Source organism: Lissotriton vulgaris, chromosome 4_1 (assembly GCF_964263255.1).
Source record: "Lissotriton vulgaris chromosome 4_1, aLisVul1.2, whole genome shotgun sequence".
In the NCBI taxonomy this organism is placed as follows: domain Eukaryota; kingdom Metazoa; phylum Chordata; class Amphibia; order Caudata; family Salamandridae; genus Lissotriton; species Lissotriton vulgaris.
This window is the reverse complement of record NC_141691.1, coordinates 784,910,153-784,982,241: the sequence shown is the minus strand read 5'-3', so window position 1 is coordinate 784,982,241 and position 72,089 is coordinate 784,910,153.

Sequence of the window (72,089 nt, the reverse complement as noted above, 5' to 3'; positions counted from 1 at the left end):
TTGGAGATATTCGCACTTAGCGCGAATATCTCCAAAAGTTGGTAATAGGAGATAGCGATGTTAGCGACTGTTTCCAGTCACTAACATCTTGGCACGCCCACTTTGCATGTCATTAGTGATAAATTTCTCTGACATGCAAAGTGGGGCCCAAGATCGTCGCTATTTCCTACTAGCTGTCGCTAGCTGGTGTTAACGACAGCTAGGTAATAGGGAGATAATTTTATCTCCGCTTTCTTGGCTTTTAAAGCCAAAAAAGCAGAGATAAACCCCCTTGATAATATGCCCCTCAATTCCATATGCCATTAGTCAAAGGTTTCCATCTGCTGAGCCAGAGGAGAATTTACAAGCGAAAACATAACAGTTTGTTAGGCTCGTAATTGTGCAGTTTTTCCAATATTTTTGTGGACAGGGTGTTGACGCCGATTACCCTGTGTACATAACTCTAAATAAGGGTCACCGTTCATGATCAAAAGACCTTTGCTGCATCACAATACCCCAACCTACCTGACATAAAAACTGACCCAAACGGGTGGAAACAGATTTTCCAAAAGCACAAGCTCCTTACTACTTAAGTCACAAAAATTCAACAAAAAGAAAATCTACAAAGGATCCTTCTCCGGAATTACCACCAAAATCTGGAAATCTATCCCTCCTAAGATCAGGAACAACCCATCCACATCGCTCTTCAGGAAAGAAGTAAAAATTCTACTATCCAACAAATTCCTCTCACACTGAGAACATTTTCCTCTCGTCTGATGAGCGACTCTTTCCTGCCTGTTTGATTGTCATGCCTTCATCGGTACCCCCGAGATCAATGCTGTTTTTTCTTGTGTCTCTCAGCCATTTTCACACATTTCTGTCACCTATTGGACTTTGCTCAGTCTAGTTCTTATGTTTGACTATGTGTTCTTATCTCTCCTCTCACCCTTTGCTCATGTAAATATTGTTCTTCATGACATATACACCATTTTTTTTTTTTTTTTTTTAAATAATTTTTATTGTAGACACACCTGTACAGGCCAATACACATATTGCAGTAGCACCATAAATATCAGCAGATATATAGTACATTCCTTCAATCAGTACACAGCCGTCCGGCCCACAACCCGGGGGTCGGGCGGCGTCAAAGTCTCTGCCCGTCCATGCCCGACGTTTCATATAGAGGAGTGGTTAGTGTCCGGATTAAGTGTGTGCCTACTTTTACATTCCTACCAAACTACGCGCTAGTCCCCAACTCCCCTCCCCTGCGCTAAACCATGAACTCCCCCCCCCCATCCCACCCCGCACACCATCACCCGCCTGAGACCCTGCTGATACTATCATTGGGTTGCTAGCTTCATGCTCTCCCTGTTCCCGCCGTACCTGGGGCCTCAACTCGCTTCCTCCGTGCCCCCCACCCCGGGCATCTCCTCCTCTGCGTCAGCCTCGCTGTCCCTGAGTGCCTGCACCATTACTTCCCATGCGGTCGCAGTGTCAGCCGCTGTCTGGTTAGGGGTCCTGCGCGCAAGTTGGTATCTATGTGTGCTATCAGCCGTGGCCCATTTCAGAAACTCCAGCCGCCACCTCCGTGGAGTAGGCCCCGTCCTCGCCTTCCAATTCTTGGTGATTTCCCTCTTAGCTACCATCAGCCCCATGTCGATGAACTTACTCGTGAGCTTATTTTTGGGGGTATGGGGAAACCAGTGCAAAAGACATTCTGCCGGTCCGTACTCTATCGATCGTTCAGTCACCTCATTCAGTACCTCCCCCACTTCCTGCCAAAAGTCCCGTAGGGCCGGGCACGCCCATAGCATGTGTACTAACCCAGCCCCCTCCTCCGGGCACCGGGGGCAGGTTGCTGTGTCATCGCCGAAATACCGCCTGATCCTACCTGGGGTCATGTACGCCATGTGCAATACATAGTAGTGGATCAGCTGGAACCTGGCGTTCCTTGTGCTGTTGCGAGCCCTGCGGACGAGTTGTGCCCAGGTCGTGTCTGGAATGTCCCTATTCAGATCCGCCTCCCATTTGGTTTTCAGGGATGTGAGAGGAGGGATATTCTCCCTAATCATTCGACTGTACAAGCATGTGACTGCCTTAATCGTGCCCGCCGCCATCATGGTGTACTGGCACGCCGCTGCCGTCTCGGGTTCCCCAAGCCCCGTGCCCCAATGGGTGTGCATCGCCCTGGTAACCGCTGCGTGCAGCAGAAATCCCCCTCTCGGGATACCGAAGCGGTCCATCAACTCCTGGAACGGGAGCAGTACCCCACTTTCAAAGAGGTCCCCAACTACCTGCAACCCCGCTTCCTCCCATTCCTGCAGGCTCGACCAGTCGCCACCGTGTGGCAGTGCCGTCAGCATGGCCAGTGGTATCTCAGGCGCGTAAGGGCGTTGGGTACCCGCTCTCCTCTGGGTCCGGTTCCAGCATTGCCGGTACGTGCGCTGTTCCAGCGACAAGTCCCGATTGTCCAGCCGCTGCTGGAGGGTTATGTACGCCAGGACGTGCCTGGGCGTTCCCCGTGAACTTTCGTCCTCGGGGCCCCGAAATACCCTCGCTACCTCCTGCGTGAAGACCTGTAATTGGGCCGCTAGGTAATAGAGCTCAAAGTCTGGTACCGCTAAACCCCCCTCGTCTTTCGGGCGAGTAAGCGTGGCCAGCGCTACTCTGCATCGTCCAGCTCCCCAAATAAACGATGTGATCTGAGATTTAAGGAGCTTGAAGAAGGAGCCCGGTATCCAGATTGGGAGCGTCCTAAAATAGTACAGTAATCTCGGCAGGACTACCATCTTTAGCAGGGAAATCCGGCCCGCTACCGATATTGGTAGTGTGGACCAGAAGGACATACAGCCCTTCAGTCCGCGCACACATCGTCCTAGGTTGCCCTCAAGTAGGTCTTCCGGCTTATGGTAGATGTGGACCCCCAGGTATTTCATGCAGGTAGGGTTCCAAGTCGCCTCCGACTGGTGTTGCGGCTGGGCGGCGCCCTCCAGCAGCGGGAACAAGCTTGTCTTGGGCCAGTTGACCCTCAGGCCTGACATCTTTCCGAAGCCCTCAAGTAGAGCTTCCGCCCTCCGCAGGTCATCACCGCCGTCGCAGAGGAATAGTAACAGGTCATCTGCATATAGCGAGATGAAATGGTGTCCATCACGGGTCCGTACTCCGCGGGTGTGCCGTCCCGTTCGGGCCGCAGCCGCTAGCGGCTCAATAGCTAGCGCAAAAAGGAGTGGTGATAGGGAACAGCCCTGTCGAGTGCCCCGCTCCACCGGGTATCGGAGGGATACCGCCGGCCCTACTCTTACTCTCGCAATTGCTTCCGCGTAAAGGACCTTAGTCCAGTGGATATAGCCAGCTCCTAGGCCGAAACGCTCCATGACAGCGTAGAGGTAGTCCCACTCGAGGCTGTCGAAGGCCTTTTCGATATCGACCGATAAGACCAGCTCCGTTCCCGTCCCCTCGGTCAGCCCGTCCATAATACGGATAAGCCGTCTGATATTAGCCGTGGTGTTACGTTTCGGTATGAAACCGTTTTGGTCGTCATGCACAAGCCCCGCCATGTGAGGCAGGAGTCTCGCCGCTAGAATGGAACTCAGGATTTTATAGTCTGCGGTGAGCATAGAGAGCGGTCTATACGACGCAGGGTTGTCACTCTCTCTGCCGGGCTTCAGCAGCGGGACCACTAATGCCTCCCTCATCGACTGCGGTAGCCGACCCGTCGCCTTGGCCTCCTTATATACAGTCAGGAGTCGCGGAGCCAGTATGTCTAGATATCTGTTATAGAATTCTATGGGGAGTCCGTCTATCCCCGGTGATTTGTTCCTCGCCATGCGCCTAACCGCTGACCGTATCTCCCCCACGTCAATGTCTGCCCCCAAGTCCTTCGCCTGCTCATCCTCTATCCGGGCTAGGGGCAAATCAGCCAGGAAGGGGTCCACTAGGCCCGCCCTGTCTCCCGGGGCACTCTTATACAGGCCCTCGTAATATGTCTGGAAAACGTTGACTATGCCTAGTTGAGTTTGCTGTATCACGCCCATCATATCTCGCAGCTGGAGTATGGGAGCGCACCGCCTGGAGGGGTTCGAGAGCCACGCCAGGAGGGTGCCCACCTTATCGCCCTCGACGTGGGAACGTAACACATAGCGCTTATAATCAAAGGCCCGCAGCCTCTCCACCTCGATGGCCACCGCCTCTCTGGCCAAACAGAGAGATTCCTGCAGTTCCGGCCGGCCAGGCCGCCTCCTCTCCGCCTCCCTCAGTCCAGCATCCGCCTTCGCCAAATCGCTCAACAGTACCCTCCGCACTCCCACATAGTCTCTGATACAGATACCCCTCACCACTACCTTGAAGGCATCCCACTCCGTTGCCCTTGATGTTGCTGTCCCTACATTCTCCACGAAGTACGAGGTCACGCCTTCCGCTAGGGCCTCCCCGAAGAGGGGGTCCTCCAGTGTCTCAGGCCGCAGTTTCCAGAGCGGAACCCTGGGTTTTTCCGCCACCCACGCCAGTCGGACCAGGAGCGGGTTGTGGTCCGATATTGTCCTCGACAGGTACTCCGATCCCGTGACGCTTGGTAGCACTTCCCGGGAGCAAAGTATGGTGTCCAAACGGACATGCAAGTCATGGAGGCCTGAGAAGAATGAGTAATCCCGATCAGTCGGGTGTTGCCCTCTCCAAATGTCTACGAGTCCCCAGCTCTCCTGCCAATCCCTCCTACCCCTGGAGAGCCTGTGAACCGGGGAGTCACGAAGGGGGGGGTGAGACCTGTCCAGCAAAGGGTCGGCAATGGAGTTAAAGTCACCCCCCAGCAGGACCGGGCCCGCAAGGGAGTGGGCCAGCGTCCCCGATAGTGAAGCTAGGAAAGCTAATTGGTCCGTGTTTGGGGCATAGATGCTAGCCAGTACTACATCCCTGCCTTCGAGCTTTCCCTCCACCACCACATATCTCCCTTCCTGGTCAACCCATTGTCGTGTGAGATGAAAAGGCGTGCCTGCCCTTATCCATATGAGCACCCCTCGCGCATAGGCCGAATAGGTGGTGTGGTAAACCTGTCCCCGCCATCTCCTGTGTAGGGCCTCCCCCTCCCGCTTTGTGAGATGCGTCTCCTGCAGCAGCGCTATGTGTACCCCCCTCCGTACCAAATAGGCATGCACTTTGTGTCTGCGTTGCATAGTGTGCAGGCCCCGGACATTCCAGGTAATACACGTCAAACCATTGACATTAGCCATTATCCCAGTGATCTGGTCGAAACCCCCCCTCCAGGTCTTGCCCGTTGGCGGTGATGGTGCCCCCTCTGCAAGAAACAACATTCCCCAACAGTCCTGCCCATGGCGTACCCAGGGTCAACACTAACAAAGAAAAGAAAGAAAAATGCAAACAATCCCCAACTGTGGATCCCCCCCCTCCCCCAGAACAGGTCCCAATACCGAAATACCAGATCCCATCCAAACTCCCGCACCTGATGACCCAGGTCTCAACTACACAGCCGTAGCTGTGGGTGCCTTAAGGGCCTACGGACCACGGCCTCGTCCAGAGTGAGGCTGCGCCGCCCATCTCCACACTCCCTCCCCAATTCCTCATGGTCCTTGTGCCCTGAGCTCCGCCATGTGCCCCGGCCCCCTACCATGTGCGGAGGCAGCGCTCCCCCCCCCCCCGTATCTGCAAACATTACCCATTCCACAACGACAGTAGTTCATATGTTGAGGATCTCGTCCGCCGTCTGCGGTGTCACCAGCGGCCCCTCCGTGCGGTGCATCCCCGACAAGTCCGACTCCGATCCAGAGGCCGATACATGCGTGTCCGAGTCTGTGGCCCCTCTAGATCCGGGACCTTCTGCCCGGGCGAGCTTCCCCACCTCTAGCAGCGCCGCCTGTCGTTCCGCCTCAGTTTGAGAGGCCGATGGGCCCATCTGCCCACGACCCCGTTTCCAGAGTCTCTTCGATTTTCGTAGCCTCTTGGGTGAACGTTCCCGCTCTTTCTCTCGCTCTTCTCTCACCCTGGCGCCGTCAGTCCCGGCCTTGTAGGTCTCCCACCAGTCCCAAGCTTCCGCCGAAGTCGCGAAGAAGATCGCCTTGTCGTCCACTACTACTCGCAGCCTGGTCGGGAAAAGCAAGGAGTAGGGAATCCCTTCGGTCCGCAATTCCCTTTTGATCGTGAGGAAGGAGGCTCGATGTTTCTGCGTATCGAAGGTGAAGTCTGGAAAGAGTGTGACTCTACTGTTTGCGATTTGGAAGGGGCCATCCTCACGAGCCCTCCGCAGGAGCAGATCTCTGTCCTTGTGGTGTAGCAACTTAGCTATGATCGGTCTGGGTGGGAGCCCGGGCTTGGGTGGCCCTGAGGGGACCCTATGGGCCCGCTCCAGCGTGAAGAATGGCGAAAGACCTTCCGGCGCCACCACCGTCTTCAGCCATTCCTCCATGTAGGCAATCATGTCACCTGTCCCCTCCGTCTCCGGCACTCCTACGACCCGTATGTTGCTGCGCCGATTTCTATTTTCGGCGTCCTCCGCCCGCCTCTCTAGGGTGCTTATGCGGTCCAAGGCCTCCGTCAGCTTGCTCTCCATCGCCTTGTGGGCCGGCGCCATGCCCCCGAGCACCACCTCAGCCTCTTTAACCCTGTCTTTCAGTTTGTCATGATCCGCCCGGAGTAGGCCCAGCCCCGACGCCACCTGCGCTATGTCGTTATGGAGCGCATCCCTGGTGGCCGTAATGGCGTCCAGTATTCGGTCTTGCAGCCGCTGCAGATCTGTCTGCTCCGCGGGGCCCCCCTCCGCTGCGTTCGATGTCGCCGCCTCCTCCGCCTTGGTCCTCGGCTTCCCCATCGTGGTCAGCCCGTCGCTCACGCTTTCCTCGTCTCGTGGATCACCCCTGATTGCTCCGGTGACGGCTCGTCGCTCTCGCTCTCCACGTCTCGTGGACCTCCCCTGAGCGCCTCGGGGCCTCGCTGTCCTTCCCCTGCGCCTCAGTGAGTGCTTCCTCCGTGCTGTCCGGCCCTGGGAGCTGTGGGGTACCGGTCACTTCCCCCCCTGAGACGGCTTGGTGGGCCGGACGCCAAAGGCCTTCTCCGCCTCGTGGGGCCCTTCCGTTCGTCCCCACAGGATGTGTGTGCCGCTGCTGCGGGGGCGAGGGGGGCCCAGGATGCGCTGTCGCGTGCTCCGGATCCCACTAGTCTCCTCACTGGGCGGCCCTACGTGTTGTCCGGCCTCTGGGAGCTGCGGGGTTCCGTTCACTTCCCCCCTGAGGCGGCCTGGTGGGCCGGACGCCAAAGGCTCCTCTCCGCCTCGTGGGGCTCTCCCGCACGTCCCCACAGGCTGTGCGTGCCGCCGCTGCGAGGGCGAGGGGGGCCCAGGATGCGCTGTCGCGTACACCGGTCCCCACTAGTCTCTGGGCGGCCCCCCGCTCACCTGCTGGGTCGGTCGGTGCCTGGGGCCGGGTCGGGCTCCGGTTCTCGAGTGCACGGCAAGGGGCCGGTGTGAGTCCTCGTCCGCCCCGCCCACATCCGATGGTTCCGCACACCACAGCCGGTCGCCGGGGAGCTATCCTCGCCGTGTGGGGTCAGTCGCTGCCGGCGATCGCGCCTCCACTTCGCCTGCCGGCAGTGCGCTCTCCTGGCAGTCCGCCGCCTCCTAAGGCATCGCCGCGGTCGCCATCTTGCTCGGCGCCTTCCTCTCCGCCGCTCCAGAGGCCGCCGAGATCGGCGGCCGTTCACGGGTCTGCGACGCCGCCGGCTGCCCAAATCTCTCCCGAGCAGTCACCGCCGGGCCATCAGTCGGCGCCGGGGCACACGCGGGCTCCACAGCCCCTGTAGCAGGATTCTTGTGGGGAAGAGGCGCGGAGCTCCGGGCTCACGCCGCCATTACCCTCGGCGCTCAAGCCACGCCCCCCCATGACATATACACCATGTTTGTACACCGCCCACCGTTAGTATTATTCTTCTTTTATTTTTCCTTGAAAGCGCCCTGACACCCATAAGGGTCTTGTCCACACTATACAAAACTCTAAATAAATAAGTGATGTTCAGAAGTTAATTAGTTACCCACATGACAGCAGCCTAGGCCCCTTATATCTTTAACAAGCATACCGGGTATGCAACTACAAAACAGAATAATCGAAAAAAGTCCTGGGGCCTCATTTATGAAAAGTTACGCATCACTGCGAGAAAACAGCGATGCGTCACTTTTCATTGCGCCCTCCTTGCGACCCCAATGATGCTTCATATTTACAATATGACGCATCATTGTGCAAGGACTTACAGATACGTCAGTATTTCTGACGTATCTGTAAGAGCAAATGTGACGCATTGCTGGAGTGTGTCACAAAAGTGACGCAACTCCAGCAATGCGTCCTTTCACATGGGGCAAGCCCCAGGTGAAAGGCCCTGCGTCAGTCTTATATCTGCTGTGAGGCAGGCACAAGATTTTGACGCAACGTAGTCCTAGAAGTGGCGCAGTGAAATCTCATACATTTCACTGCGTCACTTCTACGACCTTTCTTGCGTCAATACGCCCCCCTTGCATACATTATACCTGGCAGGTATAATGTGGCCAGGGGTTTACAAAGTGACACATCTACCTAGATGCGTCACTTTGTAAATACTGCGCAGCAAGGCGCATTTTTTACGCCACTGGTGCGTCACAAAAAGTGACGCACCAGCGGCGTAAAAGTGACGCACAGCCTCATAAATGAGGCCCCGGAACCTGTAATACATTTGTCGAGTGCATACATTTTGCATGTGAAGTGTACCAGGGTCAATACGTTAAAAGATAAAATAAACAAACCTAAAGTGATTTGGTTGATCTTGGTTCCTTCTCATTTCATGTTTGAATCTTTGTCAAAATATTATCTTATTATCTAGACATTGAGTTACGATGTTTTTAATGTTTTTGAAAAAGTGTGTCTGGATTTAATGCATGTTTGTTACATTTACAGATGCATCTCATTATAAAAGTTCCAATCACCAAAATACATCTTCTTTCCTGATTTGTGAATTCGTAAATCAACTGCAGAGAACTGCAGAGAACTAGCTGTATGATTGAAAACGCAACTCTTGTTTTCCTTTGAATATAAAATGAAACAAAAGATTGATGTGTTCATTATGTTTCTAGGTGCGCAGGCTCTATTTATTTTAAATGTGTTTTAAATATAATGATTTTGTTGAAATATTTTTTAAATACAATGCAGTACATTCACCAAGCGTTCACAGATCAGCACGACCATCATTTTATGAGCGTAATGTGCGTAATTTGTACTACCAGTATGAAAATAAAGTAAAATTAATAAAAACAAATGTCAAAATAATCAAACTCGGAAAGGTAGATATATTGGAGTCTAAAAAAGAGCATTATAAAACTCACTAGTGAAAATATAACTTCTCAGCACAGCCTGACGTATTAACGGTAGGCCAATCTTTGACTTTGAATGTTTTTTTACTAGTGAACCATTTTCTCAAATGTCAATTTGGAGAAAATCTCATAAAAATTGTACCTGATTGACCAAGAGTTTGCTATGAATAGTTGTTACTCACTCTTCTAGTACTCTTGACTTATTCCTGGAGTTTAGGAGTAAACCATGAATATTACAAGAGTAAACGCCAGCCATTTCTTCTAGCATCAGATCCAGAGTCACTGACACAGTAGCTCTGTTATAAGGAGGCTGCCCGAGGTTTTAGTTATGCTTCTCATGAAGAAAAGGGTAATTGGGGCAAATTCTAAAGAACGTGTGATCACCATCGCAAAAGTTACTTCCAACATCGCAGTCTATCGCAGGAAAATTATGCCGTGTTAACCAAGCATTCTCAACACGGCAGTACCATGCAATAGTCTCAGATAACGCGGCAAATGACCGCGTTAAAATCAACCCCACACAAATGCAAAATGCGAATGCAAAAAAATCTGCGATGAGGCCAATCGCGATACTGAAATCAGCAAAAACTAGCTACAGGCCTGCAAATCACATGCGTCAGGCAGGAACAATCACCATATAAGTTGAAAAAAAAATGTCAAACAACAGCGAAGCACAATGGATGGTGCTGGAGCAAGTACGGTGGAGAACCAGAATCCCACAAGCCCACTGGAGGACCTGCCTGGGACCTCGGGGTCAGGGAAGACCAAGGAGACGAAGAGTAGGAAGAAGCACTTCAGTCTGCAGGAAAACAGGATCCTGATAATGGAGATGGTCAAACACCATCAACAACTGTTCGTCACCTCCACAGTGTCATTGGCAACCATATATGGAATATGGCAGTCCATTGTGGACAAGTTGAATGCAATGGGAGTGCTGAAGAGGACAATGGACCAGGTCAAGAGGCGCTGGAATGACGTCAAGGGCAAAATCAAGCTGAAACAGGCCAACAGGAAGGCAGCAATGCAGAATGGAGGTGGCAGTCCTGCCCACAGGTGGATCCGGACGAGATGGAGGAAATGGTGTCCACAGTCATCAGTGGGGAGACAGTGACTGGAGTCGGGGGACCTGACACTGCTCAACATGACCGGATACAACAGGAACAGGGGGAGTAATGACCAGAGACTGGGGGATGGAGGGATGGTGGGCTGAGGGAGATGGGCACAATGGCACACATGCAAAATTGAGCTGAGCACATCTTCGGACCAACCATGCCCCAGAACCCAACTCCCACCACAAGACCAATGTACACAAGTGTGCAACCTATCTGCACTGTATAAGCACAGTAGACAAAGGCACATTGCAGAAAAAGGAAAAGGGGCAGCAATACAGAGCAGCAGGGGCATCACCTCGAAATGCAACACACACACATTACATGCATAACACAGCACACTGACAACAATGTGGCACAAACTGCAACACGTCCACAACAAAATACAGGACACACCTGGTGCCGACTGGGTGTAGACACTGGCCAATCACAAATAGCATTGCACTTGTACATTGTGAGATGACTATGTACAAGTGCAAACACACACGTCTTTTGTCGAAATGTCCCCTTTCCTCCATCAAATAGGCAGCTCCGCCCAAACTGCCACGATGTACATAGTCATGCAGTCTGTATGTAAACATGTACAATGTGACAACACACATTGTTAAACTGCATCTCCCCTTCACATTGCAGAGGGACAATCAACACCACCTGCAGGCAGCCCAAACCTCTCTTCTCTGATGATGAAGAGGACCACCACAGCTTCGAACCCGAAGCCCTCCAAGAGTTCCTTGACAGGCTCAGCAGCTCAGCTACAGGAGCAGGGCAGCCCTGCTGCAAGGAGGGCACACCACCCCCTGCACAGAGCACACAGCAGGCAGCACCCACCACCACGGCTGTCTCCAAGGAACCCCATGAGGAACACATGGCCTTCCAATGACATGTGTTGGGATGCCAGGAGCTGCTGGTTGAACAGGTGCGGGTGGACTTTGACTGCATGGCAGATAAACTAGATGCCATACATGGGTGTCTAAGTCCCATCAGGGACCACTCACAGTCCCTAATGGACACCCACAGTCTGCTCCATGTGCTCCAACAAACCATGGCTGACACCGCCAGAGTCCTGACTCAGAGACAAGGATGAATGACTAGTCAGAGTGGCTCCATCGAGCTCTCCCGGGAGGTGGGAAACATGCGGAGGCTCATGGAGACCATGGAGCGGGCTAATGTGGAAAGAGCGACTCCCACGGCGGCGCACCAGCGAGTGGTAACTGGGTTCTTCAATGACCTCAAAACCATCCTCATGGCATTTCTGCCACAAGCCCTGGCGCTGATGCATGCTGCTGCTACCACCACATCTCCGCACCCTGAAGTTTCAGTGCCACACAGTGCGGCAGACATTACCCTTAGGGCCCCTGAGGTGTCACTTCCACACAGTGCTGGAGAAAGGACAGCACCACCCACATGTGAGGCACATGGCCCAGCAGAGGATGAAGAGGTGGATGAAAGGCCCAAAGTGGTAAGAAGGATGCAGTAGCATGCATCGCCGCCATATGGCCGGTTTCAGCTTGGTTCTGCCCTCTACATCATCACTTTCCACTTTCCTCCGATAAACTCTGCAACACTCACCTAGTACCTCGCAATGGACTGCCAAATTCTGTTTGATTGCCAATGACAGAGCAAACAGACTGCGGTCTGAACTCCTCCTCTTCCTTTAGACCCTGAAGGACTCTGGCTGGCCCTCCACGGGCCAACAATTTAAAGTGGGGTTTGCAAGGCCCTGTATTGCTCCAGAAGCCACAATCCGCTGAATGTGCATTAAACATTCATAACAACACATGTGTGTCATGTCACTGGTCTTTAATGTTTGGTAGTATTGATGAATGTAGAGTCAGTGAATTCCCCCTACGTCCATGTGGCTCATTTCATTAGGCTTGGGTCACCAGGTGACACATTTCCGAATGTTGTCCGGGTGGCGCCGACGCAACAACAGTGACAGACACAATAGTTACTTCCTTGTCCAGCCTTGTACGGAACCATGCCCAGAGCCCTGGGGTCATCATTCAAACCCTCACGCTGGACTGGCATATAACAGGTCAGCCCACTACGCTTACACTCCAGGGGGGGACAACAACGCTACATGTCTCAGGACTTCAATGTGGCAAACTGTTACTCACAGGTCTAGTTGTCAGCATGCCACAGCCACATGGCTGGTATACACCCACACCACACCCATCCAGCACACGCGTCAGAGGACATGAGACCCTGCCAATGAAAAGGGCCAGCAGCACGTGCATGATGCCATTTCCAACCTCTCTCTGGGTGTATCTGTGTGGTGTGCTTGTAGGCATGGGGGACCAGGGGGCTGCGACATTACATCCAGCAGGTCCAGAGGTGACATGATGGTGTCAGCACCATGATACCCAATCATAGAGGGTCCCTGATTAGCGGGGCACAGACTTGGTGGCACCGGATGCACTGAGGCCGGCACATGCCCGTCGCCAAGGGACGGTGACCTTCAGTGCACTGAGGTAGGGGCACCTTAAGTGCTGAGTGGGTGTGCAGCTTGCGATGATGCCCCGTCCTGGCCGTCCGGATGGCTCAGGTTTTGTGTGTCCTACTGGACCACAGTGTAGGCCTGAGACAGCGGGCAGCGTGGGCCTACCGCCACATGGTGTCGCCTCCAGGATCACAGAGTTAGTGGCACTCTGTGAGGCTGAGTAGGTGTGCAGCCTGCGATGATGCTGGGTGCACTGGTATCTCCTCTTCCTTGGATAAATCAAGAGCCAGCACCAAATATGAGTCCCGGTGGCCTGCAGAGTGGGACTGTATAATGTTGAGGGTGCCATGCCAGCAGGCCCTGGCCTTGTGGCTTGCAGCGGCATGTAGTGGGCCCTGTTTTCTACATGCCAGCGGGGGAAGGTGCGCAGTGAAGCCTGGGTGTGCAGGGGTGGGCATGCACTGCTGGGCAGCGGGAGGGGCTGGGTGCAGCTACCTGGGTGCGCAGGAGCAGACAGGGGATGATGTGTGCAAATGTATGCACTGTGCTATTCATGTATTTGGACTCTGTTTCGGATGATGGATCTGTTTCAGATGTGGGACCTGGTGAACTGCACTATGTACCGGCACGTGGTGGGAGACACACCAGTGACAGCAGGTGTGCAGTGTGGCCTGGGTGCCCAGCGTTGGAACTCTCTCTCCCTCTCTTCTGTAATCTGTGCCTCTCTCCCCCTCTCTGTCCAACTATCTCTCTCTCCCCCACTCTGTCCGTCTCTCTCTCTCCCCCACTCTGTCTGTCTATCTCTCTCTACCCCACTCTGTCCGTCTATCTCTCTCTCCCCCACTCTGTCCGTCTATCTCTCTCTCTCTCCCTCTCTCTCTCTCCTTTGCTCTCTCTCTGTCCCTTTATGTGTGTAGGACACACCTTTTCATCATGATTTTTGTCTTGCAGAGTGTGACCTACGGAGTTCCCCGAGGGGTGCCGCCATGTGACTTCATTTCTGTTCTATTTTGGTTTTAATACATTTTAATTTGCTGCTAGAAGGTGAATGTGTGATGCTCATTTTTGTGTTGACACATGCATGTAACCAGATGTGATTGTGCGACTTCAGGCGGAATATTTGGTACATGATTCCGTGTAGTTGATGCGGCATGTCTGGGGGGACCGGGGAGCAGGGTTCATGGGGATGGTGTTGGTGGGTGTTGTGGCCCTCTTGGGTGTTCGGCATGCAGGTTTGGTGGCCTCATGGCATGTGTGGTTCTTCAGGTGTGGCTCTGGCTTTGGTTCCCGTTTGTGGTGCAGGCTCTGGTCCGACTTTGCACCAAGTCAGAGCAAGTGTTAGTTTCCTTCTGCTAACACGTCTTATTGCAGGTTTTGAGTTCTTATCGCCGATCAGGCTGGTCACTAGGAATGTGGAGTGGTGTTGTTGTGACTTTTGGCACGAGAACGCCTAATCTGCATCTCATTAGCGAAAGTTGCCGTGGGCATCTGTGGCTATGTGTTTTTGCGGCTGCTGTCGCAGGTAAACTGGTGCTATGGGCTGAGTGGTAACTTTAACGCAACTTTGGCTGCGATAAAGTGCTGTAAACTCAGTGATAGCTCCTTGAGAATATGCACCAGAGAGCGAAACAGCAAGAGATTTTTTTAAGTCAGAACCAACTTCCTTTTTGGAGATGGACATTAGGAGTCTGATTCATAGGCAATATGCTGTGACTAACTTCTGTTACAATCCTGGTTTACACCTGAATTTCAGGAGTTAGCTAGGAGTACTCTGCTTAACCAGTGAAACTCACACTGATGAAAAATGATCTCATAACACTCCAGTTTCCATATAATGTCCATCAACCAGTTCATATAATCTGATAAAAGGGATACAAACTATACAAGAAGCAGAAAATAATTGTATATTCATTTCAACTGTTTGAGATCCCATAGCAAACCTATGATAATTATAGTTCCCGGGGAATATTAGCAAAAACCTTACTGTCAATGTAAATAAAAAAATGAAAATCTTTTCTCAGATGGGCTGTGGACTTTCCCCTCGGCCGCCACCCAGCCAGAATTTGGGCAGACTCTCCTTCGTCGCTCCATCCTATTTCCCTCCTACCCCTGTACCCTACCCTGTTCCCTTCTAAACTCCATTTATCTCGTCTTCTATGCTTCAAGTATTCTTCAAGTAACTTGTAACTGATATAATTGTGGAACCTTATATAAAGCGCTCTGATACCTCCGGGTCTAGCCAGCGCTATATGAAACTCAAATAAATAAAAACTCAGTATTGAATATAGAAAGCTAACAAAGTAGGGCCCGATTATGACTTTGGCGGTCTCCCTGCTGAACCGCCGTGACCGTGGTCTTGCAGCTGCTGTACTATGATGAATGGAGTGTGAGCTGCAGACCACCATGGTGAAGTACTAACCACCAATGCATCGGCGGTCCTCAATTCATGTGAACAGTATGCTGATGGTGTCCATATGGTGGTCTTGCACCCACCGAATTACAAGGATATAGCAGTACTGGCAGTCCCCTAGCAGTGGTTCTCCAATGGTGGAAAACATTTGCAGCTGGCGCTAAGCAAAGCAATAGAATGGTGGCTATTGGAAGGACAGAAATACAACTCTCCTGGTGTAGCCAGACCAATTAAGGATACATGAATAGCACACTATAAAAAGAACACGATTCTAAACCATGATATTTTCCACTCCCTAGCTCAATGGCACAGTTAGAGGTCCAATAGGCTGAGAGAAGCCTGTTTAAAAATGTTCTTTATATTTTTGTCAGTTAGCTCACTTGTCATTAACCTCAATTGTTCCTTCCATGCTCCATCACTATTTTCTTCTGGGTGTCTGTTCATTTATTTTTTGTAGTGTTACTCCCTCTACCCTTTCATTATGCCTCAAACCAAATTCCCAAGATTTTTGAGCAAGAGCTGCCTATCATGGTGGATGAAATCCTCAGAGTAGAACCACAATTGTTTAGGGCACAAGTCCAACATCTCCCCACAAAAGGAAAAGGTAAACGTGGGACAGAATCATCCTCAAAGCCAATGTGTTAGGCACAATCCCACACAAACAAGGGGCTATTAGGAAATGGTGGCACAACCTCAAGGCCAGGGTGCAAAACCTATCCTCCAGGCAGCACCTGGAGGCCCAGAAAACTGGTGGTGGCCCTCAGAGTACACCTGTGTAGTATCTACCCTGGGAGGAGAAAGCCTTGGCCATCCACCACACTAAAGGCATGCATGGAACAGCTGGGGGAGTGGGTGATACGTCACAAACTCACACAAAAGTTCATCCCCCTGTTTGCTCACACACCAGCTCTAAAACAATGTGTGTAGCAAACATGTCCTTAAACTAACAATCAGCAAAGTATCAGTATCAGAGAGGTAAATTATAATGCATGATTGTTTTGTGTTGCATGTAGGGCATATTGTAACAACCTCCACACCATGCCATGATGCCTGTAAGTGTATTGCAAAGGACAATAACCCCCAAGGAATTTAATCTGCCCCAATGTCAAGCTATGCCCAACCCAACATAACAACGTCTACAGGTGTGTCACAGTATGCAGCAAGATATTGTAGACTCTATGGATTTTTAACGTGACTACAACTACCATGATGCACTTTGTCAGTCTGCCAAAACAAGATTAAACTGTGATGATTGTGCACAATGTCAAAAGTAACACAAATAACTTAGCCTTCCAGGGCCATGGAGTGATGGATCTCTGCACTGCTCAAATAATCAGTATTCGTAAAGACATAAACAAGTTGTTTCATCTACTGTCTTGTAACCTGATGGGCCTTGGAATGTTCCATTTCACATAACACATCTCAACTGTGTTGGATATAATGTATTGTCAATGTGATGTATATGTCATAACCAAACAGAACACAACCCAGGAAATGCTATGAGCTGCTTATCAGAAATACATGTCTAAGGAATAAAAAATTGTCTGTGAACGCTGAAATTCTAGGTCTTACTAACTGTGCGACAAGATTTGGAGGTAAATATCACACCTTTACCAATAACAATGTTCTCCTTTTACCAGCAGGTTAGTCGCTCCTAACAGGTGAACACACTTCTGAAACTGAGGAGCCCTCCTGCACCCCAGGAGCATGCCAACAATGATGAGGACAGCGCTGGACATCTTAATGTGGACGACAGTGCTGGTCCATAAATTCAGACTGGCCAGACCCACACTGTGAGACTCACCGGCTCAACACCACTAACCTCCCCCTGCAAGTACCCAGCCACCAATTTCCACCGTATACTGTTCCCCTGGCACAGACTCGCACATCTTGTGCCACACAGTCCTGGCTCAGGAGGGGCCCGTCACCTCCCATGCAAATGAAGAGCCAGGAACCAGTGCAGCACCCCAAACTGTGTCAAGGACATAGGTATGTCAGACCCGGTGTTGTAGAAGGCTATCTGTGGGTCAGTAGAGAGAGGCCACTGGGGACCCCATTACCCAGTCTGACATTGACCACACCGTGTAAGCATACCATCAGTCCCAAGACAAGATGGACCAGATACTGACTGAGATCAGGGAGATGAAACAGGTGCAGAGGGACCAACACACTGAGTTGGCGGACCTCAATTCCAACTTGGCCAACCTCATCGTGGTATTGGTGGACATAAACACCATTCTGGCAAGGGCTTTTCCACCCTGATCCACATATTCATGCGATGCCCCACCATCAGGGCCCTCTACATCAGCAGCAGCCACTGAAAGGAGGCACTGCCAGAGGGACTAACACCAGTCAACACCTCAGTCACTGCACCTGTGGATGCCCCCTGCCCTGCCTAACTGGGGCCGGGGCATCCAAACAATATCCAGCCCCTTCGGCTGGCCAGGATAATACCACCACCAGCAAGAGAACCCATTCCTAATTCCTCCCAGTGCCTGTCTACCAATGGCTTTGTGGACTATTCCAAGACCCATTTCCCTTCCTCATGCCTGGAGTTTGTTGGACATTGGACTCCAAACAATATGCCATCTACAAAAAGTATTTCATCCACCATGACTGACTCATTCATTGTTTCTTTGCACGGATCATTCACCCATTGTTTATTTTTCATTGATCACTAACAATAAAAACACTTTTCACAAATCTCATTAACTTATCTGCTAAATTTCTCATCTAGCAAAACTTTATTGTATCTCCATCTAAGCATTACAAGTCTACCAACACGTGCTTGGGGAGGTATGTCAATTTAGCATGTACACAATGTTTGCCATAGGTGCACAACCATGTGCCACCAAAATATCCATTCCAATGTGGCCTAAAACACCCTCTTCCTCCCATCAAAAACTAAATTGGCTGTCATGATGTCACTGAATGACAAATGAAGGAATTACGCACACAATTTGTGCTAGTAAACAAAATGTTTATTCACAGATGTAACATACATGGAAGAAAGGGATAGGTTTGAAAATGTTCAGGCAATTAGGCTATCCATCATTGATCAATGCAAATACCTGCTCCCTGCAAGCCTGACTAACAACACAGACCAATCATGTGTCACACCTATAGTCAAACAGATAGCAGTATTACATTTGTTTTCCAATTCATCATTACACTACAATGGCTCTATACTGGCGTCATTTCGCAAACAAGGTCCAATTGTGTGCTAGGATTACTCTTGGGTTCCTTTAACTGATAAAGCAACAGCCGGTCCTGTTCCCCAGACGTGAGGAGTTACCCAATGTAAAAGGGAAATTTCTTGGGAATGCTACTCTGCCACATGTGTTTGGAGTCCATGATGCTACACATATTGTATTAAGACCAACACACAACATGGAACCAGTCCATTACATAACTCTGAACTCACACGCCATAACTGTGTAAGCTGTCTTGCTACTGCATTTGTACACCCAAAGTTTGTGTCTGTCAGTTCCAGGAACAAGCCATGTGCCCCTTGTATGTCCAAACAGCAACATAGGCCCGAAGATGTCACAACTATGATATGTCCAAATGAAGATGCTGTGGTGAAGGTACCTAGAACAGGAAAATGCATATATATATAAGTTTACAAACATACACATACAACAATTCACATAGGCAGCATTGGTAGAATACAGTCATGCCCTACAAAACAAGGTTATCTATGCAACAGGAACCAAGATACTATGTGTCTCAATCTTGAGCCTAATCACCTTAGACCACTACTCATCCAAGTATGCTCATCCTCACATTTCAATTGAACATACTTCTCACTTCATCACAAGGGATGTTTGACGTTACCACGCATACTTTTACAATGCATACCTTAACAACGCATTTTTTACAATGCAACATTCATCACAACGCATTCCATTACAACACATGCTATTACAACAAATTTTTAAAAACTATCTTTACAACGCATTCCATTACAACGTATACCATTACAGTGCATGTATGGTAAGTATTGGATAGTGTAGGGGTAAAAATTACTATTCTAACTCCAGGGGGTGCAACAGTAGGGAAGTGTTGGAAAGTGTAGGGGTAGAAATTACTATTCTAACTCCATGGGGTGCAACAGTAGGGGAAGTGTTGGATAGTGTAAGGGTACTATGCGTTGTGATGGTATGCTTTGTAATGGTATGTGTTGTAATGACTGCTCTGTAATGACATGCGTTGTAGTGGTATGCGTTGTAGTGTCATGCGTTGTAATGGTTGTGTTGTACTGGCATGCGATGTAATGGATGTTGCATTGTAAAAGTTTCATTGTAATGGTAATGCGTTGTAAAAGTTGTGTTATAAAGGTTGTTTCCCCATCCCAAGAGGTGGTGTACCAGTCCTAAATATGACATGTTAAGATACACTTACACTCAGGAAAAGAAGTTGTTGATCTGATCCTGATGCAAGTCCCCTACTTCTTCTTTACCACAATCCTCTCTTTTTGGCATTACATGTTCCTCACCCGTGGCTCTGCATGGTCATCATCATCCCTAATGACTGGGATGTTATGTTGCACTGCAAGGTTGTGCAGCATGCTTCAGGCCACGGTGATCTGACATAATTTCCCAGGAGAGCAGGGGGCTGTTCCCCCTGTCTTGTTCAGACATCAGATTCTGGCCTTCAGGAGCCAGAAAGCCTGTACCACTGGCTCTCATGTTCTTTCATGAGCCTCATTGAAGTGAACTTCTCCTGGCGTTGTCGGATTAATCAGTAGTGCCAAGAACCATGGTCTGTTGGGATACGCTGAGTCATCTAGATGAAAGTCAGACATAAGTGTCATAATTATTCTACCAGTTTGTGATGATACACCTTGACATTTCCCATACAGAGTTAGGATAGCTCATACTTACCAACAAGCCAGGCCCTCTCTAATTGGAGTTGTGACATCAGCTGGGGTATGGTGCTGTTCCGCAGCACAAAGGAGTCATGTGCTGTTCCTAGGAACCAGGCACTGATGTTTGAGATGTACAAATCGGCATGGCAGAGAACTTGCCTATTTATTGAATGGCAGTGCTTGCCGATTTCGGAGGCCTGTTCATTGTTGTGTGGTGGTATCAAGTCAATATGGGTGCCATCAATGGATCCACTCACATGAGATATGCGAGCTATTCAATACAAACCTGCAGTCTGGAGAACTTTATGTAGGTGTCTATGTGTTTCATCAAAGCTGTAACAACATCTAGCAGGTTACTGAACATCGATTGAGACATTCCACCTGAAATTGTCACTTTGTAACATAAGGGACCGCTGCCAAAGAAATGCAGTGCTGCCATTGGTTTGACTATTGGTGTGAAAAAATGGGGATTTGTGTTGTGAAGCAGGAGATAAGGCTCCAACAGATTAAATAATTGTAGGACGGTTTGCCTTTCCATGAACATCTTTTTAATCACATTCCTCTCTTCCATGGTTTGCAGGTCTGGAAATGGGGGGTACAGTGGAGGATGCCTCTTTCTCACTCTTCCAGGGTACCTATGTGTGGTGTAACAACAGATCAGTACAATGGTAACAGTATCCACTGTAACATAGGTACAACTATTTTCCAAAATACATTATGCCTCAAGACATTAAGGTTCACAATTAGATCCACATATATCACATATGGTCCACATACATATTAACTTCCCATTATGCCCTTTACATGTCTCCTGGGCACTGATGTGCAAATATTGCCTCACAAAGGTGATATCTGCAACCCTTATTTAAAAAAAATAAAAAATTATGCACAATATTGTCATCCGCGGTAGAGACTGCACCACTATAATAGTAGGATTATGCCCTGTAGCACGACACACAAACCCAAAATATCCATGCATTTTGCATGGCTATGCTTCACAAGCCATTTACGCATGTTACCCTTACATAGGGGTGTGAATGATGCATTAACATTTTAAAAAATACAAACCTTATCTCAATGCGACAATGGTGGCTGCCTAACCTCGCTGTTGGGATAATCGGACTGAGTGGTGCTGGTGGAACTCAACCACGCAATGGGTAGTTCTGTCTTTGATGGACTAAGTCACAGGCTAACACTGTTGATGGTGACAGTAGAGGGCCAATGGCTGTGTCCGTTGCGGCAGAATACCTCATATGCAGCGTACATGTAAGCCAGAATTTGGGAAATTGCTCACTTGCCTACAGACACTGCTACGATCAACACCTCCTCAACTTCTGCTGCTGTTTGCCACATCTGGGAACAATCATACCAGACCAAAAGGTTGAGAGTGCCACTGACTTCATTCCAGAAGAACTTTAGACCCTGGCGAATGAGGTCCTCCCCTGGTATGGCAAGCTTTATGGCTCATCAGAGGAGCAGGTGAGTAATTGATACTGATTATAATCTTGTGTGACTCAAACATTACCATCCATACAGGCTACAATGTTCTGTAGATACACATGATTTTCAAATATGTGGTATCATTGGATATTGCTGCCAATATCACAAAAACATGTAACTGGCGGTTGGGTACTGATCATAGTGCATGTGACATCAACAATGTGTTGTGATGATTGTGACAAGGCCTCGAGTCGCTGTTGTGTGTGTGTAGCCAGCTACGCATTCCCACATTTGATGGTACATGTCATATTGTTTGAACCCCGAAAATGTTAATAGCCAATCCAGGTTCAGGATTCAGAATCTTAGCAGCATTAGGACTGTATGTGCACTGTGGAGTAGATAAGGATGATATAAGCAATGTTTCTTAGCCCACTCATTGCTCTGCCCAAATTTGACATCTCAAGATAGTTGTGTAGGAGATAGCTATAGGCCACAGAGCCCCTCATGGTCCCACCCACCCAGCTTTGACTTTAATCATTTGTTGGCCACATTGAGCCTCTGCGATTGGGGCATGTTGGTAACGTGCTGCACATGTGGCATCTGTATGCTGACTCTGCAGTGACAATGGCCTAGCAATAAGCTGTGTCCAGTCACAACCATGGACCAGGCTGGGGCTGTGTCTCTGTAGCAGTACAACATATGCCACCAAAGGTCATGTCCCTGTAGATCAGGGTCAGAATAAGAGTACACTAATTGAGATGTGAGCATCAACAATGCCTCTGCCAGTCCTCACATGGGCGTACTATTACATATTAATAGAGTTTATACCTTGCGTTGATAGGCCTGTCAAGTGGAAATGGTATACAAAGTGTTTAACTGAACGTACACCGGCTCATTTCCACCAGTACTTTCTTTACAATGTGCAAATGTAAATGCTTGGACAGTCCAGGGCCATGATGACTCACATTCCACATCTTTGCTCAGGTACGGTGAGCTGTTGGTTAGGGGAAACAGTTACTACCATACTCTCTACTTGAACATGGTGGTCTTACTATGGTATGTCAATTACCTCACTGTGTAAGTCCCACACATGATTAAAGGTGTCATATGGGGCCAATACATACCACACATACCCCATAAGCTGTACTGACATGTTGCATGAATGGTTAGACATTTCCACTCTACCCTGGTGAGCATACTCTCACTGACTCACATTTCAGGTCAGTCATCGTGTGATCACTGTAACACTGTGGTGTATACGCTGAAATCAGTCTCTTTGGACTGTAGGCCTCAAGTAAATGTTTCTACCTTTACAAGTCGATGTCCAATGTACTACAAAGTTGTGCAGCCTTATCAAGATCACAAGGTCACAACAAGGTATCATTATTGCTCACATCTCAGTGCATGTGGCGGGCCGTATTCTACTTCATGTTAGTGGCTCTACATAGGTGCTTTTGGGACATAAGAGAGATTTTGATAATAATCATTTAATTGGGAAAATGTGTATTGGTGTGTTTATGCATCTCAGCATGTATAAGTCAACCATGTGGTGTGTTCACTCTTGTGGCGGATATAATACAAATGTGTGACTACAAAGCTGATACACATGACCTTACAGTGGGTTTATGCTTGCTTCCTCTCTTGTTTCTATACAGGTTAATACACATCAGAAGGTGGATATGTGGAAGACCATTTCGAAGAAGGTGTAGTCCATGGGGGTGTACAAGTGGTGTTGCATCCTTTGCGGCAAGAGGTGGTAGGACCTGAAATGCTAGACCCAGAATATCCCAGAGGTCCAGCTGGGACTGCCCTCCCAATATGTGTGGGCGCACAACGAACCCTGACCCCCATAATGGCATGCGTCCAAGCGGTGGCCTATCCTGGCCTTGAATGGGCAGTTGCGGGCCCAATAGCTGCAACAAGGGGGTAAGTCATTACCAGAGTTGCACAAGTGTTCTAACCAAAGGTTTGAGTTACAAGCATTCATGTCACCATCTAAGCTGAGGATGACCCAAAGTCCAAACCAAAATTGTTGGTCTCAAATGTGTAGGCAAGGTGGTTGGTGAATGATGATGTGTTTTGCCTATTAGCGGAATTGATCTGGTACACAGCAATGTTAAATGACCTATCCTTGAACCAGACTTGGGCTGTCACATGTTTGACTCAAGGAAGGATTGTTCTGATGTTGTGGAATGTCCCTACTGGCCATTGGACCAGACGGGCAAAATGCCTACATTGTGTGACGATTGATGGTCATTTATTACTGTGTGTTATGTGCTGTTAGATGTAGTGACTGCACACCACTTTCCAGTGTTAAGCTGCTTAAGTATCATCACATTGCTCTTGTCAGAGCACTGGTTCACTCCCTATTTGTGCCTCCATGTTTGGCTGCATGTTATGTGTTCAACATGATGTGACTGCATTGTTAGCTTGATGTCTGAGTCACATTTAGACATATGCATGTTTAGATCACTGACTTTATTTTCAGAGTTAACTGTGCTACTTCCAAAGGTGATATTTTACCACTGCTATGACTTGGTATGCAATGGTGGGTATGTGACTCCTGCCCTGATCAATATTTTGAAAATGAGATGCTAATGTCAAATAGTTGGGTAAATAGTATACATAAGAGCTAAACTCACACTTATGTGATGGCTCATAGGAGAGCATTGAGACAGAATTGCCGTGTCAATCCAGTCCGTGTTTTGCATCAGCGGAGGAAGCAGGACGTGGAGTCAAGCGAGTAGCAAGCGGTGAGCGGAGCTGCAGAGAGCTGCGGGAGAGAGCTTTGTCACGCCGCTACCAGCCCTTGGCCTGCCCCCCCCCCCGGCCTCTCCCGGGTTATCGCTTCAGGTCGCCTCAGCTCGGGGCTCCGGAGCTGCCCGATACAGCCTGAGGACTGGGCACGGTTAGACGGACAGACGGAGAGGGAAGGTGCGCGGGTGCAGCTTTCTGGTGTGGATCACGTGACTGCTGCTGCTGAGCGGCTGACTCCTGCGCCTCAGCCCCTCGGCAACTTTAGCATCCTCCCTGTGGCTGGTTCCTGCTTCTGCCTTGGCTTCTTTTCTGCGGAGGGTGCCGGCGGCTGCCTCCCGTTTTTGTCTGGCGTCTTTGGCGGCCTTTTGTGGGCAGCTGGATTAGCGTCTTTGCTGGCATTTTGTGAGCAGCGGGATAGGATTCCTGGATTCTTGAGGGTGCCTGAGGGTGAAGGTGTGGGTGCTGTGGGGCTCGGCTCGCAGTAGATTGCGGTGCTGCTTCCACTTCCACTCACACTCCAGGAAAAATTGCCAACAATTACTTCCAAGAAGGGAATCAACAAGGGAACCTAATCTTGGACCAATAAAGAAACACTATAAGTGAGGGCAGAGCTGGGGGGGAGAGCTGGGCTGCCTTGAGGTTTGGATTTTGAACAGGAGCAGAGGTGCAGCAGGGCGCTTGCAGGCGCTTGAAGGCTTCCTGGTTGGTGCTTGCTGTGCCACGCCTGTTGCTGGCAGGGTTGTTTCTTTGCATACCTGTGCCTGCTGAAAACTGGTGACACGAGCAGTGTTATCTCCTGCCTGGATTTGCATGGCGCATACCTCCACAGTTCGCCGGACCCGCTCTGCGCGTCCCGCTTCATAGACTTCCTCTGTGGGGGCGTGTGAGTACTCCAGGGACTCGATTATCCAGGAGTCCCTGCGAGGCCGATAGCTTACACCTGACCCATTCTCCCTGTTGACACGCCCTCAGCTAATCAAGTATATAAACAGCATATTTCCCGCGTACGCGTGACGCGCGCGGGACGAAGCGCGGAGCGAAGCCCGGGCAAAGGGCGGGCCCTCTGTGGCCCTCAGTGGCTGAAGTAGGCTGGGCTGGGCCTTTTTATTTACATTTATATAGAAATTATTGTTTGTTCTGTATTATATATGTTGTGTTGGAATATGACGGTATAGACATTTTTTTCTGACCTGGTACTCATCGTTACTTATCTCCATACATTCATTCTTTTATTGATTACCTGAGATTAACTACTCTCATCGGGGTTACGATCTCCCCTGCTCCCCACGCTTAAGTATGACGGCTAAAAAGTTACGTTCGGGGAGATTATTGGGGGGAAGGTCTTGCATGAAGACAAGATCCAACTCCCTTAGAAACAGGGATGCCAATAATTTGTTATTAAAAGGCCAATGCCAGCTGCTGCAATTGAGGGAAAAACCCAAGGATAAGGAAATGTTACATGATGCAACAAAGCCGTTGACATTGCTTCTCCATCTGGCACAGCCCTTACGGTGGTTAAGAAGGTCCCTCTTTCTGTGAATGAAGAACATTCGGGCTCACCGATTACTGAGGAGCCCTGCCCAGTGCCCCCTGAAATGACTGGTGACATTAAATATTCTGCTCCCAATTCTGAGGGTGGGCAACAAAATAATGTGTCTGTAAACCATAAAATGCTTATATCTAATGTTTCCATAGGAGGTTTACTGCCAAAGGTGAACGGTAAGGGGGACTCTCATTTGTCGAGTATTGACCTGGAGCTTTGTGGTCGATACTTAGCTGATGGTACCCTGAATTCACCCGAAGCGATTAAGTCCCTGATGGGTGCTACTCCGTCTGGTCTTTTGCTCTATAGCAGTACCCCCTCCTTAAAATCACAAGACATTTCCTCACAGTATAACATCTCAAAGAGCCCACTGCTTAATATATCTGGCATTGATCCCATTGGCCCCCCAGGCTTTGATAAATCTGAAAAACCGATTTCAGAATCCCTTATTGCATTAGAACATTTGCTGGCATCTATTTTATTGTTATTGGGCAAATTCATGGGAAGCTCTGATTGTATTTTGGAATCTGTGACTCAGATATTAAACGTTTTATTGTTAAAGCTTCCCGAAAAGGTTCCTGACCTAGATCCTAAGGCTGGATTCCATGAGCCTGAGACGAGTAGCGATCATCCAGCTGGAAATGTTAATTCAGTTCAAAATAAACCTGTGGCTAGTCTTAAAAATGAGCCATCTTTAGTACCCACACTTTTTGCACTTAATTGTGTAAGGAATTCTGTCCTTGAAATTGAGATTGAAGAAGAAAGTATTGATATTACCGCTCCAAAATCTGAAAAAGAGCTATTCCCAATTTTTATGCCTGAAATCAAGGGGATAGGGGGGGGGGGGGGGGGGGAAGTAAAATCTGGAAAACACAGAAAGAATAAAGGAAAAAAGAGAAAACCAATCCGCAGATACAGGAAGAAAAGGCAGAGACAAATAATTTTTGAGGATTCCCAAGTCCCTGATACAAATGATCCTATCTCTGGAGAATCTGTGAATGGGTCCTTGAGTCAGGAAGCTGTCATTCATCCTCCGAATGATTTGAATCCCTCTGCATCAGGTATTAAAATCTCTTCCAATTGCTCTATCCCCCCCGTGGAAGGTCCTCCATTAGATGTAGGAGGATTGACGATCCCTTTCCCCGAAGTAGGGCTGACAAGGGCAGTTCCCATTGCATCTGTGGCTCTTAATCCTTCTGCCCCTGCCTTTCATGCCACAGGTGATGGCGTTGTATGGCCTCATCACTTGCCTATAAAAGTACCAGAAGCTTTTGTAGATACATTGACTGTGGATTTTCTATCGTTATTTGATTTCGATCTGCCTCTAAATAGAGCATGGTTATTCAAATGTTTTAAAGACATAGAGAGTTTAAAACTAATACAATCAAACGATATTGATTTAGTCTCTATATCAGGAACAGTTGCTGCGCCTTATGTCAGGGTGAAGTTTTACTCCAAACTTATAGTAAATCTTATATTGCAACAGGCTGAGAATTTCCAGTGTAGGGGAATTGATGTCTTGCCTGTTTTGTCTCCTGGAAGACACAACTTCCCTCATAATAGATTCTCTCAGCAGGACACTGATCAAGATGGTCCCCCTCCCTCTTTTAATGATTTAAAGATATGGGTTTCGAAAAGCACACGTCTGGTGACGCATGTAATGCCTGCCCCGTTATTTCAGAATTGCCTCCCAATAGAAGATAACCAGCAGTGGAATTGGCTGCCCGGTGCTTTGTCTAGTAAATCTACAAACAACCCTAAACTTTTCCAACATCTTTAGCAGTAATTTGAAAGTTCTCTCTTGGAATGCCGCCGGGATAAATAATAGTCCCGAGAAATTACAGTATTTGTTCTCTCTGAACGCTAATGTGATTTGCATCCAAGAGACTTGGTGTGCTAGTAGATTGTGTGTAGGGAGAGATTATTTTGTCCTTGAGGCAATGGCCTCTCCTTCGAAGAAAGGGCATGCAAAAGGGGGAATGGCCTGCCTTCTGTCCAATAGACTAAAGTGGAACTTCACCCATTATGTTGATCCAAGTAACCTTTTTCAGGCGATAACTCTCTGTAGTTTAACCAGCATGGGAACTAATAATTCTCTGGTAATAATAAACGCTTACATCCCCCCGATGAATGTTTTAACATCTTATTGAAGCAAATCTTCTTATATATCAAACAGATTAAAGAGTTAGAACATCCCCCCTATGTGTTGTTAGTAGGTGATTTTAATTGTAAAGTTTCTAACTCTAGTCTAGAGTTCTTCAGAAACAAATTTAAAGAAGAAGCCTATCTTATTCCCCAATCCCTCTTTCTCAATAAAATTAAAACTAATAAGAGAGGGAAGCATGTTGCTGGAAGAACTTTCAGCGGCGGAGGGGATAATAGTGAACGGTAGGCTTCCTTCTGATTTCCCTGCAAAGTATACTCATAGATCCTCTCAAGGTGAGTCAATTCTGGACTATGTAATCACCGACTATAGTATTTTCTCTCTAGTGAATGATCTGGTGGTCTCTCCAACATCATTTAGCGACCACAACGTGATTACTATAAGCCTTTCATTACATCCTCCTAATTCCGATCCATGGTCCCTTAATAGTGATATAGTTAACTTTCTTAAGGACTTTGGAAGATGCTTTTGGAATTTTAAGGCCAGAAGGGCCTGGAGTGTATTCTAGCTAAAACAATACTTGAGTTGAAAGATTGGCAGGGTACCGAATTGATCCACTTTGAGAATTTTATGAAAAATTTCATCTTGGTAGCCAAAAGGCCTAGTTCTTCAGTAAAAAGGATTTATGTTTCTAGACCGATTACCCTTTTAAATAAGGAAATAAATAAATTAGTGCGGGAGCAATTTTTGCGTAGGTCCATTGAAACAAATAATAAAATATCCCTGTTAAAAAGAAGGAGAAGCAGAATTAGGAAGAAACTTAAAAAAGAAAAAGAAGACTCACTCTGAATAAGTCTACGGGAGGCCGCTGTTCATGGTAAAGTTAGACAATTCTGGTCACTCATTGGTGAGGGTTTTGGAGTGAGAGTTAGCCCCCTCCGCATTCCCATTGCTGAATCATCATGGGTTACCTTCCTCTCTAACTTGTATGCTGGGAATAGCGTAGGGGTAGAATGTAAGGGGACTACTAAAGAAGATGAGTTTCCTATTGACTCCCCCTCGGAAAAAATCATTGAAATGGCCATTAAGGACATGCGCTCCTCCGGAGCAATGGGGCCCGATGAACTTCCCATATCGGTATTGAAGCAGGACCCTGTCTCATGGAGCAAGATTCTTTTTCCATTATTTAGATCTTGCTTCATTAGTAAAACTGTACCCTCATCTTGGAAAGGGAGCATATTGGTTCCTTTATTCAAGAAGGGCGAGAGGGATAAGCCAATGAACTATCGCCAGATAGCCCTCCTCGATGCCATTGGAAAAGTCTTCTTCAAATGTCTCCTATCGCTAATTACTGATTGGGCTGAAGTGAACCAGATATTACCCCTTGAACAAACTGGCTTCCGTAATGGGCATGGTACATTGGATAATCTCACAGCCCTTCAGGTTATATTGGATAAATATAAAAGAGTTCGAGGGGGAGGAGTGTATGCGGCTTTCATTGATTTCTCCACAGCATTCGACAAGGCTGACCGTCCCAAGCTGTGGAGAAAACTATTCGACCTGGGTATGCCTCCTCTCCTATTAGATCTGGTGTGATCTCTACACACGGACACCTGGTGCCGAGTGTTACAAGGTGGAGAAAGGGGTTTATCGCGGGCTATTCCCTCCATTAATCGATTAAAACAGGGTTATATTCTGGCCCCAATACTTTTCTCTCTGTATATTGCTGACCTTCCAGCTTCACTTTCATCTTGTGATGGCATAGCCCCAGTAGTGGTGGGATCTTCTATTTCCTGCCTGCTATATGCAGACGATATCCTTATGCTAGATTTAACTCCCAAGGGTTTGGCCAATCGTCTGCAGGCTTTACATCTTTTTGCAGAGGCCCACTACATGAGGATAAATGCCACAAAAAGCAAAATTATGTGTATTACAGGGAACAAAAAATCTAAATCTGAGAATTTCGGTTGGTCAGTTGGTGGTCAGAAATTGGAGGTGGTCAAGACATATACCTTTTTAGGAAAAATAATTTCTGCTAATCTGAGTGAGAAGCCTCATATCGATAATAATTCCCGTAAAGCCCTATCCCAAGGCAAAAGTTTGAGCTCCCTCTACTCCGCCACAGGGAGAAGAAATTTTGCTTATCTACTGGAGGTCTTTAGGGCAAAAATCCCATCAACCCTCCTGTATGGAATGGAATTGGTTGATTTAAAGCACTGGGTTTTTTTTACAGACGATAGAAGGAAAACTGTTAAGGTCTATGACTTCTCTTAATTCCGCCTGTTCTGTGACCGCCTGTAGACTTGAATTCGGCCTTCGCAGTAGTTGGGCGCAGGGCCTGTCAGCTCTAGTCCGATGGGTTGCTAGCCTGGCTAGAGGAGAGACTGGGTCTTTGAGATCCCTTATCAAGAGGGAATTATTGGGTAATTTAAAAGAGCACTCTCAAATTGTTAAAAACTTTAGAAAGGCTGTGGCACTTCTTGAATTGGAAGAGAGTACCCTTTTTACTATCTCTCCTACCCAGCTAAAATCTCTCTTGAAACAGGCTTCATGGGATTTCTGCTTCACGATGGACAAGAAGTCCATACAAGTAAAGAGGGGTGGTGACCTCCTTGCCAATACATACTCAATGAAGCTTGCTCAACCCTATGTCGCCTGGAACTTACCACATGGTGTTCGGAGATTTTGGTTCCTCTTAAGGCAGGACTTGCTGCCTTTAAACATCCTTTTGGCAAAATGGTATGGGTCCGCACCCATTTGTAATTTTTGTAACATGTCTACTCAGGATCGTTCTCACGTACTGTTTATATGTCCTGCATTACATACACTTCGGTTGAAGTGGTTAAGACCAATATGCTTACAATTGGGTATCCTTAATGTTAATTCTTTTTTACAGGCCTTGTATTCTCCCCCAAATGAAATGTTTTGCTTCAATATTTTTAACTTTTTTAAAGGTTTTTTAGCCATTTTTTGATGAAATGTGGAGATGTGTGTTGCTGATTATCTTGTTTAGTGGAAAATGTTGTAGCTGTCGCTTTTTACTCAGAGAATGTGTATTTGTATTTATGTATCTTGTTTTATGTGGACCTCTTCGGAGTGCCAAAACATAATAAAAATAAATTGAAAAGAATTGAATTGTGTGTGATGATCCATTTTTCATATACATGACTTGTGTGTCATCAATGATGTTAGGCACACATATTAATGATAGCAGGCATTCTATGAGTGGTCAGATCAGTCTTAGATTGATCCAGAGGTTTGAAAAGACATTATCTCACTATCTTCATGGATTCTGGGTACAACACTGCCAACACAGGGTAACCAAGTGGCCAGAGGATGGCAGGAGTGCCACAGAGTGTGCAAGCTCCAGTTCGTCATCATCGTAGTCAGCTTCAAGTGGGTACTCCCGAGTGGTGGTGGGTGACGCAGGACATTTGCCACCATCGTCCCGCTACCCTAAGTTCCAGCTCTAACCTCCATGTTACGCCTCACCCAGTTGGCCGTGCCAGGTCCCCTATAAGGGGGCCTGTCTCCTTAGTTTCAGGTCACCTCAGCCCCTGCCTCCCCTACTGCACTCAGTGAGGAGGCTATTAACCTCCTAAGACAGATCTCTGTGGTCAGAATGCACTGTTGAATGCCATCCAGTGGCAAACCTTCCAATTCATGCAGGCGGTGGCCTACCTGGAACATATTCAAAGTGCCAGGTCTGGCCTACAGAGATGTTTTCAGGTCTAGCCTTCTCACTGACCACAGCCTCCCATCCCGCCAACTTCTGGCCCTATCCTCAAACTTCTACCATGCACAGGCACATATACACCTATACAGACCGAAGCAGCACATCCACACACAAGTCCAAAGAACACAAAAAATCAGACATGCATCCAAAGGTGCAGATACTGCAGGCACTACCACACTCATATCTGCACCCATTCCCATTGCACCCAGTAGCGAGACACCCACATACACCCACCACTCACCCATCACATAATTTCACACCACCAACTCAGCCCCAAATAACACACAGATAACCATACACACATGCACACCCACATCCAAAGACATACCAACAGTCACCTACCACATCAGCAGTCACTGCGACCATACTCAACACTACAATTGCAGCAACATCCCCAGATACACCTTCAGGTACATATACACCCAAGAAACTCAAACTCAAGCCCTCATGCACCCAATGGACACCTGTATCACAAGACACACACACACACACACTTCCACCACATACACGTCACCCTCATGCCCCTCTACCCAAAGTCCCAAAGTCAACAGACACACATACTTCCAGACCTCAGGTCCTGGCAAGCACTCTCCACAGCAGCTCCGCTTGCAGAGCCTCTCTGCCTCAGTGCCAGAGCCCTTCTGGGTTCACGCCAGCAGTTCGTCGCCTCTGCGATATTTACCCAGCGCCTCCTGGTGTTCTCCTGACTTGCTAGGAGACTAATTTTCCAGTTCATACCCATTTTTCTGTTCTTACTTTAGGTAATCCTCAGTCTTAATTTTAGGCACAGTTCAGTTTATTGTATCTGTCTCCCTCTGTTTAATTACAGGCAGCCTTTTCCGGCCACTGCTACCCCTGAGGCCCCTCCCACCTTCTCAGCCCCGCTCCCGTCTTGCCACCTCCAGTCCCGCCCCCTTCCCCTACTTAATGGTGGCCCCCTGTGCGGTCGCGCTGCTGGTGAGCCGAAGGCCCACCTAAGGCAAACCTGTCTGTACTGTTCGCGATCCGACCGCGACTAACGCCATGAACCCAGGTCATCCCAAGCCCCACCACTATGACTCTAACAGCCTCCATGCACTCAAACCCGGAAGACAAATAGATTATGCAAGATCCTCACTAACCACCAGCCATGGACAGTTCTCATGCAGACCCTTCACCATCGACAACAACCCCATGACAACCGAAGGCCCGCCTTGAGCATGCACCAACGAGACCCTGACTTGCATCCTCCTCAAAGTGCGCTCCGTGCATAGAGATCTTGGACCTGATTGACACCCTCTCGCCAGACATCGCCTTCCTTACAGAAATCTGGACCAACGCCATCTCCGGCCCGACATCGCCAAGGCCATCCCTGACGGCTACAAGATCCAGAGAAAGGACCGCCCCCACCACCCAGGAGGAGTACTCACCATCGCACACAAGACCCCCCTCCGACTCTCCACATCCAGCACAAGTAACCCCCACTCCAACACTGAACACCTCAACTTCCAGACCTAAACCAGCCCAGGAACATGCTACGGGGCACACTCATCTACCGACCGCCGGGACCTCGTACCCAGTCTGCAACCAACATTGGCGAGCTCGCCACACCCCACGCAATCTTCTCCACAGACTACATTGTACTCAGGACCTGAACTTCCACCTTGACAACTGCAACGACCCCGATTCCATCATGCTACTCGACAACCTCGACAACCTCAGACTGAAGCAGCTGGTAAACACTCCCACACACAGAGCCGGACATACCCTCAACCCAACCTTCGCAGGAGGAACCAACATCTGTTTCAGCCACACCACCCAGCCCCTCTGGATGGACCACCACTGCGTCCATTTCACCTTCAACACCACCACCGGACCCAAGCCCGCACTGCAACCGCCATGAAGGAGCAAGGTCACAGAGGAACTCCTCATTGCCAAGACCCCCCAAGCGCCACGACCGACACCAACTCCGCAGCCACAGAATTTCACAACTGGATCTCCCGCTGCGCCGCCAAACTTGCACCCCTCCACCACCCCGCCAAACAACACCCTCTGAAGGCCGTCTGGTTCACCACTAAATGACGTGAAGCCAGACACTCTTGCAGACACCTAGAGAAACCCTTGTGAAACCTGAAAGCCACAGAAGCTTCATTAGAGACAAAGTCCAGACCAACGCCTCCAACACTAAGGAACAGTTCACTGTCATTCAGCAGTTCACTAAACCGCCCAGCAAAGCCATAGACATCACTCCCTCCCAGGAACTCAGTGACAAAGTCTGCTCATACTTTCATCTGAATATCAAGGACCTCTACGACAATTTCAGCGAACGGACACAGGACACCACCCCCCATACGCCACCGATAAGCCAGCCATCATGACCTGGAATCCCACCACCTTTGAACACATCATTGCTACCATGAAGAAAACCCACTCAGGAGCTCCAATGGAACCCTGACCACTGCACATATTGTACAGGGCCGCAGCCGCCATCGCCCCCGAATTTGGACTAACCATTAAAGCATCCTACTTGTCTGGCATCTTCCCAGAGACTAAAAGCGGGCAGAGGTGAAACCACACCTCAAGAAACCTACGGCTGACCCAACTGACCTCAAAAACTTCCGGCTCATCTCTCTCCTCCCTTTCGGGGCCAAAGTCACTGAGAGACTCGCTGACCACCTTCATTGAAGAGCACTCCATCCTTGACGCCTCCCAGTCTGGATTCCGCAGCAACCACAGCACTGAGACCACCCTCCTCGCTGCCACTGATGACATCCGCATGCTACGCGACCAGGGTCACACAGCAGCTCTCATCCTACTAGCTCTCTCTGCAGCCTTTGACACTGTTTCCCACCTCACACTCATAACCAGACTTCAAGATTCAGGGATACAAGGAACTGCCCTCAACTGGATCCGATCCTTTCTCGCCGGCAGAACCCAGAGAATCAGACTCCCTCCCTTCATCTCCAAACCCACTGAGATCGACAAAAGAGTACCGCAGGGTTCTTCGCTCAGGTCCATGCTCTTCAACATTTACATGGCCCCCCTTACCTTCATTGTGAGTCAGCACAGGCTTAGAATTGTATCCTACTAGATGACACCCAGCTCATCCTCTCACTCCTGAAGAAACCCAAAGACACCAGACTCTGTTTCCAGGAAGGAATGAAGAATGTGGCAGCCTGGATGAAAGACAGCTGTTTGAAGCTCAACTCAGAGAAGACTGAGGTCCTCATCCACGGACCCTGCACATCTGCATGGGACGACACCTGGTGGCCCCCGCCCTCAGAAATCCACCTATCTCTAAGGACCACGCACAAAACCTCGGCATCATCCTCATCTCCTCCCTCTCCTTGAACCACCAGATCAATGCTGTCGCGTCCACCAGCTTCAACTGCCTGCGTATTCACCGCAAGACCCTTAAATGAATCCCCCCGACTGCAGAAAGACAGTCACCCACGCGCTCATAACCAGCAGATTGGACTACAGCAACGCATTATACACCAGAATCAACTGAGCTCTACTACACAGTCTCCAGACCATCCAGAACGCCACCGTCAGACTCATTGTCGGGACTCCACGTCACAAACACATGACCCAACACCTGCAGGACCTGGAATGAGCTCCTCGTGAACATCAGACACTCCCCAACCCTGAAAACCTTCAGGAGGGACCTCAAGACCTGGCTCTTCTACTGATCTGAAGCTGCGACTGATCCGGAGCTGCTCCCATCTCTAGCGCCTTGAGACCCTCATGGGTGAGTAGTGCCCTTCACAAAACCTTGACTGATTGATTGCTACTACCTCAATCTCTCAGTCCCCACTCCTTCCCACACCCACTGCCAAGTTCCTTGCAGCAGACCCTTCCTTGCCATTACACATCCCCAACCTGCTGCTACCCCTTCCATGACTGTTCCCCCCCTTCCACAGCCAAATCCAACCCTGCAGCCTCAGAATCCATCCACCCCTTCCACTTCCAAGCATGGCACAACAAAATGTCGCTCCACCCCTTCTACCTCCCAAACTACCCCTCCGAAACATAAACCACCTTCCTCTCTCAAAACCCCATTCCCATCAAGTGAAATGAAATGAAATGATTGAAATTTAATGAAATGAAAACAGGATTTCTAAAGCGCCTGGTTACCCATAGGCATCCCCGCGCTAATGCCTGCTTACACACTGAGCTGTGACCCATTGATTTAGGAAAGAGTAGTGTTTTAGTCTGTCTCCTGAAGATAAGGCGGTTAGGTTGGACACCGATCTGCAAAGGCAGACTGTTTCAGATTTTAGCCACGAATCACTGACACAATTTCGACCTCCAAAATATCGACCTATAGGAATATCGAGTCAAAAATATTGAGGGAAAGAATATCGACATCCTATCTACAACATGGTAAGTACAAAAATATTGAAAAAATAATATAGATGTTAAAAATATTGATGTTAAAAATATTGTTTTTTTAACATATAAATGTAAAATAAAGTAAATAACACTAATAAATACATTCTACATAGTTAAAAGTATCTAATAATGTTTAAAATTAATAAATAATACATATATAATAATAAAACATTATTTAAATATATACAGTAAATATATAATATATATGTACTGAACAATACGTTGTAATAACTATTTTAGTAATTTATAAATTAATAAAATATATTCTAAATTACAAATACATTTACAAACATGAAACAATAACATAAATAAAATGTAAAAAACATACAAAATTAAATATACTTTTAATATTTTTACAATTAATTATATAAAACGTTGGATAGCGTAGGGGTAAAAATTACTATTCCCACTCCAGAGAGTGCAACAGTAGGGAAAGCTTTGGATAGCGTAGGGGTTAAAATTACTATTCCCACTCCAGAGAGTTCAACAGTAGGAAAAGCGTTGAATAGCGTAGGGGTACAATTTACTATTCCCACTCCAGAGAGTGCAACAGTAGGGAAAGCGTAGGATAGCGTAGGGGTAACAATTACTATTCCAACTCCAGAGAGTGCAACAGTAGGGAAAGCGTAGGATAGCGTAGGGGTAAGATTTACTATTCCCACTCCAGAAAGTGCAACAGTAGGGAAAGCGTTGGATAGCGTAGGGGTTAAAATTACTATTCCCACTCCAGAGAGTGCAACAGTAGGGAAAGCTTTGGATAGCGTAGGGGTTAAAATTACTATTCCCACTCCAGAGAGTGCAACAGTAGGGAAAGCGTTGGAAAGCGTAGGGGTACAATTTACTATTCCCACTCCAGAGGGTGCAACAGTAGGGAAAGCGTTGGATAGCGTAGGGGTAACAATTACTATTCCGACTCCAGAGAGTGCAACAGTAGGGAAAGTGTAGGATAGCGTAGGGGTACAATTTACTATTCCCACTCCAGAGAGTGCAACAGTAGGGAAAGCATTGGATAGCGTAGGGGTAACAATTACTATTCCCACTCCAGAGAGTGCAACAGTAGGGAAAGCTTTGGATAGCGTAGTGGTTAAAATTACTATTCCCACTCCAGAGAGTGCAACAGTAGGGAAAGCGTTGGATAGCGTAGGGGTACAATTTACTATTCCCACTCCAGAGAGTGCAACAGTAGGGAAAGTGTTGGATAGCGTAGGGGTAACAATTACTATTCCAACTCCAGAGAGTGCAACAGTAGGGAAAGCGTAGGATAACATAGGGGTACAATTTACTATTCCCACTCCAGAGAGTGCAACAGTAGGCAAAGCGTTGGATAGCGTAGGGGTAAAAATTACTATTCCCACTCCAGAGAGTGCAACAGTAGGGAAAGCGTTGGATAGCATAGGGGTAAAAATTACTATTCCCACTCCAGAGAGTGCAACAGTAGGGAAAGCTTTGGATAGCGTAGGGGTAAAAATTACTATTCCCACTCCAGAGAATGCAACAGTAGGGAAAGCATTGGATAGCGTAGGAGTAAAAATTACTATTCCCACTCCAGAGAGTGCAACAGTAGGGAAAGCGTTGGATAGCGTAGGAGTATAAAGTACTATTCCCACTCCACAGAGTGCAACAGTAGGGAAAGCGTTGGATAGCGTAGGGGTTAACAATTACTATTCCAACTCCAGAGAGTGCAACAGTAGGGAAAGCGTTGGATAGCGTAGGGGTACAATTTACTATTCCCACTCCAGAGAGTGCAACAGTAGGGAAAGCGTTGGATAGCTTAGGGGTAAAAATTACTATTCCCACTCCAGAGAGTGCAAGAGTAGGGAAAGCGTTGGATAGCGTAGGGGTAAAAATTACTATTCCCACTCCTGAGAGTGTAACAGTAGGGAAAGCGTTGGATAGCGTAGGGGTCAAAATTACTATTCCCACTTCAGAGAGTGCAACAGTAGGGAAAGCGTTGGATAGCGTAGGAGTAAAAATTACTATACCCACTCCAGAGAGTGCAACAGTAGGGAAAGCGTTGGATAGCGTAGGAGTAAAAATTACTATTCCCACTCCAGAGAGTGCAACAGTAGGGAAAGAGTTGGATAGCGTAGGGGTAACAATTACTATTCCAACTCCAGAGATTGCAACAGTAGGGAAAGCGTAGGATAGCGTACGGTTAAAAATTACTATTCTCACTCCAGAGAGTGCAATAGTAGGGAAAGCGTTGGACAGCGTAGGGGTAAAAATTACTATTCCCACTCCAGACAGTGCAACAGTAGGGAAAGTGTTGGAAAAGCGTAGGGGTTAAAATAACATACTTATAAATAAAAAATGTTTTAGTAATAAAAATTTAAACTATTAAATAAATATAAACCATACACAATGCCTATACATAATTATTAAATACATGATTATCAAAATATATTTATCCCAAATTAAATACTAAAACATACCAATGTATATTATTTAATCACCATTTAATAATTAATTTCAATACATTACTACTTAATTATATTTAAATTACTTCCCACCATATTCCCCTATTAACCCACTACCCGCAGAACACATTTATCTATTTATGAATTAATGAAAATTATTTACCAATGAATTAAAATTAATAACCAATTAATTATAAATAATTAGCAATTATTTCAAATTATTTTGTAATTCCAACTAATTATTAAATAATAAAACATAATTAAATTACTTCCCACCCTATTCCCCTGTAAACCCACAACCCGCTACAAAACATATTTATCAATTAATGAATTATTTATATTTTATTTCCAATTAATGAAAATTATTTAGCTATTAATGAAAATTAATTTATAACTCCTACTAAGTAATATTTCATAACAAATAATTAAATTACTTCCCACCCTATTCCCCTATAAACCCACAACCCACTACAGAACATATTTATCAATTTATTAAAAATAATTTCCAAATAATTACAATTAATTAGCAATTAATTAAAATTAATTTATAACTCCTACTAATTAATAATAATTTAAACATAATTAAATTACTTCCCACCCTATTCCCCTATAAACCCACAACCCGCTACAAAACATATTTATCAATTAATCAATTAATTAAAATTAATTTCCAATTAATTAAAATTAATTACCAATTAATGAAAATCAACTTATACCTCCTAATAATTAATAATTATTTAAACATACTTAAATTACTTCCCACCCTATTCCCCTATAAACCCACTACCCGCTCCGGTACTAAAACATTTAATTTGCTTATAAATAAATGTATTAATATATAAATTTAATACACATATACTATTATTTATTTTAAATACTTAAGGAACACATATAACACATACATAATAAAAAACAAAAAAATCATACAAATATCGATAGTAGTGTCATCGAAATTAGTGACATCGATATATATGCTATCGATATTACTAACTTCGATATTACTTACATTAATATAAATAATTTCGATATTACTTACCTTGGGTCGATATTCTGTCCAACGATATTCTTGACATCGATATTCTTTACCTTCGAAATTTCTGACACGATATTTTGGTAGGTCGATATTTACAACTCGATATTTTGACTGTGTACCTTTAGCCACATTATGAGAAAAGAGGCAGCCACCACTTTGTGCTCTCTTTATTCTTGGTGTTGACAGTAAATATTTATTTTCAGACCTTAGGGTTCTATTTGGGCGTTGCAGATGGATAAGGGAATGACTAGCCAAGGATTATTTGCCTGCAAGTGCCCAATGGGCTATGCATAATACCTTAAACTGAATGCGCTCACAGATGGGGAGCCAGTGTAGAGATGCCAAAGCTGGTTTAGTTGAAGAACGCTTTGGGATGTTCAAGTAGGATCCCCTTACCAATCCCACCCATCCCCATCTCAAAAGTTTGAGGTGCCTGGAATGCCTTCTAGATGCCCCGTTAGGAGGATGTTCCCTAGCAGTGTCATATGGGCAAGTTTTGTGGCACAGCATTTGGCTGGACCACAACCAGAAGACTTTAAACACGCCATAGGCCTTTTTTGCATTTTCATTCAGTGGATGAATAAAATCCTTTCTTTGGTTTTGTACACATGGTTCTGCCTTTACTTATCTAACTAGTATATATTATTGTGCATTTTGGGAGTTGTGACCGCAGTTCTGTCTGTTTCACCCTGATTGGTGATTCATTTGAAGGGGCTAGTGTACTCTGGGCTTGGAACCAGTCCAAGGAAAAGGGTGACTGTTCAATGGAAGCATGTGTGTGAGGCATTCAAAGATGGCTTGGGATTGATATGGATGTGATCTCATATGGTAAGAATTTCAACTTGTTTTGGGTAATCTGTACTTCATTTAGCTTCTCTTCTCTCTATGATGTAGGTTTGACATGTTTTTCATGTATGCCAGGTAGTTATTTGTTACATTCACACATGAAGGGTGTTGAATTGTCATGTCTTAGCACACAGATTAGTTTTAGAGATGTGTCCTTTTTAGTGTTAATGGCTTACACATGATTTATGATTATGTAAGACAGATCCTGTTCCTGCTGTGTTTGCCTTTCTGACTTGCACTTCCACATTGGCCACATAGGCATGGCACTTGATGATGGTATTAGTAGTCCCTGATATACTTCATGGGGTGTATTTCAGTTTCATGACACATACCTTCCCTGATATGACAACAGGAACTTGCAAGTGTAAAGTGTGACAGAAAATATTATGTGGGGTACTGATGGGGTGCTGTTGTTCTGTTATACCAATCAATGCACATTACATGATCCATTAATCTGAGTTATGTACACATGTAAATTGTAGTGAGGTGTGTCTTTGCAGTGTCCGTGAATTGGCAATAGGGAGAATGATGGAGCAGTGCTTGGCACATACGTCCCTATTCATTGGGGGCATGGGCACACATGCAATATTTGGGTCGAGGCACCAAAATACCATGCCCGCATTCTATTTGCTGTGGAGTCAATGGTGATGGGTAGGTATATGGCTTACCGTGGGTTGCAGTGACAACAGTGTCCATGGGCATCAAGCAGGCTCAGCAGCAGGAAGACATTAAGGGTCAGATCCATGGCATTACAGGACATGCTGAGGTGTGTGGGTGAGTACAGGTGAGATTTCACCTTATATACTTCCCTTTCCACCAGCTCAGATGTGGCTGTGTCACTTCAGGATTTATGTCAGAGGCATGTTGCATCGTGATTGGGTGGGTGGGGAAACTGACGATCTGCCCTCCAACGACAGCATTGGTCTATTGAGCGGCTGTTGGCAGACGGAAATTCCTGGCGGTGTCAGCGGTGTTGGTGGTGCGGGAGCACAGTCTTCAATGGGACCACATACATCATTTTTGGGTGGCCAAACTGCCAATTCGTTGGCAGTGGTACCACCGCTGACGCCCAGCAGTCCTTGGACTGCGAAAGTTGTTATCAGGCCCCCAGTTTCTTGGATGCATGCACTGCTTCAAACACTCTGTTTTAGGTGTAAGCAGGACACCCTCCCACTCAATATGCAACCTACCTCAATATTATTCATACAGTAGGTTGAATTATGATCCTCTAAAATTCTGTATTTTGCAAACCAACCTAAAAGCACATTTCAGGTCTCAAAATACCATACTCGTCGCTAGTATTTTGCGACCAGTGCTTAATACTAATAGCCCATCGAAAATGAGGTGGATATTCAGCCCAAAGGATATAGTGCACTTTTAATAAGGTGGATGTGATATCCTTCAGGTGTGTGAGGTAGTAACCCATCCACCAAACTCTTAATCAGGCCCATAGAATCCTTAATTTTCTAGTCTCTAGCTAATGTACCAATTTGGAGAAATTATTTTTTATATCTTTGCCCTATTTAGGCAGCGCACATATTGTGCTAGTTATCAGACACCAAAATCTCAAGAACCCCTGAGCCTGAAATGCTAAATCTGCAAAATAAATCTAGATGAGGGTTATGGGGTTTGTGGAGGCATATGGTGGAAAGTAAATTAATTATTAATTACGTTTTTAAGTATAATTAATAATTTAGTTGATTATTAATTATTCAACTTGTTTAATTCATTTTTATAAATATGGGATTAAATTGGTGATCAGATTGAATCGATAAAAACCGACGTATCTGAAGATTTATTGGTGGGGCTTCTTGCTATAACTATCAAGCCAGAGGCCACGTCAGTTTTTCATGACAAGCAACCTCCGTCTAGAGCTTGATCTGAAAGCAAAGCAGTGGTCTTCAGACTTGCACTGCTTATCATTCCTGGGCAAGAGCTGAGATATCGAATAGTTAAATAGCTATTTTTACTGAATGTAGGTATGCTGTGTGATCAATCTTAAGAAACTTAATTTACAGACTTATTACTTTCTGCTTTTGGTAAAATTTATTATAGCCTTAGAAGTATGGAAATGGTGTTAATATGCTAGGAACTTGCTAACCATGTTAGGAATGTTCATATTAATTTTGCCAGCCATTTCACACATTACTATATTTATTTTTTTATTCTGCATTTTTATCATTTATAGTTTATGCACTAGACTTGGCTTTTAGACATAAACATATTAAAGTTCATACTCTGATTCGTAGTGCTACTTTGAGTGGGTTATTCACTTATGAAAGAGATGTTTGGAGTTCCACTTTGCCCCTGAACTCATTTAGTGGGATGGATCATGACCGGAAACACTTCCTACAAATTACTGCTCAGTGGGTTGTGTATGGGTCGAAGACCAACTGGATTTCTAACTCATATTTGTGCATTGAATGTAGTTCTTGCATCAGGGGGTTAAAAATCTGACCCTTGAAACTCAGTGGGAGGTGAGCCCAGATCATGACAGAAGGACTCGCTGTCCTAGCATCCACCCCATAGTACTGCAGGAGTGTGCAAGCTTCCCTGGGGGCTGACTTGTTTTACAGAAGGTGCTGCGGCAGTTCTTTGGTACAACTTTTTGTTTTTTTAAATTAAAAGACAGTAGACATTGCAGGTTTGGCGATCATGACCCAAGGTCATGCGTATATGGGGTTGAAAGCACACTGGGGGTGGGCACTGACGCTGGCCTTAGGCCTGGCCCTTTGGCCAATCCTTGCTGTGCATAGAAGGCCATGTCCTATGACAAAACTCTGATACACACAGCTAAAGGCCATGCACAGCTGGAATGCACTGCATACAAAGTGTTCCAACTCACAATAGGATCAAAACTCCACATATTCATTGAAATGGTAAAGGTTAAAGTGATGTTATAGTTAGGTGTTGGAATGACGCATGTACTAACGATAAAAACTCAAAAGCCACTGAAGAAAATCAGTTGTAGTTTAGCCACCTAACCATGAATGTCATTCTCTTTATGGATTGCTTATAACCTCATATATTAAATCACATATGACGCGTGAAAATGAAAAAAGGTACAAGGATGTGGGTTAAGCCTTTGAGGAGTGATGGACGCATGACCTGGCCAAAGGCCAGGCCTGTGGGTGACCATTACAGCAGACAGCTGAAGGCAGAGGGAGCTAGGCGCAGAATCTGTCCAAAGACAAGGCCCTCCAGCACAACCCTCCTGTGCATGGTCAAAGGTAGTGCACTGCAGTGCTTGGGCATACATGCTTGACTGGTGTATCAACATACGTGGAGGGTTGGGTGTATAGTCTGGCTGAAGACTGTGCTCAACTCATGTCAACTGCATTAGGGGTTTTTACCTTGCAGTAATCCTGTTTTACTAAGGAATTCCAGGGTAAAGTTAGCCAGTAATATGGCAGGCTCACTACTAACTTATGTCTGAAAAGTAGAAGTGAGCTAGGAGTATTAGAAATGTAGGTCACATGTTTCTTGGTTAATGCCCCCCTGGGATTCTCATGTAAGTGATGGAGCAAGGTGGGCAATGCAAACTTTCGTGTACCCCTCGTGAAATCAATGTTCCATGACGTTTACATTTACTAATGGTGTGATGTGCTTGAATAATCAACCTTAGAGTAATTTGCATACACGAAAAACATATGGGGAAATTAACCTTGCTTGCATGGAGTGAAATAATTAATTAATACATGTTGTCATTGTGATGTGAATTAATGCGCAGCTTAATTATAAACAAATACAATTTAATGTGCTTATTGTAAGCATTTTGTGCTAAAAGGTCGCTGGATATGTAAGTATAAAACACATTTATGTGGCTTATTCGCTAGGTAATAACTAATAGGGAAATATTAGAATGGTGGGAGGTAAACAGAAGGGTTTCATTACTAAAATTAACATGAATTTGTGTTTGTTTCTGTGATAGTTCCAAAATGTGGCCTGTGAGGCCTACTCTGAAAATGGCCGCTTTCAGTCACTGCGAGCGAGTATTGGTCTACGCATGTGCATCTAAAATTTCTGCCAGCGCGAGTGAGTGTGTTTGTATGGGAAGTTCAAGGCCACCTTTCCCCGGAACCTAGGATGGGTGCTAAGCATGGACGATGTAATGCCCAGAGCCTGGGAAAGTTAGCGTATGTTTCGAATGCAAGGAAGCGCCTAGGCCACGAACTGTCCTAAACAAAGAACCTTTATTTTTTGCAGAATCACCATTTCCTCTGGAGATGCTGCCGGACAGAAGATCGATTTCTTGGACGTAAGAACTTTGTTTTCTGACATTCATTTTCTTTGCAGGTTTGTTAGGATAAGATGAGGGTGTTAGCTAGGGATGTTAGGGGAGAATGAATCTGGAACTATCTGTTCTTTGCTAAACTTTACTGAACTTTAAAATAAATGTCTATTTCTGAGCTTTAAAATAAATGATCATTTTTGAAAATAAACTTAAGGATTCTTATTGAATAAAGAAACAATAAATGCCTAAATGTCGGACATACTAAAGTTTGCTTTGAATAAAAATTAGATTAAATGAATAAGTAAAAGCTGGTCTTTGATTCTTCCTACGCCTAATTTTCGTTCTAGCAGATCCATTGCTATTATGGTGGTGTGTATGAATAAAAAGGTGATTAAAGAAACCATGGTAAAAATGTTTAAACTGCAGTTGTAAATAATAAATAGTTAAATAGGTTTAGACACTCCGCCAATGTTATAGTGAGACTCCTGGGTTTTATGGCCACATCTCTGAGCTGAATTAAATGAGCAAAGTAAGTATGCAGTGCAATGGGTCCCACTGTTGAATGTTATGCGTGTTTCTGTGGGTTTGGAGAAATGGTCCTGGTGATTTAAAATATGTTTTGGAGTCCGGCTGTAGCATAAGGACCTGGTTTCAGTGTTGCGGATCGATCACTCCATCACAAGCATGAGGGATACGCCATCCACCCACCTTAGTACAAGTGGCATAGGATGTAATAATGCACTTGTAATAAGGCGGATAGTATATCCATCACGTTTGTGATGGAGTAACCTGTCTGGCAAAATCTAAATCATGCCCTAAATCAGGAGCACTAGAAGAGAAAGTCACATCTCCTCACAGAAGAATCTGGTACTTTATTTTTGTGATTTTACCAGTCAGCTTAAGAGAAAATCTAGCGGCAAATAGGGTTCATTAAATCACTACTATTAAGCTATATGGCACTGATTTGTCAGATTCTTTCAAATTTGGAGAATGTCTAGAAAATGTGCTATTGTATGTCAACAAAGTCTGTCTAATTCCCAAGATGCCATCTGGTCTGCACAAACAGATTGGGGACGCATACATTATCCACAACAAAACAAGTCATTAGTTAATCACTGATTAAATAAACAAGAAAGGACAGGAAGAAATTTTGAGTGAATGTGAAATGGGATCAGAAAGATGTGTTCTCGTTAATAGTGTGGTGCACAGTTTAGATCAGGACATTTAAAAAACCAAATGTGCACAGCTGTATCGGGAGAGCACAGGAAATAACAATGTTAGCCAGGTTTCAGAACAATTTCAATCATTTTCAATACTTTAGCAAATAGCATTAGATATGGAGTTTGATTTAGAGTTCCTATGAAAGTGGTGATAGCGATTAAAAGCCTTTAATCTAATTTAACATGATAGTGAAAAGCGCATTACTGTCAATTTCTTTAAGGGCGACTTGCAGTCTAACCGCCCCTTTGCGCCTCAAAAACCCACTCCTCATAGGAATGCTGAAGTGAAAGCCACCACTGATACATTACATTGCACACGCAGCTACCTTTTTTGCCTCATTCTGTAAGAGATATGAGCTTCAATGGCTCATTTAAAGTGGTACATTTACCACTCAAACAGGATTTTTTTCTCTAAACCGACTTTTGCCAGGAGCAGATTCTATGTCAGGGCTAGAGTCTACAGATTATGCAGTCTCTTCTTTTGCTTTATTTGTCAGCAGCTAATAAATAACGAGGACGAAAACAAGCAATTCATTGATGCACATCGCACATCTTAGTTCTTTCTACTGTATGATGTTTTAATCGGAGAGCTCTATGGCTCCTTTCATACACACCACTCTCTATTCTTGAATGTTTTACCACAGGTTGTAACTTCACTTACCTTTCTCTATGTTTTGGTATATTTGCTGATGACAATTCTGTACAGCGCTCTGATACCCCTTAATGGTCTTGTTTGCGCTCTTTAAATAAATAAAATAAATAAATGCATTCATGTAAAAACTACAAGATTTATGAATGCAGAGAAACTAAAAATCCCATCAATACACCATAATATAGCCAGTCAGAATTAAGTAGTCCTCATAAATCGTAATCGTCCAATAGAATCCTCCCTCTTCTTTGTTGCTCGGCAGCCATGTTAAGAAGAATGTTATTCTCTCCTGATTTTACTATTATTATGGTTTAATTTTGTTGTTGATATTAATAATTTTTTCATTACAGCATGAGAGTTGAATTGTGTGGATTTTATCAGCAACATCATACTCTTACTCAAAGTTTTAATTGCTCCTGTTTGGTCTTTTAAATATATCAATAGTTGCTCAGGACAATGCCATTTTGAGATCACTCTCTTCAGACAATCAAGCGTGTGTTACCGATCATCTTCAGCGGTCAGGGTCTGTATGATTTCTCCTGCCATTTAAACAGAAGTAGTTGTTTATTTACCTTCAATACTCTGATCGAGCTGTGACTCACTCAATAGGGTCAGCCTATATCCTGACTCATGTCATTCTTAGAAAATAGAACCTTTCAGGTTTCTGAAGGCAATATTCGATCCAGAGTTATTCCACTCCAATGCGGGGTGCCTCAGGGCTCTTCATTAAGCCCTACACTTTTCAATGTGTGTATGTCCCCACTGGAGGAAATCATTGCCCCTTTTGGCATTACGCTGGTGACTTACGCAGACGATACCTAACTTGTTGTCTCCCTTAAGCAGACGGACTGCTCCTCAGAAAACCTATGCTCCTGTCTCAAAGAAATCTCCAGCTGGATGAGCAAATCCCTCCTCAAGCTAAACGGAGACAAATCAGAGATCCTAGTGCTAGGCAATCAATCTAAATCATCCCCCAAACTGATGTGGCCAACTTGCATGGGACAAGCTCCCTCCCCGAAGAAAGAAATAAAAAGCCTAGCTGTCTGGCTCGATGAGGACCTTACTTTTAAAACCCAAGCCAGGAAAACCGCAGGAATCTGCTTTGGTCTTCTACTCACCACACGAAAACTTCTCCCCCTCCTACCCCCACTTCATAAAACTCCTTATTCAGGGTCTCATTCTTTCCAGACTAGATTACATTAACGCCCTCTATCTTGGCGCCCCAAAATCAGTCATAAACAAACTCCAACTTGTCCAAAACTCGGCAGCTAGGATGCTAACAGACACAAAAAACCTGATGCTCCGCCAAGCCTGCCCTAAGCTCACTACACTGGCTCCCAATCCAAGAGAGAATTAATTTTAAATCCCTCTGCACAACACATAAAATTCTCCGGGACAAGGGCCCCCCAATTCTGAAAACCTTGATCAAACCATATAAAGCCAACAGGAAACTAAGATCCGATCACCTCTTTCTGGCAAACATCCCCAGAATCAAGAATGTGCGGTCAGGAGGACGTCTTTTTTCGTACAATGCCCCCAAGCTTTGGAACTCCCTCCTCCTGAACATGTGGAGGGAAACCAACCTATCAAAATTCCAGAAGATCCTGAAAACCTGGATCTTCCCCTAGGTCGCATCCGTTCCCTAGCTAACTCTTCGAGCTCAGTGCTGGGACGCCCCTGGGTAGCCATGAGCTCTACAAATCCAATTCCAATATTTCTTCTCTCAAACAATGCTTTAGGTCCAGCTTATTACTTTAAAGAACCATGGGATAATCCACCAAATTACCCTTTAATGTGGTGGTATCCCTGGTTGATTAAAAGATTACCAAGGGGTAAATACTGGAGGCATACTTAGGTATAATGACCTGTATATGTCACTGTACAAATAATTATGCCAAAATGTTTCTGCCTCTAATCAGCCAAGTGTCTAAGGTATTCGTCAGGGCCGTGTCTATGCCCCCCTACACAGCAATTAGTAAGTGCTGGATGGGCTTAGATATAAACAGTGGCGCTACCTCTCAACTCGTATCATAATTAGTGATAACCTAGAACTATTTAGCTAGCTGCTTTATGGTCTGTTCGGGGTGGGTCTCTCCTGTAGTCAAACTTTCATCAAGGTCGAGAGCCCACTTGTCACCTAACTTGCCCCATTGAACAGCCATCTGGTGCAGGCTTACATCAGTGTAACATGAACATGAGTTTACCTATTTGCATATTCTATGAGTTCATTTTGTTTAGTGAATGATGAAAAGGCCAGACCCGAGACTACTGTACATGGACCCATAAGGTCACTGTGTGTCTTTGCCTTAGGACAGGCACCTTATTCCCACATTGAGAGGTAGGTATGGTGAAGAAGGACCACCCTGCTGGGCAACAACACATTCGCTGGGGAATCCCCTTTCTGCCCTTCCTGATAACTCTCTTATGGACCCTTGTTGTATGGTATTATAAGCCTGATAATGTGACGGGCGCAAAATGGTGCGAGGAGGCCTATCCCGATGTATCGCATAGGATTTCCTAATTGGCCTTATAGACCTGTCTGGGGGGTAAAAAAAATCAAGAGGAAAGGGCGTAATACCATCGTTTGTCAGGTCTGAAGCATCCCAGAACAGTCTCTGAGCGCTGGCCTGGTTAATACAATTTACCACTAGGCAATCCCCTGGATTAGATTTTGGGGGAGGACCTACCCAGCTAACCGTCCTTGCCATGATGACGGTGCTTGTAATGTCTGTTCCTCCACTACTAAACTGGGAACAACATTCCCTGGCCAGAACCATGAGGTCATGAGTAGACTCGCCTGGGCCAGCCCTTACTGGGGAAACCCCTGTAAAGACTTCCACTAAAGGGGCAGCCTCCGGAGGCAACTCCAGACAGCTATCCCTGCAAAGAGCCGGCTTAGCTCCATAGTTAATGCTTGGTGTCCTGGGCCCCTGCCCCTCCTGAGCACCCCCATTTGCCAGGCTTCTTTCCCTTAAAACATCAGATGCCTCATTTATGGTTTTAGGCCTAGGTTGAATAACATTTGCATTTTGAGTGTTTGCCAAGTTCCCTGTTTGGCCTGATTGTTGTTTGAAAAAAACATCAATTTTCTCGCATTTACCCAAAAGTCCTGCAACACATACATTTAGAGGGTCCACAATGTCTTTAGCAATGGCCACCAGTGCGGGTTCAAGTCTTGATGTGAACAGGTCTTCTACAATGTTACAAACATGATCCCTTATGCTGACATCCCGATGAGTAGGCTTACCCAGTGGTATATTCGTCTTAGAAGCTTTTTTCATAGGCCTTCGCCTACGAGTAGTCTTGAGAGGGGGGGGCGATGGGGTTGTAACCTTTTGGGCGGGTTGAGAGTGCGGGGGATTTGAAGGAGCAATAAAATGCTCAACAGTGGAAAGGGTGTTAGCAATCACAATTGTAGGTTCCAATGGTACAATTGGGGTATAATCAGTATCTAATACTGGGTCAGTATTAGCAGAACCCAATCCCAGTTCCTTCTCAGCATATGCTATTTCCTTATTCAAAACACCCACTGCAGAGGTCAAGTAAGAAATTATGGAGTCTGATTTTCTGGGAATCTTAGCATGTTTACCTTCCTGATCGCTCCGGCATAGCTGCTTTCTCTCCCCCCTTGGCCAGTGTCAATGAGGTGGCCCAGCCCGGCCATTGCTCCTCGGACGACATCAGACCGCTCGCCCTTTGCCCGGGCTTAGCTCGTCACCGCCCACGCCCGTCCCGCGATGCGGGGGTTCTCGCTGTCTTTTGAGCACCTCCGGGGGCGGGACAGGGCGTGCTTGACTTCCTGTCGCGAGGGCCGCTGGGGGATGTAGTCCCAGGTCTGCTGCGCCACGCTGTCCAGTGGCTGCGGAGGCAGGAAGGCTGGTGGGAACAGCAGCGATGCCAAGGAAAGGCTCGGGCGTCCTGCGGCAACCCCTGCAAAGCCCAGGTCAGTTAGGAAGTGTCCCCGCTCTCCCGGGGCTCTGGCTGTCCTTTGAGCACCTCCAGGGGCGGGACAGGGTGTGCGCGACTTCCTGTAGCGAGTGCCGCTGGGGGATGTAGTCCCAGGTCTGCCGCACCGCACTGTCTAGTGGCTGCGGCGGCAGGAAGGCTGGCGGGAACAGCAGCGGAGCCAAGGAAAGGCTCCGGCGTCCTGCAGCGACCCCCGCAAAGCCCAGGTCAGTTAGGAAGTGTCCCCGCTCCCCCGGGGCTCTCGCTGTCCTTTGAGCACCTCCGGGGGCGGGACAGGGTGTGCGCGACTTCCTGTCGCAAGGGCCGCTGGGGGATGTAGTCCCAGGTCTGCCGCGCCGCGCTGTCCAGTGGCTGCGGCGGCAGGAAGGCTGGCGGTAACAGCAGTGGAGCCAAGGAAAGGCTCAGGCGCCCTGTGGCGACCCCCGCAAAGCCCAGGTCAGTTAGGAAGTGTCCCCGCTCCCCCGGGGCTCTCGGTGTCCTGTGAGCACCTCCGGGGGCGGGACAGGGCGTGCGTGACTTCCTGTCGCGAGGGCCGCTGGGGGATGTAGTTCCAGGTCCGCCGCGCTGCGCTGTCCAGTGGCTGCAGCGGCAGGAAGGCTGGCGGGAACAGCAGCAGAGCCAAGGAAAGGCTCTGGCGTACTGCGGCGACCCCCGCAAAGCCCAGGTCAGTTAGGAATTGATCGAGTCATTAAAATGTTCCAATGCACTTTATCCTTGTCGCTAAATCATTTAAAAGAGACATTTGCAACACCTGACATATCTCTCCACAGTGCTCCAGAGTTAGCAAAGTGTTACATATGAATATCACCTCCTGGTCGCTAGTCAGCTATGCATCTATTGTGCTAGAACATCAGTGATCTCACAAGGCAGCAACTCACCAAACCTGTGTGAGCCAGTGTGTACACAGTCCCCTATCAGGTGCGACCAAGCACGGTGGCCCACCTGATCATATCTGTACAGAAAACAACTCCTTAGCTCCATACAAAGCTTCTTTATGAATTCATCTGCAGTGTTCCTTATCGTCAATAATGAGGCAGCCTTAAACAAGACCACAAGATAAAAGCTTCTCTGAACCAGTTACAAACCATACATATATATGGGTGTTGGCAAGGGGGGTGGGAAACTCTTCTTCTTCTCAAAAAACGATGGTACATGTTACTAGCTGGTTTGCATCTCCCAACAAATGAAAGGATATGTTGCTGCTCAAAGATCTTCAGGCTAAACCAAGCAGGTCAAAGAGTGGTGAAACAGGCGCTTAGAACATAAACACAAATGGTGGCAGGCCTACTCACCTAGAATAACTGATCATGGCACCGTTTGTGCCAGTAATCAAGCGCAATGTGTGTCCCTCCTTTAACTTAAAGTGCGGAATAGTGTGTGACATCATGTCAGCTGAGTTGTGCCCTCCCGGGTGCCATCTCGAAAGGGTATCCCTTTTCGTATTCACAAACAGAATGAGCTACAAAGTCCAGACTGAATCTTGGACAATAAAGGGAACCCACTTAGGACATTCTCTATGTACAAGGTGAAGTGCATGTCACCCACCGTCTTTGCCCATATTCAACTAGACTCATGGGAAGCAATGTGACACCTCGTGCAGGATCCAACTCTTAACTAGTTGGCTGATTTGTCCCCTATAGAACATGTAACACGCGCATGCAATGCAAAACATTTCTAGTGATACAGTTAGAGACCTTCTTCTGTATGATGATAATGCCATTGATGCTTAATTAATTTGAGCTGGTAGCAAATTGACAAGTGGTGCAACCACCGCACCTGTAAAGAGCTGGTAAACACAGAAAATTAAATCGGTCACCTTTTGTGGTCTTCCTTGCTCCATGTAACCCTGGTGGTTAGTGTTCAATTCTTCCAGATCGTGTGAGCATTCGGGGGAATCAAGAAGACCAATGATTGCCTGTTAATGCTAAATCCTGATTCCATTTGTAAAATCATTGCTAGATTAAGTCAACTATGAACATGTGTATAGACAATAAGACCGATAGAGGTGAAGTAAGCATTTTAATGTTATTTGTTGAAAGGCACTCCTTTGAATGGGCTATTACTGCCCAGTACTGAGTACCAGCACTTTTTTATTTTGAGCGGGAGAGTACCTGCTCTTCTCAAGAAAAACGTAATACTTTTAAATAGAGAGTACCAGCATTTCTCAGAAACAAGCAGGAACACTGGCACAGAGTACATGCACTTTTTTTTCATTTCAAGCACTGGGCAAAGGACTACATGTTATTATTTTCTGTCTGCAATTTGTAACATATTAAATTCTCTTAGTTGTTTTCGGCTTCCTTCTGTGGGGTTTGTTTTTCCGAGAGATGTAATAATTTTTGCGATTTATTGAGTGTAAACTTAAATATATTTAAAGTGTTTCAGCCACAATTTGCATGTGCAGCTTACCTAGTCGATACAGCATTGAAATTGTATCTTGCTGCCTGCAGTAGGTGATTATTGTACCATTACTTCACTTTGTGAGTATGTGTTAGTAGCACTGATAGCAGTATTCCATTCAGTTCATGCTTTTTGTTCGCTGGTTCCAGGTAAAAAATAGGTTGCAAAACCTGGAGATTGAAGTGCAGCAGTTCAAATCCAATTCAAGAGGGACTTTAAGTAGATTTATAGTTATTAGTTGCATGATGTGCTCTGGCTGTTTGCTGATAAATGAGCTGGGCATTTGAAAATTGACCGCAGCTTCCCTACAGTTTCCTAATAATGTACAAAATTATTCATCTTTCACGGAAGATGGATGTTGCATATCATCAAACATGTCCAGAAATTCACTATAAAACATTGTAAAGGGAGGTTATGTTTTCTTCTGCCAATAACACTATAGAGTATCTTTAAAAAGCACAGAAATGTGATTAAATAACCACAGTTAACCCGCAGCTATGCTTGCGAAACAAAACCTAAAAATCCTGAAATTGTCCCATTAATGTTAGACAGAAACGTGTAACCTAACTTCATTGAATAATAGCCCTTTTAGAAAAAAGACGATACTGTATCACTATTTACATCTTCCATGATGTAAATGCTAAGTTGATATGTGATATGGCTGATAATACACTCAATGCCATTAGTGAAGTTCCTTTCATCATGTACGAGGTCGTAAGCAGTGCATCTGGAGACGAGTGAGTTTTGAGTAATTATGGCAGACATGTTGGTGTCCTGAATGTAAATGTAAATTGATACTTGTATAGCGCACTACTCACCCGCAAGGGTCTCAAGGCGCTTGTACGAATACCGCTGCGGAACCCGTCCTGGCTTTCCCTGTGAGGCGTCCACGCCTGGGCACCCCCAGGGTGAAGGCCAGGCATCCTAAGCGTTGTGGGGGCCGTTGTGGAGATTAAGCAAGCTATTGCCCAGAGTTGCAGAGTGGGTCTCTATGATTAGAATAGGCACCGAGGCGAGAATTATCAGGTCCGTGGAATTTTTGAGCCCAAGACACGCCGAGGCAGGGAATTGAACCCTGGTCCCGGGCTAAACCTCTGCATCAGGGTCTGCCGCTCTAACCATTGAGCCACACTACTCCAATGTGTGCAGCATTGTAAAAAGACAAGGAAGGGAGGGCCCAGTATCTGGTAAAGAGTTGCATGCCATCAGAATAAGAAAATCTCAAGCAATGCCAGGTTTAAACTAGTCCAATATAACTATTACATAGAACATAACTGAACCTGGCGCCCATCAGGCTGCTCCATGCAGAACTCACCTACTAAAACTGATGATAAACGTATGAAGGATTTATTTGATTGGACACTGATAGTACAGCTCTGATCAGATTACTATAAACACTAGATCACCGTATAAGGAATGATTTTATGATAATGGCGCACATGGATGTTTATACCCTCACCACACATGTAGAAAGACACTGCTATACAACTGGGGTAAGAAACAGAGAGAACACAAACAAACAGATCCAAGTGAATTGAAGAGAAAGTGCTATGGCAGAGATGCTGGGTGGTCCTGATTTCTAGTTGCCATCTTACAAGAATAGGGATGGAATATTGTAGACTAGGGGTAGCTGCAAGATGGATGCTGAATGTACACCCTATGGAGATATTTGCAATGAAAGAATCTACAACTGACATGAATGCCACATTTCCAGCCACGTTGCGCTCCAGTGGGAGATGGTTTTGCCCAATGTACCTACATCTGCTTCCAACTGTAGAGTTTTTCACGCTCAGGAAAACAGCTCGATAGTTTATTTTTTTTGGCACTTGCACTATTATATTTTGAATGACAATAAATGAAAAATAAAAGCCTTACAAATGTGTGCGTTACTAAACATAGCGGGCTGATTTAATTGCTTTTTTGGTTTTGTTTCAGAACTCTGACTGTATATCAATTGAAGTGTGTAATAGAATATAAACATACAAAATCCGCACTATCTAGGGTCTGACATATGTTTCTACAGTTTAGTTGACCCGATTTCAGTACTTTGTGTAATCCATTATTTTAATTGTCAAATGAACAACAAAAATACATGTGCTTTATTTTGGTAACTCACCAAAATGGAGATTTACCAGTTTTGTGTTGCCTGGTTGGGACTCTCTATTATATTTCAGCAGTTCAATGCTGCCATAATATAAAGGGGAAAAAGGCCCAGAAATTACTGGGACATGTATATTTTGGTGTGGAAAGCACTAAAACCTGCATAATACGTCATTTTGTAAGACAAAACTAGAAATAGCAGATAATGCAAAAATTCCTAGCTTTGGGGTCAGAAAGTTGTAATATTTCTAAGGGCAAGGACGCAAGGAATATGCCTTCTCTCTCCATGACTTTTTTAGAAAGCAGTTCATAACTGAAACAGTAAAAAGCTACTACTACCATGAAAGCATTTAAACAACTGCAAATTGCATTATATAGCTGCCCAATCAACAGTAACTAAGGGAGTAGCACGAAGGTGTGATGGCTACGAAGAACCATGCCTCCAAGTAGCAACAGGTGACCCACTGCTCCACCCCCAGCAATGGCGGTTTGTACCTGGCTGACGGCGTTCTGGTGATTCTGGTGATTTCTGCCGGGTGAAATCTTTGTGGCTTTTCGAGGGGAAGAAAGTCCTGGACATTCAGGGCGCTGGCGAGACGAGGTTAGGCAAGGCACCTGGGCTGGATTTCCTCTCTTTTGTGTGCCTGTACCTGAGCCGAGTAGGTGTGGCGTCCATGGGAGCTGAACGCTGCTAGAGAGGGTAGTCAGCGACCTTTGTTCCCTTAGCTGCTAGAATCGACTGCCCTGATTAAGGAGGTGAGGCAGAGGCAGGTGACTGTTTTCTGAATGGCAAGGAAAGGTAATCTTCCTGCGACTCATCAGGCTTTTGACTGCCGCATTCGGAGTAAGACGCCATCAGTGGGGGAGGTGAGCTGGAGACTGGAGGCTTGCTGGAGGTGAGCGGGAGGCTGGCGATCGACTTCTGAGTGGTGGCAAAGTGTTTCCACACCCGCGTGCCTTGTCTACGCTGCTATCTCTTGCGACTGTAGTGGGCATTTGGAGAACAGCTTGTCTCCCCCTGTGCTCGCTGGAGGGAATTGGAATTCGGGTACGGAGGACGTAAGGGGTGACATCTGGGATTAAGTGGAGTGATAGTAAATAGAACGAAGATATCGGGGAAAATAAAGAACGGAATAATAGGTAAACTTTTGAAGAATGCTAATGCCATCAAATTAGATTCAGCGGCCTGTCTCAAAGCAAAAATATTCCTAGCCCAGGCAAAGGAAGCCGCACGCCGGGCGAATAAGGAGAGCACCTCTAATTCAAACTCTAACTCCTATGGCCTAGATAGTACCCTTGAGAGCTCAGAGGAGGAGCTACCCCATACGGTCTCTCCGCAACGGGAGGAACTGGTGATCGATCAGGCGAATGTTACCCCAGAGCCGATATAAGCTGCTTTCATGTCAACTAAATCTCAACAGGATAAGTCAGCATCAGAAGGCCTAAAGAAAGGCTTGAAAAAGGCGAAGGGATTTCCACTGTTTTTAAAGAAAGTTACCTTACAACCTCTCTCATTAAGCCCAATTCCCAAAAATGTTAATGGCCTGTCATGGGGACTGGGTCTGGCTTCTCCAATACCACTACTAGACCCAGCTCCCAAAGAGCAGGAATGACTTTAACGTAATCTTTTATATGATCACTTGGAAGTCCCAGCGTTACATCAAGGTCAAGTCCAAGTCCAAGCCCAAGCCCAAGCCCAAGACTCAGTGGTGCCTTCAACATCTTTAACATCCTCGAGCGCAGCGGAAACGACTACTCTAAGGTTAAATCCTCACCAGTTACAAGGAGCTTCAGATAAAGACAGAAGGTCAGCTATTGATATCTCGTTGAACTTGATGTCACCCCATATCAAACTCCTGCCGCAACCCCAACTGGGGTCTCAAGGGTCTCAGGGGAAAAAACTGCCAGAAGTTGCTTCGGCTGAAGTGGATCCTATGGCCGGAAACGCGAGCTCGGGCACTGTGGAATTTCAAAATAACCCCAGCCAAAATACAGAGACTATGGGTTTTTATCAGCTAGATATTAAAGATATACTTAATCTAATACTGGAAGAGCTTCACGTAATGAAAAGAACTCAGCAACTGGAAATTACCTCTGTGCACCAACAGCTGGGAAAAATCGAAGAAGTGATGACATGTTTTCCCATCAAACTCCAGGAGGCGGAAGCCAGAATCGCAGTGTTGGAAGATCAAATGAATATGGATATTGGGGAAGTAAAAGAAGCTGTTAAAAATAAGAGAAACCTGGAGAACAATTTGGAGGATCTCGAGAACCACTCTCAGACGTCCAACCTCCGGATCGTTGGGGTTCCCGAAGGTATTGAAGGTTCCCAAACCCTCCAATGGGTCAACTCAGTTATTAAACAGAAAGTTCTTCCTGAGTTTGAGGGTGATCTCACTATTACAAGGGCACATCGAGTCCCAGCACAACCTTTCCCCAATTCAACGTTACCAAGAACAATCTTGTTGAATTTTGCAGACTTCCGAATAAAAGAAAGAATCTTGACAAAGGCAATTCAGCAGACGCAGTTTTTAGTAAATTAGACTATTAAGTGTCGAATAATTTCTGATATGACTGCCGCTGCTGCGTGTAGAAGAAAAGATTTTGTTAAAATTCTTCATCTGTTTAAAGCCAACGGTCCTCAAGCATCAATTGCCCAACAATTGAAATTGCATGTTTTAGTTAAAGGGACGTTTTTTATGTTTTCTGGTTAGGAAGAAGCCCAGGCATTTTTAAAAGAGATTTTGCAAGGATTAAGTGACTAAAAGAATGGTCTATATATAGATTTTTCATATGGTAACAAAAGGGGTCTTCCTTCCTTTTATGTAAGGTGTGCTTGCCAGCCAGTCAATGTCTGATAGTATTATGGTATTGCTGGGGGTCCTTGGCTAGTGGGGTCACTAAGGGTGTAATTTCATGACACCCAGGAGGTTAGATGGGAGGGGCGAAATGTGGTTAGCGTGGTCAGTAGGAGTTTTTCCACATTTTTAGGGGTGGGTCCTTTTTTTTAGGGGTGGGAAGGGTGGGGATGGGACAGGGTTCACTGCAGAGAAAAGAGTAGGAACAAAAGGTACAGATAACACACAACTTAAAGTTTTGGTAAAAAGAATCAATAATAGAAACCAGTAAATGTAAGATCCTATCAGTTAACGTAAATGGAATTTTAAACAAAAAAAGTATGGTGCTCCTATTTGATGGTTGACATCATTTAAGCCCCAAGTTTTGTTTTTACAGGAGACACATTTAAAATCTAATTCTCCCAAGTTATTTTTACCCATGGTCTTTTCTAATGTTTTTTTTCGCATCTGCAGGCCTCACTATGAGAGGAGTTGCCATTTAGTTCTCATGAAAACTTCCCTGGGAATTCCTACAAGTACATAGGGATATACATGGGAGATGGATATGGGTGGTAACAAGGCTACAGGGGAAGATCTTGAATTTTATAAACTATTATGGTCCTGTGTCGGATGACATCTCAGCCCTGGTCCAAATTAATGAGCTTTTGATAGGAGCCCCTGGCCAGTGTATTATTGGAGGGGATTTATATTTTATACAGGACTTAAGAACGGATACTTCCAATAAAAACAAAAAACAACTGAAACCAAATACCAAAAAGTTAGTGGAAGCCATTAGACAAGAATACCAACTGGTAGATCCGAGGTGGGAAATCAACTTTGATAAGGAATTTTTTACCTGCTATTCGCATCGGTTTCGGACCGCGTCACAAATAGATTTTTTTCCTACATCCAGATCCCTTCAGGTTCTAAAGGCTGATAGTGGGTGTAATCATTTTTCAGACCACCCTTATGTTGGGCTAGAAGTGGTGCTCGGAGAATGGAGTAGGGAGCGGACCAGGTGGCAGCTGGACCATCTCCTTTTGCAGGATCGGGACTGGACTAAAAGCTTTAGAGAATGGATCTCTGAATATTTTATGATCAATGAGAACACAGTGGAGCCCTTTTCAGTGTGGGGTGGATTTAAGGCGGCTGCCCGCGGTCAAATAATAGCTTTTACGGCTGCTCAGTCAAATATCCGGAGGCTTAAAATAGCTGAACTACAAACAGAGGTGGAAAAAGAGTATGCCCTCCAACTCCAGTTGCTCCCTAATCAACTTGAGCAGGCAAGAATGGCGTTGGGGGATTTTTTCATTTTAGCGGAGATCTGTGGTTCACAAATTTTTCAACAAAGGGTCTATGAAGAAAGCCAGCTAATTGGTAAATTCCTGGCTAATTCAACTTGAAAAAACAAGAAGCTGCCATATTATTTAAAGTGCTCGGTCCCCAGACTGGTCGAGAAGTTGTCAGTAGTGGCAAGATCCCCCAGATCTTCTTGGAACATTTCCACCAACTGAATATCTTGTGGAGGAGGAGCTAATCCAGGAATATTTCATGAATATGAATATTCCTAAACTTTCAGATAATCTGATCAGTCAATTGAGATCGGATGTGGAATCCCCCAAGAGCTCGGCAGCCAATAAAGCAACAGCAGGGGCCAAAGCATGTAGGCAGGATGGCTTCTCAATCGAATTTGACAAAGTTTTCTCAAAGGAATTACCTACCCCCTGAAAAAACTAATTAATTAAAAAGGGTGGTTTGGTTCCAGCATGTTTTAAAGAATCAATAATTGTATCCTTTGTTAAAAGAGATTAAAATCCTGTGGATGTTTACTCATATAGGCCCGTCTGTCTTTTGAATTCAGATTATAAGATTTTATTGAAAGTGTGGGCACCACGTTTTTCATTTGCCGCTCAAGAGACAATTCATAGTGATCAGACCGTTTTTTTAGCAGGTAGATCAATGACGGCCAATACTAAGTTTTTAATACATGCCTTGGATTATTTTAATACTAACTTTATCCCGGCAAGTATTGTAATGGACCTATGCCAAGAAAGCTTTCGACTTAGTGAACTGGAGAACCCTGTTTTTTGCCCTTGGGCTGTTTGGTTTTCCAGCTCAGGTTGTCAACATGCTCCGCAATATCTATCATGGGGCCACGGCTCTGGTAGTTATAAATTCGAAACAAGCAGGGGCTATAAAAATAAACCGCGGGACTAGGCAGGGTTGCAAGCTTTAGCCTTTGCTTTTTACCTTTTTTATAGAGTCACTGGTAATTAAGATACGAAATAATGCTGCTATTCAACCACCTATTCCTGGCATGGCAAAGTTAAAATTCTTTGCAGACTACATCATTTTATATTTGACCCCTGACAAAGACAATGTCGAAATCGTTTTCAGGGAATTTACGAAGTTTGAGCTAATTGGTGGCTATAAAATAAATGCGAATAAAACTGAAGTTCTCGCCCTCAATACAGATTTAAATTCTTTTCCATCTTGATTGAGAATACAAGCAACTAAGCCAGATCCAATTAGATATCTTGGGATATTTGTGTCTAGCCAGTACCAACAGCTATATAAATTGAATTACTTAAGAATGAAGGAGAAAATGAAGAAACTTTTGGAACAATAAGTTTACTCCCCCTATCGATAGTGTTTAGAGTTTTGTTAATTAAAATTTCCATACTTCCATTGGTTATATTTCTTTTCACTAATCCCAATTAAGATAAATCTGTCTTTTTGTTAGAGAAATAGAAACTTTATTTAGAGAATTTGTCTGGGGAAAGAAAGTACCAAGGGTTAAATTGACAGTGGTCCAACTACCTACTACACAAAGGGGTTTAGCTTTGACTCATTTGAGAACCTATTACGAGGCAGCCATTTTAGATTTAGTGTCTGGTCTGATGGGATCTAAATGTACTAAAGATAGCTTCTTTATAGATAAAATGATGCAAGAAATTGGTTCCCAAACTCGAATGTTTTTAAAAACTTCCAAACTCTCTAAAAAAACAAGATACAAGATTATAAAGATTACGTTTTATAGACTTCAGTCCTTTTTTATAAAGACAGGCTCTTCGGGTCTCAAATATTTAAAATTGAGAGAATGTTCCAGTCTCGGCCTGCAGTTTCGATCAAGACATATTAATAATTGGAAAGGCTGCGGACTACTCGAGCTAAGACATTTTATGATTCAAAATAGGGCAATTTCCTGGCAAGCGGTAATTGCAAGGGTGAAGAGCCACCGGAAACCCGCCTTTTTTGAATATTTACAAGTTGTTCACTTATTAAAAATTACTAGCAGCATTTTTGATGCCCCCAATCAACTTGTGGTAGCTCTCTATGGGGCCAAAGTGAGTAGTGTAGGGAACTGGTAGCGGCTGTTACATCAACAGGGTCAATCTTCCGTGATGGAGAGGCATTTGGTTAAAATAGCTCGTGAGACAGGGTGTACTCTTTCCCTGAATGATTGGGAGGCCCTATGCCATCTAGGAAGTAAATCCCTGCACGCTGCAAATTTTAAAAGGATGGCCTTCCTATCATGTTGGCTCTCTTATTTAATTCTGGCCGCCCTAAAAAAGAGACTTCATGGAGTTGAGAATAAGTGCTTCCGCTGTCATGCAAATGGGGAAGAGCAAAACACAGAAGATGATGGATGGAATGTTGCACAATGGCAAAACATTCACCCCCAGTCACGGATCTGGGTTTAATCCATCGTTATTTTGCTCACCAAGCCACCCCAGTTCAGACATGGCCATATGTAAATCAGTCTGTCCCTGCGCCTCATGGGAACAGTCCTGACCAAACTGCCAAGCCATGTCTTTCCTGGACCGGAATCAAGCATCCTCGGACCAGTTCCTGGCTATCAGCCGTCTTCAGACAGGATAGCTTGACTCCAGTGGCTTAGTGAGCACGGGACCCACTCTCGGCATACCCTTCCCACATAGGGTGAACAGCAAAACTCACAAGATGATGGACGGAATGTTGCACAATGGCAAAACAGTTCCGAGATGGCCATATGTAAATCAGTCTGTCCCTGTGCCTCATGAGAACAGTCCAGACCGAACTGCCATGCCATGTCTTTCCTGGACCGGAATCAAGCATCCTAGGACCGGTTTCTGGCAATTAGCCATATTCAGCCAGGATAGCTTGACTCCAGTGGCTTAGTGAGCATGTGACCCACGTCTGGGCATACCCTTTCCACATAGGGTAACAGCAAAACACACAAGATGATGGACGGAATGTTGCACAATGGCAAAACAATCACCCCCAGTCACAGATCTGGGTTTAATCCATTGTTATTTTGCTCACCAAGCCACCCCAGTTCAGACATGGACCTATGCAAATCAGTCTTGACCCTGTGTCTCATGGGAACAGTCCAGACCGAACTGCACATGGGGAAGGCGAATGGCACAATATCTTCTTTACATGTCCACGGCTGAGGCCTTTTGAAAAGGCAATCGGGAAGAATTTTTTACTCGAGGCAAACGCTGTTTTGTTTGGACTTTGCAGGGTTAGAATGATGTTAACAGAGGCTGAGAAAGTTTTTCTATTTATCTCTTGTACTGTAGCTCATTCTTTAATTCTTCAGAATTGAAAATCTAGTTAAGCCCCCTCTTATCTGAAATGGTTCAATAAAATGAAGAGGACTCGAAATTTCAAAGAAGCTTATGCTAGACGGGTGGGGGCCACTAGGAAATTTGAAAAAAATTGGTAGTTTTTTAATGATTTAGAAAAGTCAAAAGAGGGACTTTAACACTTGTTATATATATTGATGCTGTAGCTGTGATTTGTGATAAAAAGGCACTAATACCTTGTTTGGTATTGTACTTTAGAAGCATAGCACTTTTTCACGGTTGCAGTTTATTAGATGATTTGCTCATAGTTATTATTGATCAAGATGTTTTCAGCTACCACAGTCATATTTTTTCTAAAAGATTGACTTTGATGTTGTAGTAGTATCTGCTATTTGTGATAAAAAGGTACTTGCACTTTAATTGGTATTGCCCTTTTGAAACACCTTTTTTTTAGATAATTTGCACATTACTAATTTTAGACCACAATGTTATTTGCTGCAGCTTTACTTTTTGTAAAATGTTATCGTAAAATTAGAAGCTATCATATCTGTTTTGTACAAATGGTTTTTTACTAATGATTTTAAGTATATTATGTATTCTATGTACCTAATGCTCTGCTCAATAATTTTTTTTTTAAACAGTAACTAAGGGAAAGAAATGCTCAAAAAGGGCTCTATGGTTGCTTACTCCAAAGCGCATGGATCGACCCTGCGGGAGTCCAGACAAATCAGATACTATTCCTCAAGCCATTCTGGAGTCCCATATTGCTCTTCAGCAGAAAACTGGTGCAATAGTGATAGATGTGGAATTGTTGAGGACAGACCGACAGAATTTAAATCTACCCTCACCACTCTCTAACCATCAGTATCTGACCTCCAGAAAAAGCTGCTTGATTCGAAAAGAGAGGTGCAGGTCCTCCACGATAGAGCGGGAGATGGGGAGGTGCAATCATATTAAAACAAGATCAGGGTTGTGAGTCTCCCATATTGATTCAAGGTCTCCTCAATGGAACTTTAAATTGAGGCCTAGCTGTTGGAGTTGGTGCTCTCGGACACGCCCCGGAAAGTCTTCTCCATAGTGATGGCGTATAATGTCCCAGGACGCCTGCCACTGCCAGGGGCACCCCTGCCACTTCCTTATCTTGCCTTAGGAGTCGTTTTTTCCTTGATCTTTTCCTCTTCAGTAATTTAATTAATTTACTTTGGTCTAAGAAAAATGTTGGAATAGAGCCCTCACTAAGTGTTTTTTATTTCTCTATTTCTCCATTTAAGAGAAGTACCGGGTTTGGGTGGGATCTCCACCGTGATGGTAGATGGATATCTCTACATGCCAAAACTAGGGTATTTATATAGTGTTCATGAGATCCAAATGGACCAGGTAGAGAAGGATGCTCAACTCCTGTTATTTTATGCAGTTGGTCTCCTATTTTTAGATATAGTAATGCTTTGATATTCCAATACATTCCACCATTTGATTTTTTTAAACCCACAGTTTTATCTTTAAAGTTCCAGGTCTACTTCTGCTAAGGACACATCGTTTTTACAGGAGATCAACATGTGATCGCTATGAGAATTTTCAAGCACTTCCATATTCCATAGCCTATTAAAAGTATCTGATGAGACACTTAAGTAATCTGTAATATACCCACCAGAGTGCGATTTATGCATAACTTTCCCTGGAATATCATTTCCTAATCTCCCATTAGCTATTGCTAGATCTGTATTTCCCAAGCCTTCTAAAAGAATCAAGCATCTTTTAGCTACCCGACAATTATTTATTGGGAACATAGAAGGGGCAATTTTTATGGCTTCTTCTTTTGAGGCATTTGCAAATAGCCTAATACTGTGAGTAGAGACTTTTGCGTTCAAATCGCCCACCAAAATCAGATGCATGCAATACTCTCTTAACATAGTAGTGGAAATTAAAACAAATAAGTACTTCACTAAATGAGCATGAGAAGGACCTAGAGGGATGCAAGCTTTTACAAGTAATAATTTGCCTACATCTTCTTGATCTTTCTTAAAATCTATCTTGACTGCTTTAATTAGATTAGAAAAATGGGAAATAACTTTATACACCCACCCAAAATTAATTCTAAGCAATATGGCTATACCTCCTTTTGCATGCCCTCTGCTCACTGGAAAGGCAAGGCGGCTTAACACTGTACATTATTCTTTAGATCAGTTCTTCACAATGCAAGAATCTTGAATGCATACTATATTGGCTTTCTATTCTTCCAGAAAAAGTAATTTATTTTTATCAGTGTGCCAACCGGTTGCATTCCAAGAGAATAAATTGAGGCCCTTACAAGGAACAATTCCTAAACCTTAGCTCCATAGAGCTATTGGCAATGAGAGTCCCCGCTACACAGATCTATTTTCTACATTCCTTATCTTCAATCTGTATTTGTTTATTCTTTATCTCTGCAACCACATAAACTCTCCTGCCCCCTTTTCCAAAGGAGACCTGTACTTTACTTTCGCCCTCCAGGTGAGGGGTTTCTGAAGATGAAAGGCCAGAAAGGAAGTGTCGACCAGGGCTTTAGGACCGCTATAGCTACCTGAATTTTTTTAAAGGTCTCTCCTTTAATGGAACAAGAATATCAATGCCATGGCATTGCAGTTTATCACTGCTTGAGAATATTACTTTGAAGCTCACCTTAGAACAGAAGGTAACTCTAGCACCTCCATGACTCCCTTGATCTAAAACCTGAACCAAAGCAAGATCGATACTGTGCACCGTTTGAAAGTCAGGGATGTCTGAAAAACAGCCCAGTAAAAAGGACCTATTCAGATAAAGCTCCTGATCAAAAATGAAAACAGAGGGGGACAGGAGTACTGAAATCTGATAAACAGGCAAGTTATCCCACTTGACCCTCTGCCATTGAGAATGTAAATAACATTATCCCCTACTGTAGATGAAAATAATGCAGCATTAGGGGGCACATTTTGAGTTATTGCCACTTCTGAACTGAAAGCAGGTACATTATCACCATGTGAGTTCAAAGTTGGATCATGAAAGTTTATTTGGAGACGGCACAGCTTTTCTTGTACTTGTTTCAGCTTGTCTTTCATCCCCTTTTGCTGCATTCGAAAAGGAGTTTTTGCATTATTTGCTATTTCTAGTTTTATCTTACCAAACGACATATTATGCAGGTGTTAGTGTTTCCACACCAAAATATACATGTACCAGTAATCTCTGGGCCTTTTCCCCCTATATATTATGGCAGCGTTGAACTGATTAAATTTAACAAGAGTTGCAGACTTTATTATATTCTGTAAACACCAGTGGCGAAAAAATGCACACAATTTGTAATGCCCAAACACCATGCAGACAAGGGTAGGCTTAGGGGTCAGAATATTCCTGTCCGCTCATAATCAGAATCGAAGATAGTCCTGCTGTACTTCCAGTTGACTTGAGTCCTACACAAAGCATAGATACAGCTCCTATTTTAATCCCTGTGTTACTTGGCCTTCTTGATGGGATTTTTTTGGGTTGGAACTACAGTCATTATGTTGACACAAGCACTCTCCGTTGGAAGAAGTATGCTTTTTCGGGGAGTAGTGGGAGAAAAAAAGGTTCTACCGTTTAAGAAATGTTTAGTCCTGGATAACAGATGTAGCCAGGGACAGAACAGCATCCATTATGTGATAAGAGTTGGTCAGAGATTTCTCCAACAGGGTCAGTATGAAGGGAAATAATTTTTTACAGACAATGTAGAGATTCGGATAACAAAACCTTATTTTCCAGGTAGGTTACTTGATAAGTGTTGACGTAAAGAAAAAAAACAGGAGACGTTAACGCCCTAGAATTTGTTATAGAAGTACCACTGTGTGTACTACTGAAAAGCTGCGTATTGATGGAGGGGCCTATAGGTAAATCCCTTATGTTTTCCTCTAGATTTGAAGAGAATGTGATATCAGTGAGTGCTTTAGATGACTGAGAGCCATTCGTAGCAAAGTCTAAATTGATATCTGGGAAGGTAACATTTTCCATAAGAGGGCGTTACTCCCTAATTCCAGTAAATGTTTCAATACTTGGCTGGATCCCACTAATTCCAGATGAATTGGGGAATTGATTATGCCCCTGACACTCTGTTTTTGCCTCGGCTTCCCCAGGAGGCAATTCGGACTAATTCTCTGAAGCAACCACTTTATTTAATCCTACCTCTCTTTTAGAGAAGAAGGTAGAATTAGCATTGAAGCCTTTTAGGATATTCATCTGTATTGTCTATTTCTTAAAGGATTAGCTTTGGTCTTTTTTTGCAGGCTCTTGTAAAAAACAATTTCTCTGAGGGCAGCTTTGTGACAGTGATGCCTCAACCCTCAGGTACCCTATCACTGGCCTAAACCTAATTGGGTTCTGTTTCTTCAGATTTCCTCCTGAATGGAATCGCCCAAAAACTCAGTTTGACCAGCTACTGATGCTACCGAAGTCTGAGGGGGTGTTGCTTAATTATCTGAAAGTATCTGCTGTCTACCAATCACTGTTTGAGGAGGGGAACAACCTGCGCTCAAAATGTTACTTCCATTAATGTATGAGAAGTCATTATCCTGATTTCATGTTCAGTGCAACAGGAAGTAGCTTAGAATACAGCTCAATAATTCCTTGTCTAGCCTTTATACAAAGCAGTGTGTTGAGGGGGGTAGGTGAGTGAGGGGGGAGTGGGCGGGAGGATCCAGAGCAGAAACAAATGGGGCTGAACACAACCTGCACCCACACCTAGCTGGGCCACTTATGCGTTGGATCCTGGCTCATACTCGCCAAGTAATAGCTACTACCACTGCACTCTGGCCTTGCCTCTCCTCACCTCCCACTCTGCACTACTCCATTCATGGGACTTCGGTCAGATCTCCCAACCCGACTCCTCTGTCTGTGATGAAGTCATCTTCTATGGTCCGACTGTTGTGGTTTGTTGTATGACCCGCACCCCAGGTCCACCTCAGGTCCACCTCAGGCCTGCCAAAGGCCGCAACCCAACGCCACCTGCAGACCTCCCCTGGCTTCGAAATTCCTTGCTCCTTAGAAACTCTGCTTCTCTCTGCTTCACTCTGCTCGAATGAATAAACAGTCAATGTGTGCCCTTGCCCTTATCCTTATTGAGAGATCGCCAGGGGTATTCAATGCAATTGGTTACAATGACTTGTTATTGTAGATTATGTGGTTTCGTTGTATTGCCTTATTTATCTCAACTCCTTTTCTCCTCTGCACGTTGACTCCAACTGTCTCCCCTTTACTTTTGCAGAGAAGGAGAGAGTCCAGCTGTTTAGAAGGCAAACACCCTCCCCCTGCCAGCAAGCCGCACCTACCTACTGTCAACCACTTTCGCTTGCATGGGGCCATACTGCCAGTGCATAGCCCTTAATGGGCTGTGATCGCCCGCCCTTTTTCCAGGCGTCAGTGTTTGAAACTTTTTAATGTTCCACTCCCTAGGACACGGTGTAGCCCACAGGGTGTCTTGCTCTGCTTCTTTGCTGCAGCAGAAGGGGCAAGCTGGCTCACAAACACTGCTCCCTGAAGCTGGCAAGTGATAAGTGGGAGGCCAGGCGCTAAGAGGATGGAGCTGGACAAATGAAATGTGGGTGCTGGCCGATGCAACACATAGCAGGTAGGCAAGCTTGCATCGTGTGGTGTGCTTACTGGGCCTTTATGTCTTGTAGCACTGCCTCTTCGTGCCTTTTACCGTCTTGCTTCCAGGGGCCCACAGCCTTCTGATACTAATGCCAAGGCCCACAACCAGACCTGTTCCATTCTAGATTCTAGTCCTCACTCTCCCTGGGGGGTGCCGGTAGCGGTTGCGGCTTTGGTGCTCTGCCGCTTCTTGCCTACTCGCTCTCTGCTCCTAACTCCTGCGCCTGATGCTCGCTTCCAAGCCCCGCCCTGTGGCATGATGACGGAGTCACTGCTCTTTAACCAGTCATGCACGTACGTCAGAAAGAATCCTCACTAGCACTTATCACCAGCAGGCTGGACTATGGCAACACTATGCTGGAATCTCCACAGACTCCCGACCATCAAGAACACCACTGTAAGATTCATTCTCGACCTCCAACGCTGCACCCACATCACACCACACCTCAAGAAGCTTCACTGGATCCCCATTCATGAACATAGCCAATTCATACTTCTCATACATACAAAGCCCTATACAAAACAGGGCCAGAATCCCTGAAAAGCCACATAAAATTTCACAAAGTCATCAGATACCTACACTATGCCTCACTCTCACTCAAACACATTCCTCACATCCGCAAAAGCAAAACTGGAGGTCACTCATTTTCCTATAGCACACCCAAGACATGGAATGGCCTCCCCCAACACATCAGAACCTCCTCCTCATTTCTTGAGTTCCGCAAGAAGCTCAAAACCTGGCTCTGCATATAAGCATCTTGGGCTCCTCAAGCCTATGCACCTGCTCAAATGCCTGGAAAACCTCTTGGGTGATTAGTGCAGTATAAAACTCAATATAACATATCATGTGTGAGTTGGAGTAACTCAGGTTTGTATTTTATCACTTAATGTAAATCAACACCAATAGGACATTTGATCATAAATAATCTCTCTGCTACCACCCAAACTTTGTAGGAACTTTCGCACCTCTTGTTCTGTTGATGTGTACTTCATATTTGCTCGAATTGTGTCTCTAGCCAAATAAAGTAAAAACATACATAAAGAATAGATGAGTTTCTATCATCACTGACATTACATGAGAACTTGGCCCGCTTTTAATGAAAATAGACTCCAAAGCAGCACCACACAGGCATAATCGGCTGAACAGTAAATGTAGCACAGCATGAATAGGTTTTCTTACAATGACCGGATTATTTACTGCATACCTTTAAATAGCCAGATTGCTAATCTTGTATGTCGTTTGAGGAAATAGTTTCCTTTACAGCAAATAAGTTGAAGTGAATTACATTGACGATGCCAAGCTGCTGGCGGCTATCAGAGAGCACAGGCAGACATGCCACACAACCTGAAAAGCCTAATACCGAAGTTAACCTTCTGCCAGGCACCTTACAATTTCGGCGCTTTGTTTTCTTATCTGCATGCCCTCACATGCGGCTCTGCCGGTTGTGTCTGCAGATAGCTTTACACGGATGCCTTTGTTAGATTTTCATCATGTCCAAGACGTACAGTGCTTTTGTGGGCATTGTAATGCAGTTCAGCACTGGAACTGTTGCTATTTTTTTCCTGGTAGATTAGATCAGCTGTATTGTTGCTACTCGGAGGTGGATTTGGGACTGAGTCACTCTTTCAATACTGCATTTGATCTAATCTGCTATTTTTTTTCTTACTTCGGATTCGCCCTCGTTCGTTCGTTCTCGGTCATTTTCTCATATTCTTTTAATACACTTTCTTCTAAAAAAAAAAAAAAAAAAAAAAAAAAACAGGACAGCACATTTCGCCTCATTTTCCTCAGCTTGTAGCTTGCAACCTTGTGCGTGCGTGTCTGTGTGCGCGTGCATGCAAGAGCTCATCCATTTCTGTCAGGACCAATGGACCCCTCTCGTCCCCAGTGAAACGGTGCTGAGCAGTTACCTGCTTCCTTGCACTCTCATATAAGGTCAGTCCTCTCAAAGGGCCAAACACCGAGAAATGTCCTTAGAAACAGAGTACATTTTTCAAGGACGTCAAACATTCTCTACCTACTTTCTCTAAAATAGGTCTAACCCAGTTTCAGTTTTACAGTGGAATAAAAAACCACAGACTCCTTTTTCTGCTTACAATTGTGGTTGGGTAATAACTTAAAAAAACAATTGCAACATCTCTCTTTTACGAAATAGCAAATCACTTGCACAACGCATTGAAACTCATAAGCCACATCATGGACTATGTAACAAGAGCTGAAGTAGCTTTATAAACAGTCGAGGGCCGCCTCCCCTACCCGAATTGGAAATCAAAACAGAAAAAAAAACGATTTTCGAAGATTAGATTTAAAGATCAACAGCTAGATTGATGAAGCCAAATTGCGATCGCAATAGCTGCGAATTAGCTATTGCGATCGCATTTTGAAGACAAGGAATTCATGACAGTGAAAATCCCAAAATTGCGAATTCGCAAAAAAAAAAATTGCGAGTCCGCAAATAAAATCGCAGAATCTTGGAACAAGCCCATTTGGGATTCTGAAATAGTGAGAAACCATGGATTCTCTGAAATCATTTGCGAACTCGCAAAATAATCGCAACCGCCATTCAAGAAAAATCGCTGATTGCGAAAAACCCGAAAATCGCTATTTGCGAAGCGCAAATTAAGGAGAACCCAAACCAGGTGGTAACCAGTTAGGAAGTAAAAAAAAAACTTTAGCTAACTACCAACAGGTGCAGGCCTGACCAAACACACTTAAGGACATGGAGCTGGAGCCTGAGGACTCTCACAATGCCAGGACTCTACATGGTGGTCAGGCGGCAAAGGCTACAGCGAGCAGCACGGAACAGACGTAGGATCCAGGAGCGGATATTCCGTCAGTGGGTCACCCTTCTGGGCCAAACCAGGGAGCAAATTTACGCTAAGTACCGCCTAAATGGGGCAATGATCATCAAGCTAATTCGGGACCTAGACCCCCTGATGCAGCACCCAACAAGGAGGACCAATGCCGTTCCCACCCATGTGCATGTACTGTGCAGCCTGCACCTACTGGCCTCCGGAAGCTTCCAGGGGATAGTCGCTGTTGCAGGGGGGATATCCCAGCCCACTATGTCCCGCTGCCTAAGGAGTTTCCTGGAGGCCATGCTGACCTGGCTACACCACTACATCTCATTCCCCATCTGCCAACAGGACTTGAATGAGACCAAGCAGCAATTTTACAATGTAGCACAATTTCCTCATATAATAGGATGCATTGACTGTACCCACATCCACATCTGCCCACCAGCACAAACGGAATACATGTATCGCAACCGCAAGTCCTACCACTCTCTCAATATCCAGATGGTGTGCAATGCAAAGACAATCATCACGGACATAGTGGCACAGTACCCGAGGAGCACACATGACTCCTTCATATTCCGGCACAGTGGCATTCACACACGACTGGCCAGGGGAGACTTTGGTGAAGGACACCTATTGGGTAAGTACACATGCCCCGCAATATTACACTGTGATAATGTAGCTGCGCAGCACAGGCACTCACCCTCTGCTCCTATCATTCAGGTGACAGCGGCTACGCTCTCCGTGAGTACCTACTCACACCATACCTCAACCCTGCAATACCCCAGCAACGGCGTTACATTGCAGTACACATACGCACAAGAAATTGCATTGAGAAGACATTTGGCCTTTTGAAGAGCAGATTCTGCATACTGCACAAGACTGGTGGGGCCATCAAATACGAGCCTGAGGTCTGTTGCCGCATTGTGGCCGTGTGTGCAATACTACACAACATTGCTACCAAGCGCTGGATACCTGTAGAGATATCTGGCAGTGAGTCGGAAGGGGACCACCGCCCACCTGCACATGTGCGTCATGCACGCGGGGAAAATCCTGCTGAAGGACATAGACGGCGCAAGCAAATCACAATGAACTGTTTCTAGTGCACCCACTCCCCTCACCCAACACTTCACTCATGCATGACAATGGAAATAATGACATGAGTCTGATGTACTAATATTGAATAAATATTATTGTTGATTGCACAATAATATAGCATTATTTCAAACAGTAACATTTGAGGTGTATTGCGTCATACAACTCCAAATTTTGTAGTGGGCATGCTTA